The sequence below is a fragment of the Poromitra crassiceps genome (genome assembly GCF_964638095.1).
Source record: "Poromitra crassiceps genome assembly, chromosome: 11".
Classification (NCBI taxonomy): Eukaryota; Metazoa; Chordata; class Actinopteri; order Beryciformes; family Melamphaidae; genus Poromitra; species Poromitra crassiceps.
This window is the reverse complement of record NC_139643.1, coordinates 20,450,503-20,522,591: the sequence shown is the minus strand read 5'-3', so window position 1 is coordinate 20,522,591 and position 72,089 is coordinate 20,450,503. Positions and strand designations below refer to the sequence as shown.

Sequence of the window (72,089 nt, the reverse complement as noted above, 5' to 3'; positions counted from 1 at the left end):
ACTGGTATAGGGTGTGATGTGATGAGATACATTTTTAGGTTGAGAAATTGCACAAATTTTGCTTTGAGTTGAAAATATCCTTTGATTTTAGCAGGGAGCAACGAAGACGACAGATAAAGAGAAGCTGTTGGAAACACTGGGTGACTTGGGAGAGGAAGAGTTCAAGAGCTTTAAGTGGTTCCTGCAGCAGGATGACATCCTGGAAGGTCTCCCAGCCATCAAAAAGAGCCGACTGGAGAAGGCAGACAGGCAGGACACAGTGGACCAGTTGGTGCAGACCTACGACCAACGCTCTCTGGAGGTGACCAAGAAGATTCTGATGAAGATCAACAGGAATGATCTAGTGCACAGGTTGTGAAACAGCAGCTCAGGACCCAAAGGTAACTCATGAGGAGATGAAAATATAAACCTGTGAAAAACAGAAATGACACATGACTCATACGTTTATAATGCAGAGTCAAGAGGTAAAGACACCTGCTAAGCAGCCACACCACCAGACATAAAGTGACATTTCTGTCCTGTACATCTCTGTACACGCGTACAGCCACACCACTGGTCATAAAGTGACATTTCTGTCCTGTACATCTCTGTACACGTGTACGGGGGGGCACGGTGGCTCAGTGGTAGAGCTGTCGCCTCACAGTCAGAAGGTCCTGAGTTCGATTCTCGCCTGGGACACTGTGGGCGCTGTGGTTGTGTTCCCCCCCATATCTTCAGTGCCTACTGCCCAGGTGGGGTATCTCGTCGTAAGGGCCTTTCTGTCTGTGTGGAGTTTGCATGTTCTCCCCGTGCTCCCCCAGGGGGTTCCTCCGTATATAACCCCCCATTAAAAACATGCAGAAGATCAGATCGTCATCGTCATCTGACCAGTGACGACAACATCCGAAGTTGGTCCCCGGGCGCTGTACGAGAAAGCGACCACTGCTCCTGGCCTGCCCCCCGGAGGAAAAGGACAAGCCAGGATGGGTTAAATGCAGAGGAGAAATTTCACTGGCCACCGTCAGCATGAGTGTGTTGTGGCCATGCATGTGTTGATGTGTGATCGTGTGACAATGGAGACGGGCTTGTCCGTCTGAAATCGTGTTTGAAACACACTGTATGTGGCAACGTATCTGGCAAACCAAGATCCTTGGAATGACATTTGTTAGAGCCAGTTTCCAATTTCTCTATTTAATTATTCAAATTATTATATTATTGTTGTTTGGTGATTAGGATTCATTGTTCTATTAGGGGTTCTATTGGGTTTGAATTATTTGTCTAAAGTCTAATGTCTGATTGGGTTGATTTACTATTGGGTCTAATGGCTAATGAATTGGGGAGCCATAAAAGGATCTCCCCCTGCTGTCCTTTAAAATGTATTGCAGAGAGCTAAGCCAATATAATGTTATATGAAGTGATTGCAGGTGTGTTGGACAGACAGGTGTGTGCGATGGTGAGATGGGGAGCGGTACAGTTTTTTGACCGCAGAATAACAAGTTCTTGGTGATAATTTTTGTTTGGAAATAGTACATTATGAATGTTTTACTGCACGCCTGGACTGCAAATAAATATGATTTGAACTTTAACAAGGACCTCTGTACCTAATTGATTGGAGGCGAGTCAGAACCCACAACCCCATCAAAGGCAAGTGGCTATGGAACTAAATTTATTAAGAAGCCACCACATTTAGTCAAAAAACTCCGTAATAGTGTGGATCAAAACTCCGAAGGATAAAGGAGGAACGGAGGATCGCAGGATTTCAACAGATTGCAGCACTGCATGAGAAGGAACACACAGGAGGCTGCCTGTGAGTAAAAGTAGTGCTGGCCAATTTATGGATGAAATGCTGTGTTTGAGACAAACACTTCATCAAACAATGGAAATACCAACATGCACTAATGGAATGTTTGACAAAACGAAGTGGAATTGGAGCCACCAGTGATATTTTGACACTTGTGGAAAATGATATGAAAAGCAAATGAAGTGGGAAAAATCTGCTGTGATGATGTTCACATGTTCATGAAACAAAATGCATGGATGAACCAAGAAGCTGCAAGCAGAAATTAATGAAATGAAATAAAGGAATACAATTTACAATGAAATGAATGCTTTGCATAAACGGAAAATTGAAGTGGATGATCAATGAATTAATGACTTTAATTGAGAGGAATTGATAAATTGAGGACGGAATAATGAGCGTGGATCTACCAGTTACTGCTGCCATGGCAGAGGAAGAGTTCAAATCACTCAAAAATAACCGCAAAGGGAAACTTGCGGCTTGCACACGCAAGATGAATGAAATTAAAGCGTTACTGGTGCCTGATGGAAATACTGAACAGGTGAATGAAGGTGTTGCAATATTCCAAAAGTCACTCAAAGAATTTGTGGAGATACATGGATCTGTTCAAATGCAATTGTCTGAGGAATTAAAGGAGGAGGACAAAGTGAAATGGTTTGAGCCAAAGATGTCCACATACAGGGATTTTCTAAAGGATGTGGATATGTGGAAACAATCTCAAACGGACCCTCAGCTGCTTGTTGGACCCCATGACAGCATTTCCATGACATCAAGGCACTCACATTCTTCAAAAAGTTCAAAAGGCTCCTCAAAGCACTCAAAAACTTCTTCTGTTATCTCAGCCCGCATTAAAATTGCCACAGAGAAAGCTGCGCTGCTAGTCCGTGCAGCAGGATTAAAAGAAAAGCATGCACTGGACATGGAGAAGGCTCAACTGCAAACCAGAATGGAGCAAATGGAGTTGGAAATGAGCCTGGCTGAATCTGATGCAAGATTGAAAGTTCTGGAAACCTTTGAGCTGTGTTCCATGAACAAATATAAGACTTCCGCTTTACTTCCGGTTTGCAGAGCTAGCAAATATAAGACTTCCGGTTACCTTCAGAGTAAAAGCGGCGTAATTCATGTTTTTATAAGGCATAGAAAAATGGTTAGTTCGCAGATTAAAACAATAAACAAAGCATCTAAACGAAGGTATACAATACAAATTATGTTTCTGTTTAACACCAACTGTTTTAATAACATTGAGAAAGCTCTTCTCAGTATGTAAATGGCTAAAACCTGTTCACTGGAGTGCTAGCCTTTACAAATTGGACTCTGGACAGGTTTGTGTTCAGAGTGGGAGCTTGCCAAACATATGCACGTGCTCAGGAAGACCTCCTCTATGAGATCCCACTCTCCGCTAAGGCCATTATGAGTAAAAAAAAATATGGCGGCCCATCAAACCCACCCAAACACACTACGGTGACATTTCTGGACAGCTTTTGACACAGTGGACACCCCCATGTCCAAGATGTCGCCACAAACCATATGTGCACGCGCTCAGGGAGACCTCCTCTATGACATCCCACCCTCCGCTAAGGCCATTAGGAGTAAAAACAAATATGGCGGCCCATCAAACCCCATCAAACACACTACGGTGACATTTCTGGACAGCTTTTGAACAGTGGACACCCCCGTGTCCAAGATGTCGCCACAAACCATATGTGCACGCGCTCAGGGAGACCTCCTCTATGACATCCCACCCTCCGCTAAGGCCATTAGGAGTAAAAACAAATATGGCGGCCCATCAAACCCCATCAAACACACTACGGTGACATTTCTGGACAGCTTTTGAACAGTGGACACCCCCGTGTCCAAGATGTCGCCACAAACCATATGTGCACGCGCTCAGGGAGACCTCCTCTATGACATCCCACCCTCTGCTAAGGCCATTAGGAGTAAAAACAAATATGGCGGCCCATCAAACCCCATCAAACACACTACGGTGACATTTCTGGACAGCTTTTGACACCGTGGACACCCCCGTGTCCAAGATGTCGCCACAAACCATATGTGCACGCGCTCAGGGAGACCTCCTCTATGACATCCCACCCTCCGCTAAGGCCATTAGGAGTAAAAACAAATATGGCGGCCCTGTAAACCCCATCAAACACACTACGGTGACATTTCTGGACAGCTTTTGACACAGTGGACACCCCCGTGTCCAAGATGTCGCCACAAACCATATGTGCACGCGCTCAGGGAGACCTCCTCTATGACATCCCACCCTCCGCTAAGGCCATTAGGAGTTAAAAAAAAAAAATGGCGGCATTAAAGCCTGGCGGGATAAGAAGGTTGGAAGAATTATAGAGAGACAATTATCCTCTCTCTCACCAATATGGGTAACATAGACTTCCCTCCTTGTCAGTTTTTCAGATTGGATGTTCATCATTCAAAATAAATGGTGAGAACCGGTCCACAAAACTTAACAACTGGGTGTGATTTTTTTTATGTTACCCTAACCTTGACTGAACTGTTTTACTCATGCAACTTGTTTATCTTTTAAACTTTTAAAGGCACTATGTGTGATTTTTTTGTCCACTAGATGTCGCCATTTCAAACCATAACAAAACTTGTTTACCCAAACAATCTCGATCCCACCCACCAGCGCAGAGCACTTCCTGGTTCCCCCGCCTCCCTCCCTCCCTCCCAAGCAACGGAGATATAAACAACTATTTTGTGCATAGCCTACCTACTGCAGACGTAAGTACATAAAACAAGCACGAATGTATCTCGGCTATGTATTTGGCTTGAGTAATGACAAATTTCACATGATAGTCATAAACCTTTAGGATATTGACAATAGTCCGCTTGGTAAGACTTATTTGTATCATCTGCTAACCGATCAAAATCCATGTAAAAAAAAAGGTTACATTGTAACCTAACCTTTTGCATAGCCTGCCCTATTGCTAAGTACGGTTAGGCAAAACGTTGTCTAAAACCAGGTTGACATAGCTAAATTAGGATGATTTCAATTCAATGTTGGGGACATCGCTAGCTAACCACAGCTGTCTGTCAACAGTGAGTAGCTTAGCCTGTGTTTTTGTTCGTCTGCTAATACCAAGACATGGCCAAAATGTATTCATAGTGCAACGCTAGTATTTTCTCATTGTTAGAGTTGTTCAAACTAATTTCAAACGCTTGAATCACTGCTGTTTTTTATAGGCAGGCAAACCAAGCTGTATGCCTGAAGCCCAGGCTAGCACCAGTGGGACAAAGAGGAGGCAGGGTCGCAGAGAGGAAGGTCGGCTGTAGGACGATAGCAGATCTTGTCGACATCCTGAAGAACCGCATAGCTGATGGAACTGGTCATGTCATTCTGGTGTAGCCCATATTTTAGTTTTGCAAATAAAGTATTTTTTCTGATAAACGAAGTTGTGAAATCAATGTACTGAGAAACATCACATACACTGTCTATTATATAAAGTAGGCTATATATACACAGAAACACAAATACTGGTAGGCTACTAGACACACTCAGCTTTAGGGAAATCTAATGTTACAATGGAGAATAGTGGCCAAGAGACATGGATGAAGTCATATCAACTTTATTGGTGTACAGAAGATTGCAGACAGCAAACATCTAAACATCAAAGATGATAGAACATGTATTATACAGGTTTGCTATAAAAGCACAATTTCTCCATCTCAAATATCATAATGGTGGGTCCACTTGTTTTCTATCTTGACTATCGTCAGCTCTTCTGGATGACTGGCACCTTGAAAATCAGACAAATGGAAACGTGTTTAGTATTAATTTGAATCATCTATTTTGTAGCTGGTAGATATCAAGGCAGGGTTCCTCCACATTGTCATGAATTAGATACTTTTACCAAACCTTGATTTGTTTGGATGGTGTTACAGCTATTTTCTAATGTAACGTTGCTTAGTCTGACAGAATAGAAAAACAAACTGCTAACATTAGCGAAGCTAGCTTTTCTCCATGGCCTTTCTAAGTGTTTACACATTACTATATCGTTCTGCGTCATAGTGACAGCAACTGGACGTAATTATAACAGAAAATGCATGCGAAATTTGTAATGGGAAGTAACGTTATGTCATGCATGTCAACAGAATGTCTGTGTATAAGTTATACACGAACGACAAGCTAATCAAATCCTGCAGCAGGCTACTAGCAGTGTAAAGTCATTTGAATAGCCGTGAAAAGCAACAGTTAGCCAAGTGATTACAACATTCCCAGAACAAATTCACAATATCGATAACAACTTGTACATTTCGCTATCATGCGTAACGTTACTGAAATGGGACATGCAAACGCTATAACCATTGACCTATATATAACGTTACTTACCGTGTGTGTACAGGAGAACACGCCAGCTCCGAGTCACTTTGCAGGCCAGATATAGCTGCTCGTAGGGCTCTCCATCTAGTGAAAGCCAGACCGGCAAGGTTGACTCTGGTCTGAGATATTTCTTTTCGGCGGCGATTTGGCTAAAGCATGAAACCGCAGACATACGCTGGGTCAGGGAATGGAATGTCAGGAATGCCCGCATAAGGGATCCGCCATCTTTGTCTACAAAATTCTGTTTTGGGCTGTGGGCTGGGAGGGGCTCACTAGGTCGGCCTCTCGGGGGAGGTGTTTCTATGTAAACAGGTTCGGGATGTAGCTCTACTCTCCAAGAGGGCCATCACAACACAGGGAGGGGGCGTGGCTTAGTTGTAAACACAGAAATGAACCACTGTAAGTCATCATCATATACAAGTTAATGGTTTGGTGATATTTAATAGTGCAGAATCTTACACATAGTGCCTTTAACTGTTTTGCTTGACTGGCCTAAGCCCTTAAACTCAAATGTTTTTACTTTACATTTCCCCTTAAGTGTCTTCATAGTTGTTTAACTAAATAAATAAATATGTTCAATTGTGTACAACACTGTCATGTCCAGATTGTGTCTGCTGGTTGCAGCTCCAGTGACTATTTCACTCAAGCTACTTAAAAGCTAATCAAGACTTTATTCTTACACATAAGAACCTAAATCATAATTCCTCTCACCACGGCTCTGACAATGGCTCTGAAGACGGACCTGATGTCACCCATGTTGCTGTAAGTATAGTGTACATTTTATGTTTATTAAGGTTTTGTCTTAAGAACCAACAATGTTGCATCTTGGTAAATTTGGTCACATGCAGATTTGTAGACTATGTGCTGGTATTTATTTTGTGTAGATGAAAAACAAAGTAGCCTATAAGCCTTTTCTTGTGTGAATGTGTGCGATGAAGTGAAACTGCTTAATTTGAAAATTTGTTGATCATTGTTCTCACAAAACAACTTGATGGTTAATGATAATAATGATAATATTTCTGATCAGAATTTGCTTTTTATTTTCTCCCTATTACAGAGCCTGGATGCTGACTGTGGTGATTCTATACCCAGATATCCAACATCCCCACTCATATTTGAGGATGAACTTTCCACAGAGAGTGAACTTCACTTCAATGATCTACCTAATTGTAGCCCCGCATCAGAGTCACAAAATACCGGTAACTTCGTTCCTGATGACAGTGTTGGCATCGGTGTGTTAGAACCAAGGCAGTCTTTTACGGACTCTGACTCTGAATCCATTATTGGCAGTGGAGAACAACTTCCCCTTGTATATGACAGTCCTGATGAGTCAGTAAATGAGGAATCACATTTGGGAGAAGTCGGTCATGAAAAGTTTGCTCTGGGAAATGAAGACCCACTTTACACTGGTTCACGACTAACCCAAGCTCAGAATTTTTTACTTATACTTTCATTTGTTTTGAGACACAGACTCACAGGCATGGCCCTCTCTGATCTTCTAGATTTGATTAATATTCACTGTCCAGAAAACACACTGTCAACCTCAAAGCATCTGTTCTTAAAAGAGCTTAAGCCAGTACAAGGTCACCTACAATGTCACATATACTGTCCAAACTGTGAGTATTACATCGGTGACCAGGATAGTGAAGGGCAATGTGTTGTATGCAACACAACGTGGGATAAAAAGAGCTCGCTGAAGAATGGAAACTTCTTCATATACTTGCCAATCCAAACACAGTTAGAACATCTTCTTCAAAGGGAAGATATTGCACATTGTCTCAAGCCAGGAGATGGCACGTGTAATTCTGAAATGTATGATGATGTATGCAGTGGTAAAATGTACCATAATCTGAACAAAAATGGAGGCCCGCTTGATTGTCCTCATGGATACTCCTTAACACTCAACTGTGACGGAGTGCCTGTTTTCAAATCATCGCTGTATGGTATTTGACCATTACAAGGGATTGTAAATGAGCTTCCTTACCCTGTGCGGAAAGAAAATGTTTTACTTTTTGGCTTGTGGTTTGGCAATAAAACGCCAAATGTTAATACATTTTTAAAGCCATTCACTCTAGAGTGTCAGAAGTTGTCGACTGTGGGCTTTAAGTGAAAAATAAACAGCATTTTGGAACAATGTCGAGTTGTGGCAGCTGTTATGATGTGTGATTCAGTAGCCAGGCCCATACTTCAAAACATGACCCAGTTTAATGGTCTATATGGGTGCAGCCTCTGTTTACATCCTGGTGAACAAGTTCAAAAGGGTAATGGTACTGTTAGGGCATACCCATACAAAGACGTTCCAAAAAGGGACCATGCTTCAACCATAAATGATGCAAGGGAGGCTCTGTGTACCACAAAATCTGTGAGGGGTGTTAAAGGGCCCACATTTCCACACTTTGTATCTGGCATGCCTCCTGACCATATGCATAATATACATCTTGGTGTGGTTAGGCAAATGGCAAGCATGTGGCTGGACAGTGAAAACCATGAGAAGCCATATTACATTGGGACTAGAGTGACTGAGCTTGATGAACAACTCTTACTAATTAAGCCTCCCTGCAATGTGACAAGAGTCCCCCGATCTCTTCAGCAAAGGAGGTTTTGGAAGGCTAGTGAATGGCAGAACTGGTTACTGTTTTATAGTATCTTTGTGCTAAAAGGAATTCTGCCCCAGGCCTTTTACCAGCACTGGTTAGTCCTTGTCACATTTATGTTCTTACTGTGCAAGGATGTTATTACAACAGAGGACTTAAAAAGATGTGAAAAACTCGTAGTAGATTTTGTCAAACAATTCGAAACACTGTATGGAAAGCAAAATGTGTCATTTAATGTACATTTATGTCTCCATTTGCCAGAATCTGTAAAGAATTGGGGACCTTTGTGGGCTCATTCTGGGTGCACGGTGGCTCAGTGGTAGAGCTGTCGCCTCACAGTCAGAAGGTCCTGAGTTCGATTCTCGCCTGGGACACTGTGGGCGCTGTGGTTGTGTCCCCCCCCATATCTTCAGTGCCTACTGCCCAGGTGGGGTATCTTGTCGTAAGGGCCTTTCTCTCTGTGTGGAGTTTGCATGTTCTCCCCGTGCTCCCCCAGGGGGTTCCTCCGTATATAACCCCCCCACTAAAAACATGCAGAAGATCAGATCGTCATCGTCATCCGACCAGTGACGACAACACCCGAAGTTGGTCCCCGGGCGCTGTACGAGAAAGCGACCACTGCTCCTGGCCTGCCCCCCGGAGGAAAGGACATGCCTGGATGGGTTAAATGCAGAGGACACTTTTCACCGGCCACCGTCAGCATGAGTGTGTTGTGGCCGCATGCATGTGTTGTGGTGTTCGTGTGACAATAAAAGACTTGTAAAAGGCTTGTCCCGTTACGAGTTTTTTTTTATATATTTGAGTCATTTAATGGAGAAATACTAAAAATGTTTCATGGCACTCAATGTGTTCCTTTACAGATAATGAAAGAATTCACATATCGGCAAGTATTGCCTCTTTTGAGGAATGATGCACTGAGAAATGCTGTGCCTGAATGCATCCAACTGTATAAAAACTTAACTGGTCAAAAAAGACTGAAGCAGTTTGAAAGAGTAGGCGATCAGGTTATTACCCTTGGTTTGCATTATTCACGAAAACTTAGTAGTGAAGAGACACTGGTCATGAGCAACTTCCAGTCACCGCGGATACAGTTGTGAAAATATTCAGTAGACTTCTATTCAGCGGAGAACTGTATTACTCACAGGAGTTCACAAGAGTAGTGAAAAGGAACAGCTTCACTGTTTTGTTGCTGAATGGACACATAATCACTGTATACTATTACGTTGTAGTAGAGCAACATGGTAACAGGAAATGCTTTGCTCTTGGAAGAGAGTATGATATATCACACAGTACATTGATTAATGTTGAAAATGTAGTTGGTCTGAAAAGGGTTTTGCGGGGCAGGAAACAGATATTTGATATGACAATGTTCAAAAGAAAATGTATGCTAATTGATCTGCCACAATATGCAAGCCTCTATGCATGCATACCTCCAAGATCCAGTGTGGAGGATTGAACAGTGTAGGGCAAAGTAAATGTCTATTGGAAAAACTAATAGCATAATAGTATCCTATTGACACTAAAGCCCATGGCACACCAAACGAACATTCTCAAACAAACACAAACAAACACAAACAAACACGAACATCTGCCAACATTCACAGACAACTGTATGTTGGTGTTTGTTCGTGTTTGTTTGAGAATGTTTGATTGGTGTGCCATGGCCTTAATAAGGCGGCCCACAGCACACATTTGCTTGAGTGACATCACTGATGACATCACAATTGCTGAAGTGACATCTCTGACTTCAGCCAGAGAAACTGAGCGTGCAAAGCTAAAATACACCCCAAAAAAGTGCACCCATGACACATCCTCTCTAGTCTCCACGCACAGATTTCTAGTACTAGAAGGGGTTAGGGTTAGGCTCGCCCGCAGAGCGTGCTTGCCCGCTGTGCGGATTCGCATTCACATCACTGATGACATCTCTCACTGATGACATCGCAATTGCTCAAGGTGACATCACTCAGCGCACAATTGCTCAACTTTGCATGTCATAGACATTGTGACATCAGTGAAACAATTGTTTTTTTTCTCATTCCTGGTTAATCCTTGTCACATTCATGTTCTTACTATGCAAGGATATTATAACAGTTAAAAATATATGAAAAACTGATTGTATATTTTGTCAAACAATTTGAAACACTATGGAAAAAATGTCATTGTACAATTTGTCTTTTTATTTGCCAGAATCTGTAAAGAATTACAGACCTTTGTGGGCACATTGAGGATATACCTAATGGCCTTAGCGGAGGGTGGGATGTCATAGAGGAGGTCTCCCTGAGCGCGTGCACATATGGTTTGTGGCGACATCTTGGACACGGGGGTGTCCACTGTTCAAAAGCTGTCCAGAAATGTCACCGTAGTGTGTTTGATGGGGTTTGATGGGCCGCCATATTTGTTTTTACTCCTAATGGCCTTAGCGGAGGGTGGGATGTCATAGAGGAGGTCTCCCTGAGCGCGTGCACATATGGTTTGTGGCGACATCTTGGACACGGGGGTGTCCACTGTGTCAAAAGCTGTCCAGAAATGTCACCGTAGTGTGTTTGATGGGGTTTGATGGGCCGCCATATTTGTTTTTACTCCTGATGGCCTTAGCGGAGGGTGGGATGTCATAGAGGAGGTCTCCCTGAGCGCGTGCACATATGGTTTGTGGCGACATCTTGGACACGGGGGTGTCCACTGTTCAAAAGCTGTCCAGAAATGTCACTGTAGTGTGTTTGGGTGGGTTTGATGGGCCGCCATATTTGTTTTTACTCCTAATGGCCTTAGCTGAGAGTGGGATGTCATAGAGGAGGTCTCCCTGAGCGCGTGCACATATGGTTTGTGGCGACATCTTGGACACGGGGGTGTCCACTGTTCAAAAGCTGTCCAGAAATGTCACCGTAGTGTGTTTGATGGGGTTTGATGGGCCGCCATATTTGTTTTTACTCCTAATGGCCTTAGCGGAGGGTGGGATGTCATAGAGGAGGTCTCCCTGAGCGCATGCACATATGGTTTGTGGCGACATCTTGGACACGGGGGTGTCCACTGTGTCAAAAGCTGTCCAGAAATGTCACCGTAGTGTGTTTGATGGGGTTTACAGGGCCGCCATATTTGTTTTTACTCCTAATGGCCTTAGCGGAGGGTGGGATGTCATAGAGGAGGTCTCCCTGAGCGCGTGCACATATGGTTTGTGGCGACATCTTGGACACGGGGGTGTCCACGGTGTCAAAAGCTGTCCAGAAATGTCACCGTAGTGTGTTTGATGGGGTTTGATGGGCCGCCATATTTGTTTTTACTCCTAATGGCCTTAGCGGAGGGTGGGATGTCATAGAGGAGGTCTCCCTGAGCGCGTGCACATATGGTTTGTGGCGACATCTTGGACACGGGGGTGTCCACTGTTCAAAAGCTGTCCAGAAATGTCACCGTAGTGTGTTTGATGGGGTTTGATGGGCCGCCATATTTGTTTTTACTCCTAATGGCCTTAGCGGAGGGTGGGATGTCATAGAGGAGGTCTCCCTGAGCGCATGCACATATGGTTTGTGGCGACATCTTGGACACGGGGGTGTCCACTGTGTCAAAAGCTGTCCAGAAATGTCACCGTAGTGTGTTTGATGGGGTTTACAGGGCCGCCATATTTGTTTTTACTCCTAATGGCCTTAGCGGAGGGTGGGATGTCATAGAGGAGGTCTCCCTGAGCGCGTGCACATATGGTTTGTGGCGACATCTTGGACACGGGGGTGTCCACGGTGTCAAAAGCTGTCCAGAAATGTCACCGTAGTGTGTTTGATGGGGTTTGATGGGCCGCCATATTTGTTTTTACTCCTAATGGCCTTAGCGGAGGGTGGGATGTCATAGAGGAGGTCTCCCTGAGCGCGTGCACATATGGTTTGTGGCGACATCTTGGACACGGGGGTGTCCACTGTTCAAAAGCTGTCCAGAAATGTCACCGTAGTGTGTTTGATGGGGTTTGATGGGCCGCCATATTTGTTTTTACTCCTAATGGCCTTAGCGGAGGGTGGGATGTCATAGAGGAGGTCTCCCTGAGCGCGTGCACATATGGTTTGTGGCGACATCTTGGACACGGGGGTGTCCACTGTTCAAAAGCTGTCCAGAAATGTCACCGTAGTGTGTTTGATGGGGTTTGATGGGCCGCCATATTTGTTTTTACTCCTAATGGCCTTAGCGGAGGGTGGAATGTCATAGAGGAGGTCTCCCTGAGCGCGTGCACATATGGTTTGTGGCGACATCTTGGACACGGGGGTGTCCACTGTTCAAAAGCTGTCCAGAAATGTCACTGTAGTGTGTTTGGGTGGGTTTGATGGGCCGCCATATTTGTTTTTACTCCTAATGGCCTTAGCTGAGAGTGGGATGTCATAGAGGAGGTCTACCCGAGTGTGTGCATATGTTTGGCAAACTCCCACTCTGAACACAAACCTGTCCAGTGTCCAATTTGTAAAGGCTATGCACTCCAGTGAACAGCTTTTATCTATTAAGATACTGAGAAGAAAGTTCTCAATGTTATTGAAACAGTTATTGTCATACAGAAAACATCATTTGTATTGTATAGCTTTATTTAAATGCTTAGTTTATTAGTTTAATGTGGAAAATAATCATTTTTCATTCGCCCCTGTCTGCTCTATAATTGTGCAGAATCGTTCTTTTACTTTGAAATTTTTTGAAAAATCTCACCGGAACTTCTTATATTTGCTAGCTCTTATATTTGCTCATAGAACGCAGCTAAACCTTTGAGTCTGATTCACAAAACCCACCACTGTTTGAACTACAAACGGAAAGTGACGCCATGAATGTGTATCTGGAAGGTTATCAAGAAAAACCTGAGGTGTCAATGGAACCAGATTCAGAATTATCTTCTTCTCCAATTAAATATAAAGGGATTGGAACAATTCCCAAAACACCATTACAAAAGCTTGTAAACCCCGAAACAAGGCAACCAGATAATGCAGATCAAATCCCTCAACCAACAATAACAATCCCTCAACCAACAATAACAATCCCTCAACCAACAATAACAATCCCTCGACTAAGAACAAAACCAATCCCTCAACCAACAACAATAACAATCCCTCAACTAAAGACAAAAACAATCCCTCAACCAACAACAATAACAAGTGCTCGACCAACAGCAATAACAAGCCCTCCGCCGACAGCTACAGTAATGAATGTTGATAATTTTGCTGTAATGCAGAGACAAAATGATATTGCTGATCTATTGGTCCTTCAGCATAAACAGACTTCACTTCCTGCTAGGGAGATTCCAACTTTCGATGGCAATCCTCTAAATTATCAGCCATTTATGAAGGCATTTCAGCATGGTATTGAGGATAAGACAAATAGCTGCCAAGATAGATTGTATTATCTGGAACAGTATACGTCTGGACCCTGCAAAGAATTGGTGAGAAGCTGTCTTCATATGGATGCTACTATTGGCTTTGCTGAGGCTAAGAGACTGTTAAAGGTGCATTTCGGAAATGACATGAAGATTGCTAATGCCTACATGGGAAAAGCCCTTAACTGGAACAGTATAAAGGCAGAAGATGGAAAGGCACTGCATGGTTATGCACTCTTTCTGAGGAGCTGTTGTAATGTCATGATGGATCTTGAGGGTATGGAGGAGCTGGACTTGCCCTCAAACTTAAAGCTCATTGTATCAAAGCTACCTTATAAGATGAGGGAGAAGTGGAGGACAACAGCTTGTGATACTCTTGAGCGAACCCAAAGGAGAGCAAGATTGCATGACCTTGTTGCATTTATTGAAAGACAAGCTAGAATACTACAAGATCCAATATTCGGTGACATACATGATCCTCTGGCCAATGTAAAAACTTTTAAGACAAAGACTGTTGCTGAATCAAAACCAATCAGATTCCAAAGCAAGGGAAGCAGTTTTGCTACCTCAATGGCAATAGTGTCTGACAACAAAGTTGAAAAGACATGGGACAAATCACCAGCTAAAGCCAATATGTATTCCAGTGTTTACGGCACAATCCCATGTTCCTTTTGTGCTGGTAAGCATTCTTTGGCAGAGTGGCAGAAGTTAAATGCAAAGTCAAATGAAGCTAAAATTGACTTTCTCAGAGAAAATGGATTATGCTTTGGATGTTTGAGAGTGGGGCACTTGAGTAGAAACTGTAAAAGAAGAATGACCTGCCAGAGTTGTCAAGCCAAACACCCTACTATTCTGCACATTAAGAGATCCTCCAAGACAGAGACGGACACCTCTAAGCCTTATAAGGTGGGGCAGAATATTGCAGCAGCAAAGCCTGAAGAAACATTTATCAGCAGTGCTCTTGTTTCTGTAGAAGGGAATGAAGGAACCGGGGCTGGTAGAGACTGCCTCCTCGCTATAGTGCCTGTGCAGGTGAAACTTTGTAATGGAACCAATAGTGTGACCACCTATGCCTTCTTGGACCCAGGCAGCACAGATACATTCTGTACAGAAAATCTCATGAGGCAGCTCAACGCTAAAGGCCGGAGAACTGAGGTTCTTCTACAAACAATGGGAACGGAAAAGACAGTCAAGAGCTATGAGCTAACCGGTCTAGAAGTAGGCAATGTGGAAGATGGCACATTTCTGAAATTGCCAAAGTTGTACACTCAAAACAAGATTCCTGTAACAAAAAGAAACATCCTCACCCAGGCAGACCTTAATAAATGGCCCTATCTGCAGGAGATCAAGGTAAAGGAGTTGGATGCTGATGTCGAACTTCTTATTGGAGTAAATACTCCAAAGGCTATGGAACCATGGAGAATCATCAATAGCCAAGGAAACGGCCCCTATGCAGTCAGGACACTGCTAGGTTGGGTGGTTAATGGCCCACTTAACGCTTCCACTGCTATGGATGATGAACAGCCTGTTGCGTTAGTGAACCGAATCTCAGTTGTTCACATTGAGAAGCTCCTTGAAAGTCAGTATGCACATGACTTCCCAGAGAAAGAGTATGAGGAGAAAAGGGAGATGTCAGCTGATGACCGACAGTTCATGCAGATTGCATTAAGTTCTGTTACTCTTAAGGACGGCCACTACCATTTACCTCTACCTCTTCAAGATCGGAACGTCATGATGCCCAACAACTACCAAATGGCAGAACAACGAGCATTACACCTCAAAAGGAAATTCCAAAAGGATCAAGTTTATGCATCTGAGTATAAAGACTTTATGAGTGACATCATCATGAAAGGTTATGCTGAGAAAGTACCACAAGAAGATCTACATGGGGAGAATGGTAAGATTTGGTATATACCCCACCATGGTGTATACCATAAACGTAAGAAAACCATCAGAGTTGTTTTTGATTGTGCATCATGCTACAAAGGCACGTCACTCAACAAGGTACTCCTCCAAGGACCTGACATGACAAACTCACTTATTGGTGTTCTGCTCCGGTTCCGTCAGGAGCCCGTCGCCATTATGGCAGATATCGAGGGCATGTTTCACCAAGTGCGTGTTAATGAAGAGGATGTAAACTTGCTCAGATTCTTATGGTGGCCAGAGGGAGACACTAGCAAAGATCTGGAGGAGCATCGAATGAGAGTCCATCTCTTCGGCGCAGTTTCATCTCCAGCCTGTGCAAACTTTGCTTTGCAAAAGACAGCAGAGGATAACGGTCATAAATTTGATGGAGAAGTGGCTGACACAATTAAATCAAATTTCTATGTTGATGACTGTCTCAAGTCGGTGGCAACGGAGAAGCAAACTATAGATCTTGTTAAAGGTCTCAAGGCAATCTGTTCGCTTGGAGGATTCAAGCTGACCAAATGGGTTAGTACTAGTCGAGCTGTACTAGCAACTATCCCTGATGAAGACAAAGCTAAACAAATAAAGAACTTGGATCTCGACAGGGAGAAGTTGCCTAATGACAGAGCATTAGGACTGTACTGGGACATTGAGAATGATATTTTCAGCTTCCGTGTTACTGTTAATAACAGAGCCCTTACCAGAAGGAGCATACTTTCTACTGTCAGCTCGGTGTATGATCCTCTTGGTCTTCTTGCACCTTTCACATTGAAGGCAAAGCAAATCCTCCAGCAACTCTGTAAGGCCAAATATGGATGGGACGAAGTAATTCCAGTGGAATTCTCAAAGCCATGGCAACAATGGCTGGAGGATCTGGATCAGCTGGCCAGATTTCAAGTGGATAGGTGTGTTAAACCTAAGAACTTTGGTCCAGTGAAAACTGCACAATTGCATAACTTCTGTGATGCAAGCGAACAAGGCTATGGCACTGTAAGCTATCTACGGATCACAAATGGAGAGGGAGATGTACACATCGCATTTGTGATGGGAAAATCAAGAGTTACACCACTTAAAATCATCACAATTCCGAGATTGGAGCTTACTGCTGCTACACTGGCTGCACGAGTGGACAGAATGCTTCAATCAGAGCTCCAAGTGAAGCTCCAAGAATCAATATTTTGGACTGACAGCCAATCCGTGCTCAAATATCTAAGAAATAAAACAAGGAGGTTCCACACTTTTGTGGCCAACAGGATTGCAGTGATCAGTAGTCTGTCAAAGGTGAACCAGTGGAGATTTGTAGACTCCAAACATAACCCAGCAGACGATGCATCACGAGGATTGAGCATTGAACCCTTCCTGAGCTCGAAAACATGGCTTCAAGGTCCTGAGTTTCTGGGAAAATCTAAAGCACAGTGGCCAAGAATTCCAGAAGAGCTAGGCTCCATCCTCCCAGATGACCCTGAAGTTCGGAGAGAAGTCACTGTTACCAGCATAGTAACAGGTATGACAGAGAAAACTCCAACAAACAAGCTCATTGAGTATTACTCTTCATGGAATGGCCTAAAAAGAGCCATAGCTTGGATCATGAGATTGAAGAAACTCCTTTTACAGATGAGCCAGAAGAGGAAAGAGGCTGGTCTTAAATCTGATCAGGACAAAGGAAAGTCACTGAAAGACCGGATGATTCTGCTCAAAATGCCTTCAGCTCATGCACTAAGCCTTTCAGTAGAAGACATTGAAAATGCTGAAAAATCCATCATTTGCCATGAGCAGAGACAGCATTTCAAAGAGGAAATATCATTGCTGAAAAAGGGAAAACAGTGCAATAGAGGAAGCTCCTTATACAAACTGGACCCTATTACTGACTGTGGCATTCTGAGAGTGGGGGGGAGGACTGGGAGGATGGCTATGCCTACTGAGGTTAAGCACCCAATGATCCTACCTAAACATTCTCACATATCAAAAATAATACTAAGCCACATTCACCAACAAGTTGGTCACTCTGGAAGAGGTCACATGCTCTCAAAACTTCATCAGAGGTATTGGCTGTCTGGTGCTAACTCTTCAGCAAGGAGGGTTATTAAGAACTGTGTATTTTGCAGACGTCACCAAGCTAGAGCTGGAGAGCAGAAAATGGCTGATCTCCCACTAGATCGAATAACACCAGATTGTCCACCGTTCACCCATGTGGGTATTGATTATTTTGGACCCATTGAGGTGAAACGTGGCCGAGCTCATGTCAAGAGGTGGGGAGTTATCTTTACCTGTCTGGTAAGCCGGGCTGTTCACCTCGAAGTTGCCAGTCACCTAAATACAGATGCATGTATCAATGCTCTTCGCCGCTTCATCTGTCGTCGAGGCTCAGTAAGAAGCATCAGATCAGATCGAGGTACCAACTTTATCGGCGCACAAAAAGAGCTGGAGGAATCTGTGAAACTACTGGATGATGACAAAATCCAAAAAACACTACTCAAAAAGGGAATTGACTGGATGTTCAACCCTCCCACAGGAGCTCACCATGGAGGCGTGTGGGAGAGGTTAATTAAATCTGTCAAAAAGGTTCTCTACTCCGTCTTAAAGGAACAACTTTTGGATGATGATGCTCTACACACCGCCTTGTGTGAGGTCGAGGCAATCATAAATGATAGGCCAATCACAACAGTGACAAATGACCCAAACGACCTTGAGCCCCTAACCCCCAATCATCTACTTCAATTAAAAACAAATCCAATCATGCCCCCTGGACTGTTCCAAAAGGGGGACCTGTACTCACAAAGAAAGTGGAGGCAGGTCCAATACCTCGCCGATCTATTCTGGAAACGATGGACCAGAGAATACCTTCCGCTAATACAAGAAAGACACAAATGGAATCAAATCAAAAGGAACTTCACCCCTGGAGATCTCGTTGTCATTATTGATGACAATGCACCGAGAAACTCATGGCTCCTAGGACGTGTTGTCAAGGCCCTTCCGGGGTCGAAAGGACTTGTGCGTAGTGTCTTGGTTAAACCCAAGACCAACATCATTCAAAGGCCCATCACCAAGCTCTGTCTCCTCCTGGAGGCAGCTGACTGAGCCTATTAAGTCCAATCCTTCCAGTCACGTGCACCTCTGACTGGGATAGAAGGACTCTATGGTCTCTTGGTCTCTGACTCTCCAGCAAAGTTTCCACTTTGTTGCACTTTCAAACAGCAGAACAATGGACTAACGCACATATAGTACACACACCTTATTTGAACTTCATTTTCCATGGATCTGATCTTGGAGGATTTCATGTACTAAGGACTTGAGTAGGCAAAAATGCCATGGATAGATTTCCTATATAGCCTATGTAAAAAAAAAAAAGAAAAAGAAAAAAAAGAAATGCAAACAGTAAAAAATTAATTATGAAATTGCCCTGAAAATGACTATTGATGTAATTGCTATGTAATAAGCAATTAGGGGCTGGTATGTTAGAGCCAGTTTCCAATTTCTCTATTTAATTATTCAAATTATTATATTATTGTTGTTTGGTGATTAGGATTCATTGTTCTATTGGGTGTTCTATTGGGTTTGAATTATTTGTCTAAAGTCTAATGTCTGATTGGGTTGATTTACTATTGGGTCTAATGGCTAATGAATTGGGGAGCCATAAAAGGATCTCCCCCTGCTGTCCTTTAAAATGTATTGCAGAGAGCTAAGCCAATATAATGTTATATGAAGTGATTGCAGGTGTGTTGGACAGACAGGTGTGTGCGATGGTGAGATGGGGAGCGGTACAGTTTTTTGACCGCAGAATAACAAGTTCTTGGTGATAATTTTTGTTTGGAAATAGTACATTATGAATGTTTTGCTGCACGCCTGGACTGCAAATAAATATGATTTGAACTTTAACAAGGACCTCTGTACCTAATTGATTGGAGGCGAGTCAGAACCCACAACCCCATCAAAGGCAAGTGGCTATGGAACTAATTTTGTTAAGAAGCCACCACAACATTTTATAAGAGCACCAGGGATTTATTTGGATAAAAACGCAATCTTGACCCAGGCCATGGCCTCAATGACTCCTGAGAGAGGGGGAGAGAGACAGAGAGAGAAAGGCAAGAAAAAATATATATAAGTAACATGCTATTGACATTTGACTTCTCCTGACCCTTCAATATTCAACACCCAGAATGTGTTTCCCTCCCTCTTCTTGTAAATGGCTGGTGACAAGCCTTTTCTTGTCACCGCTAGTGTCTACAGATTTTCAAGATTCAAGATTTTTATTGTCACTCCGCAGTACAAGTATCACGTGTGAAATTCTTGTGCTGTAGACTCCGTTACAACATTGTGCAAAATAACAGGGCATCTACAGTAGGTGCAGGAAAACATGAGAAACAACAAGCAATAAGGCAGTAAGATATTTACAAAGTGAATAGAAGCAACGAAATTATAAACAAAACGAAATTACTCTAAAAAAAGCCTATGGTCTCTATCGTTGCAACAGCCTAAAAACAGCGCTTAGCGCCAGGCGCAGCGCAGATTAGTGGGCGTGGACCGGCGCACTCGATATTTTGGTGTCAGCGCTACACGCGGCCTTAAGCATTATAACCACGCCTTTTAAGCGTTCCAGTCTGGTCAGAAAAGCCGACCAAAGCGCTCTGAGCTCCCCCCCTCCCTCTTTCTGTCTGTCTCCATATATATTATTCCATATTATTATACTTCTCAAACCAGTCTCACTGCAGTTTAAATACTGCAAGCATGTAAATACGCTACACTATAGCAAGATCAAAGTGAAAAGAATGTTCTAAACGCATCGGCTAGAAAAATATAGCCTATCCCTATGTCATGATGAGATTAGATTGTTGAAAGTTTGTCCAGAATGATATTGTTTTCTCTCGCTACCTTTTCTTCTCCCCTGCTGCACAGGTAGGATGATGCACATAAATATAGCCTACATTATGTAAAGTCATTGCATAATTGTGTTTTTATTGTAAAAGTAAATGTGAAGTAAGCCAAGTCTTATTGGAGCGGACATCAGAGTAGGACATCACAGTAGAACCGTGTTATGGCTGTCACTCATCTAAATCACGTTAAATCTGCGTTAAATCTGCGAGGGATATAATATACCACCTGGATTACATATATGTTTCACATAGGGTTGTGTTTTGATTTCTATGTTTTATTTTCTCCAATATTGAAATGTTCTAGAATTGCATGTTGTGTGAACATAAACATTATTTCTATCTACCACTTAGTTTCGGCTGATTTGGCTGCTATTTCTTGTCGAAATGTATGAATGCATGCTGGGAGATTTCGGTAACACTTTATAATGACGTTCAGTCGTAAGTCATTTATAAGCCTTTAGTTAATGATGAACTAACCATTTACAAAGCATTAATGAATGCTATATTAACATATCACACATGTGTTGTAAGTCATCTAAAAACCTTTAGTAAATGAAGTGTTCCTCATCTGTTATAAATGATGTGTTAATCATTTACAATTCATTTACAAGGCTTTCTGCATCCCCTAATCTAAAGTGTAAACCATTCATCACACATAAATGTGTTACTGTACATACAAGGGGGTAGCTCTGTTTGTCAAAAGTAAAGCCAATGCGGAAGTGTCCTCTTTGCCTGTAGGGGGCGACCCATTGGTTTGTGGACTTCTATTTTGAAGCCTCAGTAAACACTTTCCTAATTAGATAATAAAAGATGATAATTAAATAGATTACTTACAATACATTTGTGATATGTTAACATAACACTTAATAATCTACAAATGCATATTAATGTTTTGTAAATGATTAGTTAATCATTAACTCATTGAGTGCCAATGATGACTATCATCGTCAATTCAAATAGTAACGTTGAGTGCCAATGACGACTAAAGTCGTCAATTGCGTTTTTTGACGGTGGGACGTGGATCAAAGCCTGATCCATCTCCTGTGAAAGTATGGTGGATGTTGAATGTGTAAAAGCTATTTTACGGACCCATTAGGTGGCGACAGTGCTCTCCAGATTAGAGAAAGGCGAGGAAAAAACAGAGAAGTCACGGGGAAACGGAAACCGCATCGGTATGCATCGATATGCATGAAGCATAACGTTAGCTGTGCCTGTGAACAGCAGCCAATCTGCTGCCACAATTGAGCCCCTCCGTCTCCGCTGCGATAGCCCATCTGCATGATTAGTTGTGGAGTTGTTATTATTCTCAACTGGAAGCGATGGGAGCCGGTGACAAATACACGCGGAACGCTGTAAAAAAGCTGGATGTAGCGCACTTTTCAGTGCAGAGCAAAAGCAGCAGAGAGCCACCAGAGACACTCCCACGGAGGTGGGGTTTGCAGTTGAGCGGGGTGGGGCACGCAGGGCAGCATACAACACCGACCCAGACAGACCCAGACAGCAGGACAGGATTGGCAAACACAAGCTAGAATATCTGATGCCCACCAGCAGTAAATCAAGACCAGCAAGAAGCTGCAACCAGCAGCGCACGCAGGGGCCAGCGCTGCTGGTTGCAGCTAAAAAATATTATTTTGCCAAACAAAATTCCTTTGTTTTCACTGTTTTATTGAAGGAAATTATTTTTGAGGTGTCACTACATCAGAAAATATTAGCTTCAGAGTCAGTCATGTGCTTGAAATGCTTCATTTCACAAAAGGCTGATTATCTCAGCTTCTAATTTGAAACGTCTGTTTTTGGTGAAATCAACCTATCTTCTCCGGCTCATAACTAAAGAACGGAAAATGATATCAATAAACTTTTTTTTGCGGATGATAGAAGAGAGTCTCATCGTTCTTTGGGCGTGTTCGGTGTTTACATAGTAATATCACACAATATTCTGTGGGCCTCAAGAAATCACTGAAAACGCTCTGAAACTCTGGCACTGGGAGCATCCGTTTTCCAAAAGTGGCTGGCACTCAATGAGTTAACTAAAGGCTTATAAATGACTTACGACTGAATGTTATTATAGTGTTGCACACACACACACACACACACACACACACACACACACACACACACACACACACACACACACACACACACACACACACACACACACACACACAAAACAATGACAACAATAACAGTATCTGAGGGAGACAGTCAAAGATAACAAAATAAAATAAGAATACAACAAAAATAGATAAGTAAACCATATACATTAAAATACGATATATACCAATGGCACGTAAACATAATTGGATAGCCTACCCTACAACATTATCTGTCTTTGGTATTTTACCCATTTTAGGGTGTAGTCTTCGAGTCTGTAATTCTTTCTATAGAGGAGTTGTTCATATGAGGCCACCTTTTCAAGCTCTACTCCACATCCTCTCAGTAAAGCCTGTCTACCCACCATTATGGCCGTTTGGATCACTTCTGCATTTTCACAGTCTTTCACAACTAATGGGTCACCATTAGTAACCTGGGAGAAAACTCAACGGGCTCTATCTTCCCAAAAGCGCTAATTTAGCGTTTGCGTTCATTTAACGCCATGCGCAATGCAAATTGGGGGCGGACACAAGCGCATGCCTGTGATAATTGTACTGGGCATAGGCTGCCACAAGCCAAAGCAGGCGTTTCAGCGCTAAAATGTGGGATTTACTTTGCGCTAAGAGCTTTGAGAAGGACCTCTTACGCGCATATACCTCGCGCTCTCGGAGCGCACCTGTAATCTCCGTGCAGCGCAGAGCAGTGCAAAGTAGAATTCCTTTTGGAGATGTCATTACGCATAGCACCAGGGTCTCAATCCAGCTACCAGGGATCAGAACCAAACATACTCTACTCTCGAGCAAGGCCAGGTTTAATCTTTTCAGACCAAAAGCGAATAATCAGTGTGAATGAATTGCATGGCGATTAAGAACAAACAAACAAACAAACAAACAAACAAACATTTATCTCTATGGAACTATTCACACAAAATCAGAATTTGCTGTACGGATTTGTATTTTTTCCCCTTTTTGCCGTGCGATTTATTCACATGTATTATTCTCTTTTATTCTAAAAAGACCTTCAGCCTGATATAGGGTGGGCTGGTAGACTTGGGCAGTAGGTAGCCCAGAGGTTTGAGCAGTGGACTATCTGAAGGTTGCCGGGGAGGGAGATTAATAAAGTAATATTCTATTCTGGATAAAAAACAAACTCATCAGGATAAGTCCATTAGCCTATTTCACATCCCACCCAAATCAGCCATTTTGTTTCTAAAAGGCAGGAAGTAAAACAGAGGTACAAAGAAGGTCCTGTTTGCTATTCCTCCGCTGCAGGGACAGCTGGCCCAGCCTTCCTGCCTTTTCAACACAAAATGGCTGATTTGGGTGGGATGTGAAATAGAGGTACTGTATATAGGGAGACCGCACACTCCACAAATCTGCTGGAAGACCGACTTTCAAAGTTACATAATTTATTGGCAACAGATGTCAGAACATCATGTTTCACAGATGTGCTTCATCAGGTTCATTCATAAAATGAGGGTGATCTCACACACCTTTGTAGCGGCCGTGTGATAGAACGGCCCGCCCCTAAACGTATAGTTCAATCAATCAATTAGCTCTGGTAGAGCATCTAACAAAAAGAGAAAACATTTTGAAAAACATAGAAAAAATAGTACCTAGATTTGCCAATATAGGCTATATTAAAAACATAAATGTGACAGATTATCTATATATATAGAAACATAGCTACATCTTACTGTATGTATGTATGTATGTATGTATGTATGTATATACATGACACTATATATATATATATATATATATATATATATATATATATATATATATATATATATATATATATATATGTAGTGTCACTCCGCTATTTGACTATAGGGAGTGTCACTCTGCTCTGTGTGTACAGTATGTGACTATAGGGAGTGTCACTCTGCTCTGTGTGTACAGTATGTGACTATAGAGAGTGTCACTCTGCTCTGTGTGTACAGTATGTGACTATAGAGAGTGTCACTCTGCTCTGTGTGTACAGTATGTGACTATAGGGAGTGTCACTCGGCTCTGTGTGTACAGTATGTGACTATAGAGAGTGTCACTCTGCTCTGTGTGTACAGTATGTGACTATAGAGAGTGTCACTCTGCTCTGTGTGTACAGTATGTGACTATAGAGAGTGTCACTCTGCTCTGTGTGTACAGTATGTGACTATAGAGAGTGTCACTCTGCTCTGTGTGTACAGTATGTGACTATAGAGAGTGTCACTCTGCTCTGTGTGTACAGTATGTGAGTATAGGGAATGTCACTCTGCTCTGTGTGTACAGTATGTGACTATAGGGAGTGTCACTCTGCTCTGTGTGTACAGTATGTGACTATAGGGAGTGTCACTCTGCTCTGTGTGTACAGTATGTGACTATAGAGAGTGTCACTCTGCTCTGTGTGTACAGTATGTGACTATAGAGAGTGTCACTCTGCTCTGTGTGTACAGTATGTGACTATAGGGAGTGTCACTCTGCTCTGTGTGTACAGTATGTGACTATAGGGAGTGTCACTCTGCTCTGTGTGTACAGTATGTGACTATAGAGAGTGTGACTCTGCTCTGTGTGTACAGTATGTGACTATAGGGAGTGTCACTCTGCTCTGTGTGTACAGTATGTGACTATAGGGAGTGTCACTCTGCTCTGTGTGTACAGTATGTGACTATAGGGAGTGTCACTCTGCTCTGTGTGTACAGTATGTGACTATAGGGAGTGTGACTCTGCTCTGTGTGTACAGTATGTGACTATAGGGAGTGTCACTCTGCTCTGTGTGTACAGTATGTGAGTATAGGGAGTGTCACTCTGCTCTGTGTGTGTACAGTATGTGACTATAGGGAGTGTCACTCTGCTCTGTGTGTACAGTATGTGACTATAGGGAGTGTCACTCTGCTCTGTGTGTACAGTATGTGACTATAGGGAGTGTCACTCTGCTCTGTGTGTACAGTATGTGACTATAGGGAGTGTCACTCTGCTCTGTGTGTACAGTATGTGACTATAGAGAGTGTCACTCTGCTCTGTGTGTACAGTATGTGACTATAGGGAGTGTCACTCAGCTCTGTGTGTACAGTATGTGACTATAGGGAGTGTCACTCTGCTCTGTGTGTACAGTATGTGACTATAGGGAGTGTGACTGGGTCCATGTGTAGGGGAGTGAAGGAATGACCACTTTACAACACACCTGTTCTGGGCTCTGTGATGAAAAGAGTCTACTTTTTTTACCATGAAACTCATCACTCCTATTTAATTTGTAATAAAGGACAAAGTAAAGAAAGAGAACAAAAAACTCTCGGGGAGGTATGGTGGTGCAGTGGTAAGCACTATCGCCTCACAGCTCGAAGGTCGTGGGTTCGATTCCCACCTGGGACGAGGTGAACGCTGAAGGAATGCGTGCCCGTCCGCATGTCCTCGAGTGCCCACCGCCCGGGTGGGGTCGGCAAAAGGGCCTTTCTGTGTATAGTTTGCATGTTCTCCCCGTGCCTCCTGGGGGTTTCCTTCATATAGGAACCCCCTTCACAAAAACATGCAATATCCTGGTTGCTAATGTGGTTCCTCCTCTGGTCGTTAAGGGCGCCTGTTCAGAGGGAGGGGAACTGGTTGGAATAGCGTGAACCTCCCACATGCTATGTCCTACCGGTGAAGCTTCCTCTGTCAGGTGAAAAGAAGCGGCTGGCTGACTGCCCATGTCTCGGAGGAAGCATGGAGCCAGTCTCGGCTCTCCCCAGATCGGCAGAGGATGGAGTAGCAACCAGGATTGAGAAATCAAGTGAGCACTAATGGGGGATAAAATGGGATAAAAAAAAATCCGGGGGGGGGGGGGGTACAACACCCTCAAACTGTGATCAGCTGTGCTGGTTTTGTGTTGGAGAAGCAGAAGCACACGTGACAGAAATGTGATTTATTTTGAATTCTTGAGGAGTGAAAATCTGGACAGAGGAAAGTGCATTAGTGATGCATCTGCATGACTCAAAAACGTATCATTGAGGTGGCAAAGCCTTCACTCCCTCAAGCTTTGACTTTTTATTATACAAGATATGTACATATTATTCTTTGTGTAAATGTTTTTATTTGATATTTGATATTATTGATATTTGTACCTGTTTCTAAATACCCCCTTGCCACAAAAGTACATGTTGTGGTGGTCGCAGTAATGTTGTTGTTTGTTTGCACTGAGTCCAACAAGATGTCAAATGAAAGTATCAGTAGTATCAGTCTGATCAGTCTACGAGCAAAACTCACTGAACTAGCAGCCGAAGAACAACACTTACTGTCACGACAGGCGGTGGTAATAGATTACTTTGAACATGTGTATTTTATATTTGATGCTTCTTGACTCCTGAAAATCTGCGTAAACATCGGCGCGGCCTGGGGTCCTTCAGGCTAGAGCGAGGTGCTCGGCGCAGGCGAATGACGTGCAGCGCACAGGCCTCCTTGAGCATCCTCCCTGCCCATGGTACGACATGGTAGGATTGCCTTTTTCCACGGGAGGTTCTGGTGAGACGAAGGAGGTGCCTGGCCTGGAATCACCCCACAGGGCCTTAGACCTCCATGCACCGAAGGGTCTTGCAATACTGTGGTGTAGCACTAAACTCTATTGCAGCGGATTGGGCGTGATCAACCCTTCCGCGGGCAACGTTGCAGACAGAGTAGGAAGGCTGATCCATGAGCGGCTGCTTCTGGGACGCGGGTCAGGGTCGTAATCGGCCTCGGCTGGGTCTACTGGGCGAGGGTGTATGATGTTGACAGACCCGAAACACCCCAGGACCCCAGTTAACATCACTGATGACGCGTCCCAGCGCATGCTGTAGTATGTATATATTTGAAACTTGCAGTACTTGCCTTTTACATTTACTCTCCTAAGTTCTCTTACTATGTTTATTGATGCTATGCACTGAACACCAAAGTAAATTCCTTGTAGCCTGTGTGTAAATTTACTTGGCAATAAAGACAATTCTGATTTTGATTTTACAGACGGCTGGAAGAGTATTTTTTATAACAATCTATTAGAATAAGTATCCTTTTAAATATTTTATAGAGGACTTGTGATCCATGTGTGTGCAGAAAACTAGGAACCAACTCCATTTTTATTTTCTGTTCTTATGACCAGAGAAACATTGGCGTTAATGTTCACCAAATTGATTGATTGATTGATTGATTTTATTTATTGATATAGCAGAACAAAATCCAAGGACTGGACATGTAAAAGTGTGAACACTTATTCCCAACATGATCCCTGGTCTTATAAATCAGGACATATGGTAACACATAACATCAAATAAACAAAATAGGACAATCAACAATAAAAAGAACAAAAGATATAAACCACACAAGTTGAATAAACCATTTCAACAAAAGGCTCAGCACGTTACTCTATAGTTTACTCAGCAATATTTTTTTCAGAAGGTTTTTAAAACTATTCAGTGGATTTGCAGACATAATTTCATTAGGGATCTTGTTCTTGTTTATTTACATTTCTTCAAGCAGGTGATCCTGCCCAGTCTACTCAGATGTGGTTCTGATGACAAAGTCTTCTCAAATGGAGATCCATCATCTAATGTGGATGTATGTGTTGGTCCTCCTTGATAAAGAAAACAAAACATGACATACGACAGAAGAAGAAGAGTGGTGTCAGTCTCCATTTAGTATAACAAACTTCTAAATCGCCTCTATAGCCTATAATAGTGTAACTGGCCAAATGTAGGCAGGAGTCACAGAATAGAGGAGACAGACCAGCAGGGTTCAGGTGACTGGTGTAACCCATATGAAGAATGGGGCTACTAAAACTCTACTCTTACTCTGTCAGAGATTCCCAAACAGAGGCTCCATCTGGTGGTACTCAAGAGCCTTGCTGACTGACTGCCATCAGCCTATCAGCAAATAAGATGTTTACATGTGTCTGTTTATGTGTTGGTTATTTGGGGTCTGACTCGCAACCGTAGCCTAGTGAGGTCTCCAGACCATATTTCAAGCAGAAGGCCACTCACGCATAATCCGATCATCCCCTGACGACAGTCAAGTTCTAGCATAACGTGGTCAGTCAAAAGTCCTAGTATGACGTCTGCTATGACGTCTGCTATGACGTCAGTTAATCCTCATATATATAGCAAGGGTTCTACGTCACCTCTCTCTCTCTGGCCGATCATAGCAGCAGTAGCTTCACGGCAGTCCATCTCCCTTGAAGCCGGCCTCCGAAGCGTTGTTTTGCCCCACCCACCTCCCCAGTCCGCCACCAACGAGTCTTGACTCCTGATCCCCCACGGGGGGGGGGGATCTCCTAGCCTATGCAGGTGCCCTCCTCTTGCCTCAAGAGCAGCGCCACTGGCCAATGGAGTCAAGCGCCAAAGTATTTGCCATGCATGCCGATTGCTAAATAAAGTTTGTCTAATCCTACCAACTGGCCTCTCCTGATTGAACTATGGTTTAGCCTTTCTGAGGCTATTGCGTGGTTAAATCATAGGGTTAAATCAGTGTTTCAGGAACTGTGGTTTGGTACACTACATAGTGGTACTTTGGAAATGTGGTTTGGTACACTACATAGTGGTACTTTGGAAATGTGGTTTGGTACACTGCATAGTGGTACTTGGTCTGAAAAGTTTGGGAACCTTCTGTTTTAAGTCATTTAGATGTGTAATTGCATGTTGTTCCCAGAGGAGGGGGCAATACACTTGTATGTGTCTCTGATGTAGTCACCGGGGTACGGTGGCGCAGTCGGTAGCGCTGTCGCCTCACAGTCAGAAGGTCCTGAGTTCGATTCTCGCCTGGGACACTGTGGGCGCTGTGGTTGTGTTCCCCCCCATATCCTCAGTGCCCACTGCCCAGGTGGGGTATCTCGTCGTAAGGGCCTTTCTCTCTGTGTGGAGTTTGCATGTTCTCCCCGTGCTCCCCCAGGGGGTTCCTCCGTATATAACCCCCCCACTAGAAACATGCAGAAGATCAGATCGTCATCGTCATCCGACCAGTGACGACAACATCCGAAGTTGGTCCCCGGGCGCTGTACGAGAAAGCGACCACTGCTCCTGGCCTGCCCCCCGGAGGAAAGGACATGCCTGGATGGGTTAAATGCAGAGGACACTTTTCACCGGCCACCGTCAGCATGAGTGTGTGTAGTGGCTGCATGCATGCCTAACCGTGTCAGCTATATGTGTGAGGTGCCATCAGTGATCAGCTGTGTGTGCGAGATTGGCTGGCGTTGACCATATATGGGGTGACAGCTCCATACACAGAGCCGAGCAGAGGGAGGAAACCTCTGGGCCAGGTAGAAAGGGGGAGGAACCTGGCCCTATCACACATGTATTGTGGTGTTCGTGTGACAATAAAAGACGGGCTTGTCCGTTACGAGAGTATTTTATTTACCACAAAATGTGGGTCAACCTCTCACTCATTGCAACAAAAACAAACTCTGGATTTTTGTGTCCTCAATATCTATCTATCTGTCTATCTGTCTATCTATCTATCTATCTATCTATCTATCTATCTATCTATCTATCTATCTATCTATCTATCTATCTATCTATATATCTATATATCCCCACCATCCCCACCATAAATGGGAACTTGGGCTATGTGTGTCCCACTGTGACATAATCAGTGATGTCATATATCCCACTGTGACATCATCCATGATGTCATAAATAAATCCCGGGCTCTGTGTGTCTGTCCCACTGTGACATTAAAAAGGGAGCTAGGGCTCTGTTTGTTTGTCTGTCTGTGTCTGTCAGTGATGTCATAAATTCACTCACACACACACACACACACACACACACACACACACACACACACACACACACACACACACACACACACACACACACACACACACACAAAGGTCCCAGTGATGATGTCATCAGTGACGTAATAATGTCCCCCTGATGATGTCATCAGTGATGTCATAAGAGTAAAATCAAGTCCCAGGGGCAGACACTGAAAGAAGTGGGAGTCTGGCTTCAGACCCCCGTCTTCAGCCATGGACAGCTATATGTTGCCAGCTCCAGGACAGGTGATCCAGCATACCTGAAGTATACCATCAAGGAGCAGCCAGGGTGAGACCGCGCAGCGGGCGAGCCTAGGAATCCGCATAGGAATCGAACGTGCATAGCGCGCAAGATACCTAGTGTTATAAATGAGAGAAAAAAGTCTGAAGTAATCGTATTGGGGAAGTTTTTAAAATCACCTAAATATGATCCTACAGACACTACAGAGTACACACACACACACACACACACACACACACACACACACACACACACACACACACACACACACACACACACACACTGTGTGTATATGACAGCCCTGCTTCCACAGCAGACTGGAGCAGCATCGCTCAGTAGCCTACCTGAACTGGCCACATTCAGGGCCAGTCACCATGGACAACTCTGCAGCCCGGCAAAGCAGCACCCTCCAGTATGCCCAGACACCTTACGGCCAGCAGATGGCGCTCAGTGACCACGTGGGATTAAATCCACAAGTGAATGCAATGTTTTGTCTTTTAGCTTGTAGGATTTGCTAACCTCTCTGAGAAACGTGCTCCACACTGGGTTGTCAGTCAGTAGTTTGCTTTGTTTGTTCGTTCGTTGTTTGCTCTCTCTCTCTCTGGCTGGTGCCGACTATTTAAATAAGAACCTGCAAGAGTTAAATGCCCGAAATTGGTGCTGTGATTGGTTGTTGGGGACCACGTTGGAAAATGCATGTATGTGATTGGCAGAAAAAACTACGTCAAAAAACAGTTACAGGTGCTACAGGATCATGTTCCTGTATCAACCATAATCATGTCAACTGTCCAAAATCACTGCAGTAGTCCAACTTGTATCAATCACTTCCTCAGAGAGAGAGAAACAACAGCCGACAGACCAGCCAGGAGGTAGTAGTTACAGTGGGTGTGTTAACTCATCAGCAGCCAGAATATTTTAACATTCAACATCACTGGTTCCTCTAGACTCGACCTAACAGCTTTCTTGGGTCCTATCTGTTTATCTGTTCACAGAATACTTTATATTAAGACAGTTAATTATCAAAACACTAGGCCTGTATCAAAATGGAGAAAAAGTCTCAAATCTAGAGACTCAAACAGGTTCCCAGTTTGTCAACGGACAACTTCAGTTTCCCACGAGTGTGCGTTTCCGTCAGAATAGAGCAATTGTTTTCATTAGTCACATTTGGATTGACATGACACATGGATTGACACTCCTGTCATTTCATTTGCAGTCTAGATCTCTGAATATATGTCAAAAATGTACAATCTCTAAATGCAAAATAAAAAGCCAGACAGCCAGTCGGTGAAAAAGATGAACGTTTCTCAGTTTATTTATGTACAGGTGTTCAGGAGAATGGTGGAGTCAAGTACAGAGGCATTTCCATTTCTGACAAACTTCAGAAAAGTAAGACTGACAGTTCTCTGACAGAGTATTCTGTCTTAGAATAAAGAAAATCTCAGCTGGGTAAGAAAAGTCTCCACTAAGTTACTGAAAGAAAAAGAAAAAAGAAAAGAAAACATGCTCCGAATGTGAAGACTGTAAAATATGTACACTTCTAGCATCCTGACTGCTCAATCTGTACAGATTTCTTCAAAGCAGATGATCAGTTTGATCTCCATTCCAATTCCTCCTCAATAAATACTCTCTCATTTCACACACAAACAACCCAATCTCAAGCCATGAATGCTAAAACAAAGAAAAACTAGATACACACAAACTTAGTTTAGTAGTACCGCCAAAACAAACAGTGCATCATTGTTACTCAGGGCAGGAAAAGATCATTCTGCTCAAAGAGGCTGGAGGAACCCAAATTTAAAATATTTAAATTATTTCACCAGCCAACTTACTTTTTGTTTTGTTAGAAAGACGGGCATATTATCTGCCAAAGTGGCTTTTATAACAGAGAAGTTAACGAGCCACAGCCAAATGTTCCTGCTGATAACCTCCCAACCTGGTGTTACTTTAGGATCATCCCACAACAAACAAGGAAACTTAACTCTTAAACAAGACTCAATTAAAACAGAGATAAACTTACTCTCAAACAAGACTCAATTCATTAAAACTGAGATCAACTTGCAGCTGCCATAGTTGTCAAAGGCCAAATTGTTTGAAGAAAAGGTTGTTTGCCATCATTTGCTATGGCAACACAACGACGCCGTTCAGAAGTCATGTTGGCCCCACAGGAAACCAAGCCATCACCTACTACACGGTTTAAAGTTCAATAAAAGCTCAAAATGTAAGAACCAACAAAACTTTGTTTTGTTTCAACGTTAAAAGACTCGTATCAAATATTGCTTGTGAGACTAACGTACAAAACCAAAACTTGAACCAACCACAAAAGAAATCAAAAGAACCAAGGTGGTGTTTGGGCACGGGTGAGTGGACAAGACGCGTCCTCACAATTTATTAGCAGATTGGTCACAAGGAGAAGAAAAAAGCAACACACGTTTTTTTTTTTTACAGAGAAGTAGAAAAGGTCAGGGCGAAAAAGAAACGGCCAACATAAGAACAGAAATATATTCCACCTAAATAACTATGTCACACTTCTGTACAGTGGCCAAACCCTTTCAGAGAAGTACATGAGTACACAAGGATGCAGTTTAAGTAGTACATTGTAGTACACAAGTATGCAGATGTACAACAGGGATGTTTGCCAGCTCCTCTGTATTGCGTGTGTTCTGTATTCTACTGAGCCAAGGTGCTTCTGTATGCAGACTGCTTTTCAACGCCTGCGTCAAGACTAATGAGGAACTTCACAAGGCTGCACTTGTGGTGCTGGATCTCACTCACACACACACTAACACACACTCACTGTCAACCTGTCACAAACACACACTCACTGTCAACCTGTCACAAACACACTTAACACACACTCACTGTCAACCTGTCACAAACACACCAACAAACACTCACTGCCAAAGTGTCACAAACGGACGTTTGGTCAGGACTCCTCTATACTCACAGCTACTTCCACCCCTTCTCCCTGGGGCGACTGACATGATTAAACATCACTCTGGTTACGTTCGAGACCGCTGGAGGTCGCCGTTAGGAGGCCTCCAGCGGTCGACTCGCCCGCAACGCCCATGTCTGACAGGAGGGGGCGACCTGCCTCAGCGGCAAATGACGGCAACGGTTCTTGACCAAATGTGGTTGGGAGTGAGGACGGGTTGCTCACACACGCGCGCACACACACACATGCAAACGCATTCACTCAGACATACATAACACACATATCACAGACACACACACATGCAAACGCATTCACTCAGACATACATAACACACATATCATTACAGACACACACACACACACACACATGCAAACGCATTCACTCAGACATACATAACACACATATCATCACAGACACACACACACAAAAGACAGACAGAAACACACACACCCGTTTCCCTCTCCACCCTCGTTGTAAAAAGAAAGAAACGAGAACTAAAACACAAGTCCGCCCACGCCAGTTCAACTTTCCCAGAACGAGGGAATAAATTAGCTCCTTAAAATGCTTCTTTATAAAAGAAAAATAGATATTTATTTAACTGTACAAATCATCTATACAGCGTAAAGACAAGGGGGCACGGTAAGAAGGGAAAACATGTCCAGAAATAAGACCCGTTCTGGCTCTAGCACCCATATCCCTCCATCGTCTTCTTCACTGGCAGGAGATGGAGCATCCCTCGCTCTGCCCGACAAGTCCAGCTTCTCCAGAGAACGAGAGGACTTTTCAATGTCTCTCTCTCTCTCTCTCTCTCTCCATCCATCCATCCATCCTGGTTCTTTCTGCGTCCAGAGACAGGAATGGATGAGCAGGCCGAGCGCAGGGAGAGCGCCATCTGTCTGCTTCACGCTGCCGAGTCGGACCAGCTAGCTGTGGGCCTGGTCTGACCCGCCCCGTCGTCAGTATAGCTCACTACAGTTCAGTCCACTCGGTGGGAATCCGTGCTTCCAGGGTGCCGACACACTTGACCCGTCGAGTCAGGAAACCCCTCCTCCTCCCCTCGTCTCAGCCGGAGTCCGATTCGCTTGTGTCGGAGGACGAGGACGAAGAGGAGGAGGAGGAGGAGTCCGAGGAGGAGCTGCTGGCGCTGAGGCGCGAAGGCTGGGCGTGAGCCTCCGTCGCCGTGGGCTTCTCTGCTGGAGAAAACGAAAGCAGATCATCAACACAGACACAGCGCACAGACAGCAGCTACAATGAAGAAAAGCCCAAATCAATGGGATCTATGCAGATTAACTCGATTGCATTTGAGAAAAACAATATATTTCTATGTTTAATGACTTGTTTGCAAATTGAGGCAAAATCTATAGTATCTTATGAGATACTAGGGCAGGGGTGGCCAAACTACGGCCTGCGGGCCAACTGCGGCCCGCTGCCTGTTTTTTGCTAAAAACGTTTTCCGTTTTTCTGTTTTAAAGTTTAAAACGGAAAACGAAAACGAAAAAACGAATTCCCCCCCATTTCGTTTTTTCAATTTAAAACCATTGAAAATGGGTTATACTTGAGTACCCTGACCTGGTCTATTTATTTTTATTTTTTTAATACTGAATGAATGTTTAATACTAATGTTATGTTAAATTATCTCTGTCAACCTGTTGGCACAGGAAAAGAAAATGTGAAAACGTACAGAAATACCCATTGTAATAGGTGAGCACATCAATAAACTATGTGTCATATATTTATTTAGGTAGAAATAAAATTTTTGATGGCACAAGGGTTTTCTGTACTGCCGTGCTTAATATTGTTTGGCCCGCGTCTCCTTATATTTTTCTGTATGCGGCCCACAACCAAAAAAGTTTAGCCACATACTAGGGTATCGGCCCAGAGGCTCGAAAAATTTTAGTTATTACATTAAGTTATCAAAAGGAGATCACATAGAATAAATAATAAACTAATAATAAATGTCTTCAGACCGACCTTTTTTATTATATATTTGGTGGAGTCTGAAGGATGTGAAACAGGAATGTCCGGCTATCTTGGCACAATTGTTGAGTGTCTATGATGGGATCATGATTCCATAGACATCCAGGAATTGAGCGAGATGGGGACCTTTTTCCAAGCTTTGTCTGGAGGGAGGCCCACAGTCTCAGACTTTGAAAACCCCTGGCCTACTGCATATCAACATGTTGATGGAGTGATCTGACCTACTGCATATCAACATGTTGATGGAGTGATCTGGCCTACTGCATATCAACATGTTGATGGAGTGATCTGGCCTACTGCATATCAACATGTTGATGGAGTGATCTGGCCTACTGCATATCAACATGTTGATGGAGTGATCTGGCCTACTGCATATCAACATGTTGATGGAGTGATCTGGCCTACTGCATATCAACATGTTGATGGAGTGATCTGGCCTACTGCATATCAACATGTTGATGGAGTGATTGCGTAGGGTCCATAACACTGTATAGACGACAGCACGGATGACTTACGTTTGGCTTTAGTCGGCTTCTTTCCCGAGTTGAGCTGTCCGCTGACGTCGAGCAGCCTTCTCTCCAACTCCAGCTGCTTCTCCAGAGCTAGCTCTTCACGCGACTTGCCAGCGCCGCCCTTCTTACTCGCTACATGCACAGAGAACAGAGGACCTGGGTTACACAGAGGTACCTGAATGCCTCACAGCTACATGCACAGAGAACAGAGGACCTGGGTTACACAGAGGTACCTGAATGCATCACAGCTACAATTTAACATCTTTACTGTGACTTGTTACTTGCATGAGGAGGATTTTGTGTTGCAAAGTTCTAAATGCATCATCAACTTTGGCTTAAGATGTATACATTCATAGTACGGTAGTGTCCAGCATATGACATACTGCTGCTGTCGGAGAGAAATGATGAAGAAAGCTGATTTTCTCATCGATGTATTTTTTAAACAAGAAAATGTTGCCGTAATTCAACGTGGAGGGAGGCGGGGTGTTTCGAGAGACCACTCCTCCTTTGCATAAAGTTGAGCTTGCGTCCAATTTATGCAAATGAGATCCGTGCAGCGCGACTCGCCGTCTCCCGAAACTCGTGTACGATCTTTTAAACTAACCGTTGTAAATCCAGAACGAAGGCAGATTCAGCCGCTGCATGGCCTATTGTAGGCATCAAATGTTTTTTTTTCCTGATTGGACGAACAAGAGCGTTCGTCCAATCACACGTACCATACAGAGGTACCTGAATGCATCACAGCTACAATTTAGCATCTTCTTTACTGTGACTTGTTACTTGCACGAGGAGGATTTTGTGCGGCAAAGTCCTCCTACGTCCGATCACACGTACCGTTGCGGGGTTTCTTCCTCAGACACGTCATGACGTATCTCTCCAGCTCGCGCAGCGTGGACGGCTTCAGCGTCTCGAAGTCGATCTCGATCTCCTCGGGGTTGGTGTCGCGGAGCGAGGGCTCGCGGGCCTGGATGATGTAGACCACGCGGCCCAGCTTCTCGCCCGGCAGCTTGTTGATGTCCAGGCTGAGCTGCCGCTTCTCGTCGTACGACATGGGCGCCGTCTCCTCCTCCTCGTCCGAGTCGTAGTGAGGCAGCATGGCGGCGGGGTCCACGCGCTGCATGTTCAGCATCACTGTGCCCTTTTTGGATCTGAGGGAAAGAGAGGGGGGGGGGGGGGGGGGGGGTAAGGGGGGCAAGGGGATGGAGGAAGAGACTGTTACAAGAAGAATACCTGTTTGTTTTTTTAAGATATCCAAAATCTCAAATTGCTATTTGTAACTTGAAGCTGTACTTATCAGCTTAATCACAAAGTAAAGTGTCAAAAGAAAAAACATCCCCTCCCAGCTAATTGAGATGCTGTGTAGACTCACTATATATTGGCCAAATTCAATTCTGATGTTGGCTATGACCCATAAGACGTGACGATTTGAATCTTAAGTTCAAATTGTCTTCTAAACAGCAGTGAGCAGCGCTCTGTCCGGGGAAAACTGGACTCACATGACAACAATCTTTTCCTCTCTCGTCTCTTTGCTTGGTTTTCTATCACGCATCCCAGACCAATTCTGTTTTAAAAGATGTTTGTCAAGACGGAGTTTGTTTGGATTCATTTCCACTGGAGTCAAGATGATCAAAGTAACCTCCACATGGTCTAGATCAGGGCTTCCCAAGCTATTCCATGCCAAGGCCCCCTTTGCAAGATGTCTTCAAAAACCCACTGACAATAGTATTGAAAATGTCAAAAATTCACATCCATACAACCTCAGAATATTCCCTTACTTTTTAATAACCTAAATGCATTTGTATCTCAACTATTTTCTTTTCTGTTTTATATTATAAACATTGTCCCAGAGTCAGACTACTGTATTACCCACACCAGGGGGAAATTACAATGAATGTGATGACAATTGGGCATGGCAAATATGATTTTTATGTGGACGGAAAGGATTCAATTATATTTGTTAAGACTACACTAAATATAATTATAAAATAGAATTTAAAAAATATTCTTTATTAATTATACTGTAGTAACTGAATCATTTCCTTCCCCATAAAGATTATTTTAAGCACTTCCATTAATTTGCTGAGGCCCCCACTTTGAAAACCCCTGGTCTAGAAAAGACCAGGCAAAGCCAAAGACAAAGGGAAAGACAATGTCAAGGCACGCCTATATTATCTGTGCAAAATAGCATCTATAGCATGTTATCACTCTTACCACTCTAAACTTTGATTTACTAATTCAAAATACAATTGGACAAACTACTATATTACTCATGAAATATTCAACAAAATAATTTAGGAATTAATTTTAAACTTTGTAAAATTACTACATCAAAGCAGCAACACACCCACTTTTTGTATAGTTTTAGGCTATATTTGCAATAATAATGTATGGTTGTCACAAAATCCCAAGGCACTCCCGGACTTGCCTCAAGTCACAGCATTTGGGAACTACTGGTCTGCATATAACATAACACTACTAGTATGCGTATAGCAGTAATTCCACCTGTGTCCAGCAGGTGTCAGCACTCACTTGCTCTTGTTGTTCTTCCTGCCCTGTGTCTTCTTGCCCTGTACGGGAGGCATCCCCGCTGCCTTGTTGCTCTTGGCTTTGGGCGTCTTGGTGATTTTGGGGGCCTTGGGCGGCCGGATCGGCACCGGCTCCTCCTCTATCCTCCGGTGCTTCTCTTTCTCTGGCTTCTTCTTCTTCTTCTTGTCCTTCTTGTCTTTCTTCTTCTTGGGCTTGATGATGGGACCCTGGGAGAGGGCGGTGAGCTGCTCGTGTACGGCTTTCAGCTGGAGGGAGGCAGAGAGAGAGAGGTAGAAAAAAAGAGATAGAAAAATGAATGCTTCGGGTTATGACTTCACACACACTGCACACTAGTGCAGGCAATGATGGCAATCAGGCAATAGTGTTCAGGTGACTGCATGGGAAACTCAATCTGGGGCTATTTGCTGATGAAAAAGTTCCCTGCCCTGATAGAGACAGTTTTGTTGCGTTGCTAGGGAACCGTTTGAAACCTAGCGTATATCCTGTCAGTTATTGTACCAGCAAACACTGCAACAGGAAGTCAGCTGGGGGAAATTTAGAATGTGCGTGAATATGAGTGTGCCCATCTGAATCGTGTGTGTCTGTGTGTGTGTGTGTTTGTGTGTATGTGTGTGTGTCTGTCTGTGTGTGTGTGTGTGTGTACACTGCCGTGTACGCACCTGTTCCTGGAGCTCTGCCAGTCGGTTGGCCCTCTCCTCCTCAGAGTCGGAGCTGGGGCTGCTCTCGCTCTCCTCGCTCTCGCTGCTGACCTCGCTCTCTGACGAGGAAGAGGAGGAGGAGGAGGAAGAGGAGGAGCTGGGGGGCGCCGGAGGCTCGTCTGGCATCTTAGCGAAGCAGAACTCAAAGACATCCTGTAAAGAGGGAACGGGCGGGTGGGAACAACAGCATGGTGATTTTGGGGAATGAGGAGAAACCAATAGCAAAACTGTGAGTTGGATATGATAGATTACTTTTTTACGTACAGTATATCATATACTGTATATAAAAAAAGAAATCAATCCTATCCAATGGGAAAAGAGTTACCTGTAGTTTCCTGGCCATGCCCACCACATCATGATCAGGGGGGTTGTACTTGTAGCAGTTGGAGAACATCAGTCTGACGTCTGCAGAGAACTGCTGGGCCTCACGGTACTCTCTGCCATCCATCTTCCTCTGCAGACAAGAAGAGATTTGAGAGACTTGCTAACAAACTCTCCAAATTAATCTACTCTGCCACTGTGTAAGGCAGGAATCACAGATATATTTTAATGCTTCAAATTTGACTTTTTCCCCAGACCTTTTTTTGGGGGTCCAATTTCCAATTACTTGCAAAACACATCAAATCTTGTTTTTGTAGCAGCCAGAGGGAATAACTTAAAAGACTAGCTTCATGACTTGAAGCTATCTTCACATTCTTTCCCACTGCTGCACTTGTGTGTATTTGTCCACGACCTGTACCGTGATGGAGCTGAGCTCCATGGGCTGCTTAATGCAGAGGTTCTCAAATGATTTTTCAGCCAAGGACCCGTTACAAGATAGGAAATATACCGGGGACCCCCTCATTCTGATTTGTGATTTTGGGCTAAGCTTAATTGTTTCCACGGTAACAGATTTGACTTTTAAATTGATTGGTTTGTTAGATTAGAATGTAATCCATGACACATTTTAGATTTAAAGCATCAAATATTTCCGTTGAACTATGAACTATGAAGCTTTTTCAAAAAAAAAAAAAAAGTTTGATCTTTATTTTCCTGAAAACTTTTTGCGGACCCCCTGGCAAAGTGCCACGGACCCCTGGGGATCCCCGGACCCCCATTTGAGAACCACTGGCCTAATGATGCCGTACCTTGATGGAGCTGAGGTCCATGGGCTGCTTGATGATGTCGTGGTAGTCGTGTAGGCCGAGCATGGAGGCGTCGACGGGCTTGTAGAAGGGCCAGGCGTACGCTGCGTGCTTCTTGGACAGCAGCTCCTTCAGCACGCCGTTGCAGTAGCGCAGCTGCGGGCTCAGCTTGCTGCGTCTCACGGTCTGCGGCAGCATGGAATCTGGTAAGTCCTTCTTAGGAGGCTTGATGGGGCGCCCGCTCACCACCCTCCTACCCCCCATTGGCGTTTTGGCACCCATCATGCCCCCTCCGCGGCCCATCCCCATGCCCATGCCCATGCCCATCCCCATGCCCTGGCCCATCCCCAGGCCCTGGTTCATGCCCAGCCCGGAGCCGAGGCCCTGGTTCATCCCCAGGCCGGCGCTGTGGTCCACCCCCAGAGAGGTGAGGGTCAGCGGGGAGTCGTGACCCACGCCCATCCCCAAGCCGATGCCGCCGACACCCATGGTGCCCATGATGGGCATGGACATGGTGGTGGGGGTGGTGGTGTCCGCTTTCCGCTTCACACCCTTTTTCTGTGGTAGGAGAGAGAGAGGGAGAAAGGAGCAGGGACACGCTTAGTCCATGGGCTTTGATTAGGGATTGGCACCGGTATTAAATTGGTAGCGGTTTCCTGTTCGATTTGGCCTAAAAATAAAATCTCAGATTTTTTTCTCACACAATTAAATTTTCGATTTCGACTCGATTTTTTTTAATACCATGATACTTCTCTAACCATTTACGGCCCTGCACAGCTAAAAAAAAAAGTCTTCTCATAAGTGAAACAATTTATGCTTTTACTCTGAAGGCAGAACAACCCAACTTCCTGTCTGCAGTCTCTTGACACGGGTATGCGGGTAACCGTGACAGCAGTAGGAGGAAATTCAGACAAACAGGGTGTGTCGGGCTGCCGTTATAGTCAGATGCTGTGTAAACTATACTCAAGTGGTCCCACGTGTTGTTTTGTTGTGTGCACAATGTGCCCTAAAGGCAACGTTTCACCGTCCTGTCTGTGTTCGTCAAGTGTGAGTGTGCGTTTCTCATCTCGTGTTGAAATAAGTTTGTCGCGCTGCTGTCTTTAGTAGCCACTAGCCACGGCCTTCTGAGAGACTTTACAGCGGGGAGGAGGGCCGAGGAAGCAGCAGCCCGGAGACACGAGAGAGAACCGTATCGTATTTACCCTAGTTAAAGTGAAAATCAATTTTTACATCGTCCTAACTGATGTATGCTGTGGAAGGCAAATTAAATGCCATTTTAATTTTCATGACAATGATCTGACATTGTGTATTAGACCTAAAACTTTGGTTCTGACCAAAGTACTCCACCTGAAAAGATTTTTGTGCTCAGATAACTTTCTACTACAGAATCCAAACTGTCTACTATATTGTAGGTGGAGTGATAACAGCAGAGACGGTGGAACTCTTCCTCATTCAGCTGGGGACCTGCTGAAACGCCCTCAAGGACCCCTGTTGGTCCCTAGGACTCACTTTGGAAATCCCTGTACCTTATCGCTCGAGAACTGACGACTATTCTTCACAACAAAAGAGATGAATGACTTGAGTCTACAACTGCATGAAATAATGTAGGCATTATGTTTGTTTCAGAAAACATTGCTTATCACATACTGTACTTTAACACACCTTCTGTCTAGATTAAAAAAAACTTGGACAAATCAAAATTCAACTTCTGTGTTTTTTCAGACCTCCACAGGAACTCTGTCAACTATTACAGGGTTCATACAGACGGTACAAAACAAAACTTTTTTTTCCATTTTCAAGGACTTTACGCAAATCAAATAATTGATTTTCAAATATAAATGTGGCCCAAAAGGGGCATCGAATTTGCGTTATATTACATTTTGTCTTTAACAAGTTAATTCTACTATCAATCTTGTGAATGGGACGGGAAAATATTTGTCTAAAGATTGCTTCGACTTTGAACAGATGCTCAAACCTCAGTAAGCACCTTTTGTATTTTTAATACCAACTTTGGTCAAAATATAAGATGTGACGTCACTGACAGACAGACAGCGCTATGTGATTCATGTGAAATTCAAGGACTTTTAAACAACTTGTTTAAAAAGGGGGATATATTCAAGGTATTCCAGAACTTGATTCCCCCCACCCTTCAAAATCCAAGCACTTCTAGCACCTTGGCAGAGCCCTGCTATTACCTTTGCAGTGGGCTGTGTGGGAAGGGGAGTCATGACAGCAGGGCTGCTGTGTGCAGTGGGCAGGCTGGAGAGCAGGCTGCTGTGTGCAGTGGGCAGGCTGGGGAGCAGGCTCTTGCTGAGGAGCGTCTGTGGGGGGGCCGACAGGAGGGAGTCTGGGGTCTCCGGGGTGGGAGGGGAGTACGCAGACTGGGAGACAGCCGGGACCTGGTGGGCTGTCGTCACTCCTCCAGAGACTGGCAGGAGGGAGGGAGGAGAGTGAGAGAAATGTGAATATGATACCATGGCAACACATTTGTGACAGGGAGTGGTGTTTTGTCTAACAAGTAGGCCAAGGTCGTCTTTTTTTTCTTTAAAACAGATAATAATATATGTGTATTTGTTTGTACTCTGCAACATTGTAGACAATGCCTACCAACACACATACTGTCCAATACACGTATGTATTGTGATTATGGAACACAGCTGCATGGTGGTCTGTGTCCGGCTGCGTGGCCTGCTCACCTGTACTGCCCCGGCCTTTCTTCCCAGACTTGCCCTGTTTGCTCCGCGGAGGCGGAGGGGGCAGCTCGATCTCCTCCTGGGGCATCTGAGCCACTTTCTGCAGGAAGGCCTTCTCCAGAGACTGGGCCATCAGCACGATGTCGTCTGTAGGCTGCGGAGGGGGAGGAGTCAGGACAAAAAGCCGTTGAAAGTTGAACGCTCAAAATGCCATGAAAGTCAACTCATCACACATGGCACATATTTCTACACACATTTTAAAACACCCCGCCAACACCCAATGGATCACATTATGGAGGCACGATATATCGGCAATGAAATCGGTATCGGCCGATAGTCATTTTTTTACGCATCGGCCCGATGGTTGCAATGTTAATATCGGTTCTCGGTATCAGCCAACATTTTCACTTTGAGAGGAAACGATGCAGTAAATCTATCATTTATGGTCTCTTCCAAATGTTTTGTTAACTCATTGAGTGCCAGCCACTTTTGGAGAACGGATGCTCCCAGTGCCAGAGTTTTCAGAGCGTTTTCAGTGATTTCTCGAGGCCCACAGAATATTGTGTGATATTACTATGTAAACACCGAACACGCACAAGAACGAGCTGGCTCTATTGTATCATCAGCAAAAAAAAGTTTATTGATACCATTTTCCGTTCTTTAGTTATGAGCCGGAGAAGATAGGTTGTTTTCAGCGTTTTCAGGCTTTTCAAATTATTAGCTGAGATAATCCGCCTTTTGTGAAATGCAGCATTTCAAGCACATTCACTGAGTCTGAAGATAATATTTTCTGATGTAGTGACGTAGTTGTTGTGTGATGCCCTGCGTGCACCACCCCCCTCCCCCCCTCCCCCCGTAAACTCCTCCCCACACTGCACACAGCCTCACGCAACCATTATATTTTCGGAGTGCTGCGTTTGTGTGCTGCTGTCGGCTCTCAGCGCCACAGCAGGGAAGAGCCAACCCGGATTGCTGAATGGTTTGGCGTCAGGGGCTGCTTTCCTGGCTGCTAATCGGGTGGAGAAACTATACAGACAGACAGACAGACAGACAGGGACAGAGGGGCTCAGTTGTGAGCGCGGATTGACTCCTGTTCGGAGCCAATGTCAGCTCCCGCGACAGAGCAAATGGCTCTGGGAGCATGCATCGGTTTGTCTTTGATCCACGGCTTTTAGGCTGTTTCTCGGACCTGTCTCTAATCTGGACTGCACCGAGCAAGCACTGTCGCCACCTAATGAGTCCGTAAAATAGGTTATACACCTCCAATAGCTACTATAGTTGTACAGGAGCTGCGGAAGGCTTTGATCGACGTCCCACCGTCAAAAAACGCATTGGACGTCGAAGGACGTCCGTGGCACTCTACGTCACTATTTAATTGGACGTCGAAGGACGTCCATGGCATTCAATGAGTTAATAAAGAAACGCGTTACCTTTTCAATTTCACACAGTGATGTGTTTTTCAGTATGTACAAAATTTGATCATCATAGAAATGTGTTTTTATACAGATCGTATCGACATCGGTAAATATCGGTTATCAACATAACAGCAATTGATTCATTTTCAGTGAGTTAGAATAAAACGGTGGCATTAAATGATGTGGATCTCTACAGCCGTGTCTCATATTCGTGTTTACGTCTCACAAAGGGACAGATTAGCGTTTGTTACAACATCTAAAAGTGAAACGTTGATACGATGGAAAAACAGCTGCCACAGGCATGAAATGATTCCCCCGGGGATATGAGTGATATCAGGCCGTGTTGTGAATACAAAAAGCAGCATGTTTGCCACATGTCCAGGCTACCAGTGGCAGCTGGCATGAAACACTATCTTGCCAAGTTGTCTCAGGCTCTCGGTCACTCTCTCAGACACATGCGCACAACCTCTTACCTTACTAAAGGACATAGCAGTTGGTGAGCAATGCCTTCTTCACTCAAGCGCGCGACAGTGTTTTTTTTTTGCATGTTTTTTTTAGTGGGGGGTTCCTATCTGGAGGAAACCCCAGGGGAGGAGCATGCAAACTCCACACAGAAAGGCCCTTTTTGATGACCCCACCTGGGCTGTAGGTACGGAGGACATGGGAATGGGGACACACACTAGGGCTGTCAAAGAATATTCTATATTCTAATATATATTCGAATATAAAAATTAAAAGAATATTCGAAATATTAGAGGAAATATTCAAATATGATTTTGGGCCAATATTGACAGCCCTAGGACACACCCTCGGTGTCCCAGACGGGAATCGAACGCGGGACCTTCTTGCCTTCAGTCTTACCTTGTTGTAGATGTAGCAGTTGGTGAACATGGTGTTGAAGTCCTGCATGCACTCGCTGGCACTGCGGTAGTAGTTATTCTCTAGCCTCCTCTTAATGGTCCCCATGTCCATTGGCTGTTTGATGATCTTGTGATAGTCCTGCAGGGAGACAGAGACATTCTCAGGTATGATCTTATGATGGACCTGCGGGGAGACAGAGCCATTCTCAGGTATGATCTTATGATAGTCCTGCAGGGAGACAGACATTCTCAGGTATGATCTTATGATGGTCCTGCAGGGAGACAGAGACATTCTCAGGTATGATCTTATGATAGTCCTGCAGAGAGACAGAGACATTCGCAGGTATGATCTTAGTCCTGCAGGGAGACTAGAGACATTCTCAGGTATGATCTTATGATAGTCCTGCAGAGAGACAGACATTCTCAGGTATGATCTTATGATAGTCCTGCAGAGAGACAGAGACATTCTCAGGTATGATCTTATGATAGTCCTGCAGAGAGACAGAGACATTCTCAGGTATGATCTTATGATAGTCCTGCAGAGAGACAGAGACATTCTCAGGTATGATCTTATGATAGTCCTGCAGAGAGACAGAGACATTCTCAGGTATGATCTTATGATAGTCCTGCAGAGAGACAGAGACATTCTCAGGTATGATCTTATGATGGTCCTGCAGAGAGACAGAGACATTCTCAGGTATGATCTTATGATAGTCCTGCAGAGAGACAGAGACATTCTCAGGTATGATCTTATGATAGTCCTGCAGAGAGACAGAGACATTCTCAGGTATGATCTTATGTTAGTCCTGCAGAGAGACAGAGACATTCTCAGGTATGATCTTAGTCCTGCAGGGAGACAGAGACATTCTCAGGTATGATCTTATGATAGTCCTGCAGAGAGACAGAGACATTCTCAGGTATGATCTTATGATAGTCCTGCAGGGAGACAGAGACATTCTCAGGTATGATCCTATGATGGTCCTGCGGGGAGACAGAGACATTCTCAGGGTAGGAAACAGTGGCCAAGTAGACTTTTAGAATGGAACATGCAAACAGGTCTTTTCTGCATGCATGAAACCACAGTCTTCTGTTGGCCACTGAGTAGATGACATGTTCCGGTGATTTAATTTAATTTTAATTTAATTGGTAAGAGGGCATGAATTAAGGCAGGAAAACCCAAAATGGGAACGTCAGAAAAATAAATGAGGCAAACACAAACAAATCCAAAATGCTGAAAGTCTATTGTTTTATTTGTAGGAACAGGGGGACAAACCGGTCATTTCATATCTTTTCATTTACGGTACTTTTTACTTTATTAAGAGCAAAGCTGAATTGGAAGGGAAATTACATTATTTTAAACCGGGTTAGAGAACACTTCAAAGACAGTCCGTAATGGCTGCAATCTCTACGAAAGCCTGACTGCGATTCATTGATGTAACTGTATGCATCAGGACAGAGCTGCACCGGCTATTCCTAGGGTTGGGAATCACCAGATGCACGATACGATATTATCACGACAAGTCACGAGACAATAGTATTGCGATATGCTAGTACTGCGATAAATTGAGCATTGCGATATATTGTGATTTATTACCTTTTTTCAACTGCAAATGATGTCCGCAAAAGGACAAAACTTTGTCAGCATGTTTTATCTAACAAGATAAAGTTTCCAGCCTGTTCATCTCACTTCAATCATTTTTATTGCATCAAAGTGGGATTTGTCAAGCAGACAGACGGACCGACACGGTCATAAAAACCATCATAAATGTTGCATGCACTTGACATTTTGTATAATAAAATATCACACTACTTGGCATTCGATACAATATATTGCCCAAAAAATATTGCGATACTATGCTTTAGCGATTTCCTAGCTATTCCTAACTTCTTCCTTAAAAGTTCGGGTGTGAAGCAACCTCTCCAACACGACCCCTAGCAGGTTTAGACGACTCACTTACATCACTCTTTTCCACAAGAATAATCAGGAAGGCTAAACAAATCATAGCAGACAACTCTCATCCGGCACACTACCTCTTTAATCTCCTCCCATCAGGCAGGAGATACAGAAGCATCAAGAGTAAAACATCTCGCTTCAGAGATAGCACCTACCTCCAAGCCATTAGACATCTGAACTTGCACCGATTCATTGATTATGTCTGACCTCTAGCACTTAAAACTGTATGCACTTCTGCTGAATACAATGCTGCTGGATACTGTTCCTGAATGTTATTTTGTTCTTGCGTTATTGTTTGTATATGGTGTGCTGCTGCACTGTCTTGTCTTTTTTGTCTGAGAGCGAACCAAGACAAATTCCTATCAACTTTGTTGACAGGGCAATAAACTGATTGAATCTTGAATCTTGAAAGACACTTTTTATCAGGCATCGTCTCGATTAGAAGTAGCGATATTACAAAACGGTTTAAGTGATGGTCGGCAAACGCTGGTTGTTTCATGCGTCAGGTCTCACGCAGGTGCGTTCTGTACGTGCCAGTTGCCCATTGGCTGTCGTGTTTGCGGTGCGTTCAAATGCAACTTTTTGGCCCCGACAGAGCAGACGTGAGGCGACGCATCGTTCGGCCTCTAGTCCTTTCCAGTTCTCCCGGGGTGTCCAGATGAGTCCATCTCTTTTTAGCTGTAGCAGCTACACTGACAGAATTAGCTTAGCCGTTGGGGTAAAAACTCAGTCCCGTCTTAACCAGTGGTTCTCAAATGGGGGTCCGGGGACCCCCAGGGGCCCGTGGCACTTTGCCAGGGGGTCCACGAAAAGTTTTCGGGAAAATCTAAATAAAAACGTTTTTTTTTTTTTTTTTGCAAAAGCTTTATAGTTCAACGAAAATATGTGATGCTTTAAATCTAAAATGGCACCTGGATTACATTCTAATCTAACAAACCTATCAATTTAAAAGTCAAGCACGTTCCCGTGGAAACAATTAAGCTTAGCCCAAAATCACAAATCAGAATGGGGGGGTCCCCGGGATATTTTATCTTGTAAGGGGTCCTTGGCTGAAAAACATTTGAGAACCTCTGGTCTTAAAAATTACTCATGTGGTCTCTCCTCTTACCGTGATTGAGTCAAGTTGAATTGGGTGGCATCTAGTATAGATGTTTTTCACAGAATGATCACTACTCCACTCTAGTGTTCTTTCCTTCTTTTCTGTCAATAGCAAACACTGCAACAGGAAGTGAGCTGGGGTTTCTATTTAGAATGTTTTTTGTTGTCAAGTTAAAACCATCTCTACAGTATATTGTTTAATTGAGGCGCAGGATTGTTTCTAGAAAGCAGGAAGTTTATTCTAGAAACACTATTTCTGAGGTGAGGTGACAGATTTTTTTATTTTATTTTATTTTTTAACTAAGAGCTAATTAGCTTCTGGGTTGAAATATATATTAGGCCATTAACCAGTGGTGATTGGTCGTTGTTGGGTTAAAATATCCTTTGAACACCAAGAAAATGGATGCAGGTGATTGGTCCAGCTGGGTAGCGACACTCACAGGCAGATTGAGCTTGGCAGCGTCTACGGGTTCGTGGAAGGGCCAGGCGAAGTGGTGCCTCCACAGCGACTTGAGCAAGGCTTTCTGGAGGAACTGGAGCTGGTTGGTCATCCTCCCCTGTCGGCCGAGGTCCCTCACCGGCGGCTGTAGGGGTCCCGAGAGGTTCATGTGGCCGTGGGGGGGCATCCCCGTGTGGCCGTGGGGGGGCATCCCCGGGCTCTCAAAGCCCTCGTAGAGCAGCGAGGGTTTGCGGATGCGTTTCCCCGCCGTGCCGGGACCCTGGTCCATCGCCGAGACGCCCGTCAAGCCAATCTCCACCCCAACCAGGGAGCTGCAGAGAGCAGAGACAGAACTGATCAGAAGTTCAAGAAGTTTTGTTGCATGCAATGCAACACATGCTGCGAGAGGAATCTCTTATATCTAGCACTACCATCAACTTATCCTGGTGTCTCTTACAACATTTACACAAATCATTACAAAATACCAAACTTCTCCATGACTTTTCAAGGACCCAGAGCATTCGTGACCTTTAAGTACGTACAATTTAGATGGTAGCACCATGCCCTTCACCCCAAAGCCCTTTTCAAACACTAGCGCTCATTTGCTAGGGTGGAGAGTCCGGACAAACTACTTCTACCACCACTTGTATAGCTTCGGCCAGGAAGGATTTATGACATCACTGATGACATCACAATTGCTCAAGTGAGATCATTGATGACATCATTGGTGACGTCACAATTCACTGATTTATATGACATCACTGATGACATCACAATTTACTGATTTTTGACATCACTGATGTCACAAATCGTGACTAACACACCAGCAATTTTAATGATGATGATGCTGGGAATACTATGAATATCACATGATACTGTGTCAACATGTGCCGTGCAGGTCTAGATTTTAAATTAGTAATACGAAACATATTTCACGTAACGTTAAGACATAATTTGGGATTTTCATAAACATATTTTTAACAATAGCCAAAAACACTGTAAACTCCCAAACTTTTCCAAAACACACTTTATTCCAAACCTTTTCCAGGCCTGGGGAAGGGGGGGTCTAATTGCATAACTTTCCCAGGAATTTCATGACCATAATGGGAACCCTGACATTCTCTACAGACAATTACACATATGAACATAGACAGATACTGTTTTGATTCAGCATAGCTCTGTATAAACAGTGATATTTTTGCCTGCTCCTGCCAGCCCAACAAATCCTGGGATTAATATGTTATGATTGCATTTGTGTCTGTCATCCTGATTACTATAATGCTGTGTGCTATGTTGTATTTTATCCTATCAAATAAATTAGCTTAATCCTATCCTGCTCATCCTACCACACTCAAAAGCCTAAATCCCCTCCACTTTGGCACGCAGAGCTGCTTGTGTCGGCCGCACACGCTCCACACATGACGTAGTGAGCACTCATCAGCCTGAGTTAGCATGCACTTCTGTTAGATCAGAGCCCCCACAAACTGTGGAGAAGAATAGACCCTTTTCACGGGGGGCATTTTGTGTCGAAAAGGCAGTGCAAGCAAAACCACTAATGAGGGTTTCCAACTTCCATGATTGTAAGTTGGAAACCCTCGTTACCGTTTTGCTTGCACCTGTGTTTACACTGCCTTTTCAACACAAATGGCCCCTGTGAAAAGGGTCTATGCTGCCGCCTCCTCTCTCTCTCCTGATGACACAGGCAGAACAACCCCACCCCCACCCCACATCAGACCTCTGCTCTCCCAGAGGTTTGTGGGCGGGGTTTCAGCTGCCATGCAACAGCAATGACTGGAGTATTTCTACGTAAAAAGAGCAGACAAGCTAAAGCAAGCTCTAATGTTTGCACAGAGTCTGTGCTCGTCTAGTTTAGTCTAGCAGCCATCCTACCAGGCTGATGACCCCTATAGTCATGTGAAGCAAAGGTCCTGCAGTGTTGTAAAAATCCACACGGCCAGTTAACAGTAAAAGTGGCAGTTTACCAGCCACTGCAACCTGTAGACTGCAGAGATAGTCTCCCAATGGAGCGCGAGAGGACCTCTCTCTCTGTAGAGGAATGCCTGAGTCAGGAGCGGCTAGTGGTACTGTGGCCCTGAGTGTGGCTGCGCTGGTTCAGAGCGGCAGACTAGAGTTTGCACCATGGTATCATAACAACCCAATGACCTCTCAGTTCCAGTTGGCTTGCCATGTGTTTTAATGCCCCTGATAACATGCCCCTCCCTCCCCACGGAGGTCTCTCACAGGGTTACTTCCTGATACTGACAAATGGAAACAAACACAAGAGGGAATAATTAAAACCCCGAAGCAAATTTGGCTGTTGTTGATGTTTGACAACCTTAATATCAACCAGAAAATTTTCTGACATTTTATTCTATTAAAAAAATCTAAATATTGTGCGATTAATTCAGCCATTATAGGCCGACAAAAATAGCTTTCTGCCCGAAGACCCACGCCACCGCTACGTGTAAAGTACTATGTGACCTGACTTACCATTCTGTTGTTTTACTGGGGGGGGGGGGGGGGGGTACATAATCGTATTCAGCAACCGTTACCACAGCAACGTGTAATCTTAATCCTGCCTACAAATCTGCAAGGCCACCTGGGAAATGCATTTCTACAGCAGGGCAACAAACAACACCTGCACGGATTGTAGCGCTCATGTCGCCAGAGTGGCTCTGGCTACAACGCTAATAACACAGCACCGTTGGACAGTAGGCTGGTATAACCATGGAAACAAGACCTGGCCTACCCCCTGTCAAGTGTCAACACAACACAAGGGCTGTATTCAGTAGAGTGGAACAGTCACACACCATCAAGCGTAGGCAGCCAATTACGGCAACAGACTGGTTAGGTCTATATTAATCCTATACACTCACAGCTTCTCAGCATGTCAAGTCTACACCAGTCGCCCTGAGCAAGCATGTCAAGTCTACACCAGTCGCCCTGAGCAGAACATTTGAACTATCGTTCAAGCCTGCCTGGCCCAATTACCAGCCATAACGATCGCACTGGCTTTCACTCATGGATTCTGGTCAACTCTGCTACTCCCTTAAAAACACACTTGACTAAAGCTAGCTTTTAATGACAGATGGATAGTGCACTGTAAAATATCAGACTGTTACTTTTAAATCGGTCACTTTTATTCACCCAGTGCAACAAATGCTCGTTCTGATCGGTGCAGGAACAGTTCCACCTTGCATGGTGAGTCGGTGACACACTATACTTACAGTATAAGTTAATCCATCAACTACCAACCGGAGGAGGGGTGTGGACCATCTGAATCTAGAATTCTCTGCCATTTATTTTAAAAAAAAATGTTTTACTAGGCTAAAAATAATATAGGACATTTAAAATGTATTGTGTTGTCCCATAACGCAGTCCAACACTGCCCTTCAGACCTTAACAGAACAGTATGAACTTACCATAACCCGTCTCCGCTGGTCTACTGACACAAAAACACTATGAAAACAAACCCTGCTCCCATGTCCAAAAGGTAAACAAGGGAATTGAAGGTAAACCCTTGGTGCATCACATTCTATACATTTTCCATAAAGGCCAGAGATACTGGACTTGTTGAAAATTTAAGATTGATCTGATCAACAGTCACATTCTGAGATGCTATGTTAATTGCATGTCACCTGACTGTTGGCAAACATGGCAATCTGAGTAAATCTCACACTTGCCATTTAACAGCAAAGTGTCTTTTATAGTCGTGTTCACACCTGCACGTTATTGTGAGGGCCCTGAACTAAGAGAGAGAGACCCCTTCAAACCACTGGCCTTGAAGCAGTCGATGCAAGTGGGAGTCAAGTGTGTTTGCATCAGGCAGTGAAACAGGAACAGGGGGCCTCGTGGGGGAATTTCACTGCAAGCTAGTCCATCCTACCTGTAACTCGGGTCCTAGCACTGTAGATGGCCAAAACCGTAGTTTTACAATAAACCAAGCTGCTGTAATGTAATTGACATAACAATATTTTTTTAACAACAACCCCTGATCTATTACATTTTCTTTCTTTTTCCACAAATTTCAAATGCACAATACAAGCAAAACTCCATTGCTCAAAGTTGACAAACAAGGTTGACAAAGTAAGGAAGTAGCTAATTATATTCAGTGTAAGCAAAACGTTTTGAATGATACAACTTTTGGAAACACATTGGACAGTTAATGTACTTTATTATAAAAAAAGGAAAGGTATTCATGTACATAAAACATTCACAATACTATTTTAAAAATGAAATCAATAGTATACTATGTTAGCTGTAAGTAAAGTTAACAAAATGGGAGCAGGTAATAAATTATGAGTGACCAATTCATGATCAAGAAGAAATTAAGGTAAAATTAACTAAATTCAGGCATTAGACAAAGTACCTTATCAAACTTATTTTACTGGTTTAAAATAAAAGAAAAAAGAAAAATTGAGAGGTGCCAGCTAAATTTGAGTTGACATTTATTTCAGCTGACGTTACCAAGCAACTGACTGAAACGATCCCCAGCAAAATCATGGCCAGCCCACGTCAGTCTGGCAATACTAATAAATACACTGAATAATCTTTAATTGATTAATGCCGAGCCCTGCTAAACTCAAGACAGCAACCGATATTGCAACCAACACAACATTGAAACCGGATTAGAAAGCAATGAGTCGAATTCTGGAGACTACAATGTGGCCAACCCGGGGAACACAGCCTCTTACATCACACATGGCTAACATAGCTAATGGCTACAATAACAAACGGTATACACAAGCAGGAACACCGGTGTGACCGCACTCGCCTGCCATTTTATCAGACACAAGTTTAATCCACACTAAACACAGGTCTCGTTTGTCAAAAGCGTCCAATGCTTGCTGTCAGCCGCCAAACTTACATGATGAATTAGTATCCGTAACAGATCCCTGCAGCCCCCCAACGAGTGTCAGGCAAATTATATCAGGTCCTGAACAAGCCAGAGAAACGATACAAGAATATAAACAATGCCTCACAAAAAAGAGGCCGAGTGACTGCTGCGCTGCGCTGCGCTGGCTAACGTGAAGCTAATGCTAGCCATGTTAGCACCAACTGCCAGGCAGTGGAAGAAGAGCGGCCAGCGGCAGCTCCGAAGATGGCGCCGGTGTAACGTAGTGCGAATAGCCGCAGCTAGTTGCAAACCACAAATACCTATTTGTTGTTATGTCCCCAGAAACAAGGTCGCTTCGGTTCTAATCCAGCAACGACTGAACACACGTCTTCCTTCTGCAACCCCCATAGTCCATTTCTATATTCCGCCCGGTGTACGTTAGCGTTATTACAGCAAACACGGGCTGTAGATAACAATTTTCTGATCAAATTAGGCCACACATCGTTACAATATTCCCTCCGATGGAAGGCTGAGAGTCAGTGTTACCGGTAGATACCTGTCAAAGGGCGGGTTTAGAGCCATATCCATCAGGATGGATCCGGATTCTGTTTTGAGCTAGGCTGAAAATCAGGATCCGACTCTGCTCGTCCGTGCTCTCCTGTCCCCTCCACAGCGGAAGTCTACACGGCTTCGTTGAAATGGCGACGGTGCGCCTACACCCGTTGCTTTATAGACCAACCATTCACTCGATTGGCTAGGCCACTCTGAGAAGTATACGCCCACTCTATTCTTATTGGCTGCTTACCGTGTCCGTCAAAGTCACCACACCCCTCGACGACGACACGACACCGAGACTTTTTCGGGCCAGCCCATTCGCAAATGCACGCTGTCCGTCAAGGAGACGGCGCTATACTATTGGCCCGACATACCTAGTGTTACAGAGATGCAGTTTGTAACTGGCTACTCGGCATAATCCTCCCGGCAGCTCCGATACCACCCTCCTCCTTATCGCATTACATTACGTCAACGTGGGCAAAGCAGCGCCTGGGATTGGTCAATGAGGGTCTAACGCGGGCTTCCAGGGTGAATGCAGAGAAGCTCATTGGTCCGACTCCTTTCGCCAGATCACGCGCATTCTTCCCTCGAAGCAGGAGGAGCGTCTCTCTCTCTCTCTCTCACCAGTCCAGAATATCCGCATTTCTGTCTCTCCGAGGCGGCGCACAGTCGCCATCTTGAAGCACAATGTCCCTGTGTATTAAAATCGAATTATTTACAATTACCAACGCTATACATTAAACAACGCGAAGCACATGCTGTACATCTCGCCTATAAACACAGTTGATTGAGAACCAGTCGCTCAAACGCAATTAAGAAGTGCACTCAAAACAAAGTGAATACACAGTCAAGAAAGGCCTTCATGCCTCAAACCGCAAAGTAGCCTACTACTATGCTCAACTCAAACCCAAAGTGATACAATTGTACATAAACTGTAAAACCGAAGGTTGATGACTTCCACTTACTTTGCTAAACAATGAGAAAGACTACCTAGCTGGGTCACAACAAGTAGCCTAACTTGTCCTCCACTGAATGACACAGCAGTTTCCCCACTGACCTCACACACATTTGATCACATAAGGACACTATCCAACCACACACACACACACACACACACACACACACAAAAGATTAAGTTACAATCCAAATAATCTGAAATGGGCCTTCAGTAAAGTCATGAATACCATACCCAGCCAAGCCCTATGCAGATTTAAGATCAATAGGACAAAAACCCTAAACTATAACTGAAGTTTAAAAAAAATCTGATCACATTCAAATAAATATCTGAAATTAGGCTACTAATTACTTACATTCAACAAAGCCTCGACTATAAGCACTCTACAAATTCAACCATGTAAAATGGTTACCTAACCACAGGCGCCCATCCCCCACACCAAGGTTACAGGTTCCCTATACAATGTCACTCAAATAAAGTAACACAAGATCACTCAAATAGAAAACATCACTAAGCAAATTTGGACAACTTAAGGCTGTGAAAACACAAAACAATGCGATTGTTTAAATAAGTTAAATGTTCAAAAAAGGGGAAAAAGGTCCAAATTAAGTATGACATAAAAAAAAACTTGTATTCAAATAAATACAAATCTCGATTGGTAAATCCCAAAAATAATGCGAAACCTTTCTTCAATAGTCTTCTTGTCTTCCACCTCGATACTTTTTAACCAACACATTTCCCTCAAACATGTCCGCCTTCTTCCCCAGTCATTGCACAGGGTGGGGGAGGGGAAGTCATGTGATGAAATAAGCCCTAGGCACGCTGTTTATAGAAACTTGAACACGTGGCATTCCGCAAAAATAGGCAATAAAACATATCCATGATGCGTCCTTTCTCGCAAAACATCGTCCCCGTGTCCATACGGCGCTATTTCACGAAGAAATGTGCTCAAATGTAGGGCTAAAGTTGGCAAAATACCCGAACAAAGAGCATACTTTCCGTTGGATTTGGATTGTTTCGATTGGTCCAGCCCTGACCACGTGACGCCCATCGCTTCAGATATGATCGATTATGCTATATCTCGACCTTCCTCTGCTGTAATCCATTCATAAGCGCTCCCGAATCTCGCACAACACACGCGTAGTTTCCACGCCTTTCCTCATTCAAGGTTACAAATGTGTATTTTCCCCAGATGGGGATTCCTGACGACATCTTCGCAGTCGGTGTTGCAACACCACACATTGCGCATGCGTTCCAGGCAGCCACGAAGACGCATTGCCAACGATGCAGAGGCAGAGGAGGCTAGACGCTGATCTCAGACCAGTTTGGTGTTCTCCTCCTATGCTAATTTGCGGGGAGATCAATAGTGTTCCCTGGGAAGGAGGTGCGACGCAGCAGCAGCTGTGGACAGAACTCACACTCTCTCTGTGTGTGTGTGTGTGTGTGTGTGTGTGTGTGTGTGTGTGTGTGTGTGTGTGTGTGTGTAAAGATATCTGAAAATAGGCTATAACAGTGATCAGAGACTATAGGTGGCGCTCTTTTTTTTGTCACACACATTTCACAACCTCACAGGCATGCAAACTACCGTAGTCACCTTTAGGCTAGATTAGATAATGTGAAAAATACCTGGGGGGGGGGGGGGGGGAAGGTATTTTAACATGATCTAATCTGGCCTTTAGGCAGGGGTGTCCATACTTTTGATTAGGGGCCAGATTAGATCATGTGAAAAGCTGGGGACCAACTGCTTCTCGCATCATGTATATATATATATATATATATATATATATATATAGTGTATATATATATATAGCCTATAGCCTATATATATAGTGTATATATATATATAGCCTATAGCCTATAGCATATATATATATATATATATATATATATATATATATAGCCTATATATATATATAAACGTGATGGGATAAACATGATATACACACGTACATTAGGCAAACGTAACTGTTTCAGCTGTTAGTGAAAAAGTATTACTTTCCAGCGCTCCTGGAAGTGGCGGCTCTCGCTGTCACGCTTCACGCCTCTTTGCTGTGGCCATGTCTGCCACCCAGTGGGAAATGTCTGTTGCTAGGTAACCGTTTGTTTGTTCATCTGAAAACACTGCTTCGGCCTGCATTGTTCCTATACTCGCTGTTTGTCTACAAACTGTATAGTGCCGTCATCATCGTCAGGTGAACCGAAACAACGCAATGTGAACTTAGAAGAAGTACTGTGTGGAGGGCCACATATATATATTTTGAGAGACAAGGCGGGGGGCATTGGACATGCCTGCCTGCCTTTAGGTGACCGTCACCTTTTTGATCACAAAATAGGGCACTTAAGTGAATGACTTGTGAGTGGTTTAGTCTGCCCTGGTATCTGTCACCTTTTTCACTCTCAATTAGTTTGCATCTCTGGAGTTGGCAAGGCCTGGCCAACGCCCCTGTCTGTCTGTCTGTCTGTCTGTCTGTCTGTCTGTCTGTGTGTGTGTCTGTCTGTCTGTCTGTCTGTCTGTCTGTCTGTCTGTCTGTCTGTCTGTGTCTGTCTGTCTGTCTGTCTGTCTGTCTGTCTGTCTGTGTGTGTGTGTGTGTCTGTCTGTCTGTCTGTCTGTGTGTCTGTGTGTCTGTCTGTCTGTTTGTTGGTCTGTCTGTCTGTCTGTGTGTCTGTCTGTCTGCCTCTCGGTCTGTTGGTCTGTCTGTCTGTCTGTTGGTTCGTCTGTCTGTCTGTCTGTCTGTCTGTCTGTCTGTCTGTCTGTCTGCCTCTCGGTCTGTTGGTCTGTCTGTCTGTCTGTCTGTCTGTCAACAGATTTGCATGCAACTTTTGCAGAAAAGCAGGTCATGGGCCAACTTAGAACTGATTAACGTTCCACACCCACTGGCCAAAAGGGGGTATGGCAAAGGGTGTGTCAAACAACAGAAAAGCACCTAACTTCTAAACGGATTCACGTAACACGTAATCACAAAAAGGCATCGACGTTCAAACGCCGGATTCACACGCCATGGCGGAGGTATGCACTTTCCCGAGTGCACTCTATAGGATTGACATGAAATGGTCTTGTCAAAAGCCCACTTCTCCATCTCTACACCTCTCATCTGTATCTATCTATCTATCTATCTATCTATCTATCTATCTATCTATCTATCTATCTATCTATCTATCTATCTATCTCTATCTATCTATCTATCTATCTATCTATCTCTATCTATCTATATATCTATCTATCTATCATTATGTAAACACAAACATTTTTCTCAAGATCTCCCTCTATGCTTCTCTCTCGTCTCTTTCTCTCCACCTCTAAACATCCCAGCATTTTTACATTGAAGTTGTGCTCGACATGTGTTCACAAATGTGCCAGGATGGATCCTATCAAATGTAACAAACAAGTAGATGACATTAGTGATTATCTTTTTGATGAGCTCAGGGCAACAGACTCAATTCATATTTCCTTTTGCTCACATGATGAAAAAAATAAAAAATAAATCTGCATTCTGCACCTACAAGGCTGCTCCTCAACCCGGATGGCCATTGGGATTTGTATAATATACATTGCTTACGCCCCCAAAACCATCACAAGGACGAAATTTAGACTTTGAGTTGTTTCATTTCAGGCATTTAGGCAAGTTGATGAACTTTTTCCCAGAGCAGTTGCAGTGCAGTGCATTGAGTGAGCACTGAGCAGGTAGGGCTGCACTGTCTCTTTCACACAGCTAGGGGCAGATCTACCATGGTGGCACGGGTTGGCAGCTGCCCCACCCCTCCCCCAGCTGCCAGACCTAAGGCACATTGGTACATTGTATCAGCACTCATAAGAAACATCAACGTTCACACTACAGCCTGTAACATTGTAACATATTTCAGAATGTGCTTTCTTGCTGAGAAAAGACTCCTCTCAGTCTTTCCAGAGATAAGCACGAGATGGACCTTCTGGATGTTCCCCCGAAGTATCAATACATGTTCCTCGTGTATCACTGCAACATGCTTGAATAAGAACTCCGGTTTTCTATTGGTATCATTTTATGACAAACAAATGTTATCTGACCTTGCACATCAAGACAGCAATGTTGAAACCACATACTTTCCCACGGACACAATGAGAGAGTAAATAAATTAAATCCAAGAAATATTACTGGCAGCGGTGACGCTAGAGGAACACTCACATCAGGTGCTGTGCGTAGGGCACCGCACCAAGTGCTGCGAGGGGCATCATCCCAGGCAAGGATGATACCATGGTCAAACAGACATTGCGGTGGATGCCCTGCAGTTTGGCTGTAATGCCCCTTCTAAAATGAACTATCCACATGGCCAGTTTGCCATTCCCTCTTTTGAGCTGGCCACAATGCAAGAAAGTTGTATCCCTCAGTGTAGCGTGATTTCTGACCCCACATAGGATAAGCAATAACCACGCCCTGTGGCGCTGGGATTGGCCAGGAGCAACACTGGAGGGCACGCAGCCCAGCGATTTCATGAACAAACTGAATAGCTCTTGAGAACGGACAGCGATTTCGAGAGTGGACATTGAAATTAATTATGGTCACCTACCTTCCTTAGCATAGTAATAATAATAATAATAAGTATAATAATTGTAATCTACACAATGTACACAATCTACAAAAACATGCAATAATATAAAGGGTATTGTGTTCACGTTCATAGCTCATATAATATAATGTATCATATCGTTAATTTCAAGCTCAATTCTTACCCAGAGAAAAGGTACAGCACTGAAAATGTAACAAGCAATAGTTTTTTAAACATCTTTATTTTAAAAGATGAAAAACCCCAGGTGCTTTAGTCCCAAGCTTCAATGCTGCTGGCCAATCCCAGCGCCACAGGGCGTGGTTATTGCTTATCCTATGTGGGGTTAGAAATCACGCCTCAAGTGTAGCCTGCACGAGGAGTTCAGGGAGCGTGGTAAATAGCAGTGAATCCCTCAGTGTAGCCTGCACGAGGAGTTCAGGGAGCATGGTAAATAGCATTGAATCCCTCAGTGTAGCCTGCATGAGGAGTTCAGGGAGCGTGGTAAATAGCAGTGAATCCCTCAGTGTAGCCTGCACGAGGAGTTCAGGGAGCATGGTAAATAGCAGTGCATCCCTCAGTGTAGCCTGCAGGAGGAGTTCAGGGAGCATGGTAAATAGCAGTGAATCCCTCAGTGTAGCCTCCACGAGGAGTTCAGGGAGCATGGTAAATAGCAGTGAATCCCTCAGTGTAGCCTGCACGAGGAGTTCAGGGAGCGTGGTAAATAGCAGTGAATCCCCCAGTGTAGCCTGCACGAGGAGTTCAGGGAGCGTGGTAAATAGCAGTGAATCCCTCAGTGTAGCCTGCACGAGGAGTTCAGGGAGCGTGGTAAATAGCAGTGTATTCCTCAGTGTAGCCTGCACGAGGAGTTCAGGGAGCGTGGTAAATAGCAGTGTATCCCTCAGTGTAGCCTGCATGAGGAGTTCAGGGAGCGTGGTAAATAGCAGTGAATCCCTCAGTGTAGCCTGCATGAGGAGTTCAGGGAGCGTGGTAAATAGCAGTGTATCCCTCAGTGTAGCCTGCACGAGGAGTTCAGGGAGCGTGGTAAATAGCAGACGCTTTGAGGCGTTTAGGGGACATCTGTAATAGCAACAGAAAATAGCCTGGGTTACGTTATTGTGTGTTACTGGGCATGAAATTCACTTTGCAAACTGAGCCATCACACTGCACTCCATTTCTCTATTAGAATATTTATTTTGTTGAGGAAAAGGGACTGAAAAATAACTTTAATAAGGTTTTTGGCCTTTAGTTCTATAGTGTGATATACTGTTATAGTTCTGGTTTTCTACTACATTGACAATTAAAATACATTTCTTCAGTTTGAAAAAAATATAGCATTTTTGTGTTTATCTTGGGAGTGGGGCACCACATAGCAATTACACTTAGGGCACCCAAATGGCCAGCAGGGGGGTGCTGTTTACTGGCATAGGTTTAATGCAGCCAGTCCAATTCACATTGCAAATGCAAATGAAACATGAGCTAGCTGGTATATTAGCATCAGGTTCCCAGGTTAGCATGAATGATTTCTATCTACCACACAGATCACGTGCATAAGGGGAAGTAAACTTTCAACATTTGAATAGACACCTAATCAAAACACATTGTTTATTACAGTTTTATTACTAGAGAAACTTCAGGTTCCCAGATGTTCAGATCATGTCTATTTCTATGTGGCATATATACTGTTAAGCCCCACATCAAAAAAGACAAAAATGGGGGTCTGGTAGGGAGGGGTGGAGTGGAAGAGGTCATTTAAAAAGGGAACATGAAAAGTAATTGTTCCTTAAAAAAAGTTTTTTTTAAACTCGTGTGTTACTTGTAACTCGTTTCTACCCACCCCCGATGCCACCTTCAGATGTTCATATTCAATGTTTTAATACATAGCAGGAACAGTCCATATTGATCTCATTATTTACTGTAATGTAACTGCTCAAAGTTTCTTCAGTTATGCAATCAATACTTATTGATTTATTGAGTCACCCCCCCCCCCCCCCCGGAATATCTTATCAATATCAATATTTTGAGGAGAGCCAAAAGCAGGAAGGGCCATGTAGGCAGCTGCTGGGAAGGGGGGAGGGAGGGTGTCGGGAGATTACATCAGAGTCAGCCTCCTCTGACTCACCAGCAGTCTCTCTCTCTCTCTCCTCCCCCTTCCTCTCTCTCTCTCTCTCTCTCTCTCTCTCCCCTCCCTCTCTGTTTATCTCTCTCACTCTCTCTCTCTCTCTCTCTTCCCCCTCCCTCTCTGTTTTTTTCTCTCTCTCTCTCCTCCCCCTCCCTCTCTGTTTTTTTCTCTCTCTCTCTCTCTCCCTCTCTGTTTCTCTCTCTCTCTCTCCTCCCCCTCCCTCTCTGTTTCTCTCTCTCTCCTCCCCTCCCTCTCTGTTTCTCTCTCTCTCCTCCCCCTCCCTCTCTGTTTCTCTCTTGGCTGCAACGGCTTGTCACATGATGATGATCAGGCCAGAAATGGTTGCCAAGGAAGCTCTCCCCCTCACAACGCCTCTAGTCCTGAGTCATAGTTTGCCATAGTTTTGCAAATCTACAGCCAACTGGGTCAACATTGGCACAGAATGCCTTTATGATGTTTGCGTATAAGCCCGCTGTCATAAATGGACTGCAGCACCAAATAAATGTTCTCTATATGTCATATTATGTCTATATAGAAATATAGACATATATGTCATGCACCAACATGGCTGTCATGTTGTGTTTGTCTTCTGGAGGTTACATTACATTACATTACGTCATTTGACGGTGGCTCAGTGGTTAACACTGTTGCCTCACAGCAAGAAGGTCCCGGGTTCGAACCCCGGTCCGTCCCAGGTCCTTTCTGTGTGGAGTTTGCATGTTCTCCCCGTGTCCGTGTGGGTTTTCTCCGGGTGCTCCGGTTTCCTCCCACCATCAAATAAAGACATGTATGTTAGGGTTAATACTCCTGTCAGTGCCCCTGACCAAGGTACTGGCAAAAGAACTGGAGTTGGTCCCCGGGCGCTGCACAGTGGCTGCCCACTGCTCCTAGTTCTAGGAAGGTTCCTAGTAGAGGATGGGTCAAACGCAGAGGATGAATTTCCCCACGGGGATAAATAAAGGATAACTTGACTTGAACTAACTTGACTAACTTGATTTGGCAGACGCTTTTATCCAAAGCGACTTACAATAACACATTTTTGTCAGCAATAGAGCAATCAACTCTGCAACACAGTCTATATGAGAACTACAACTTCTGAAGGAACAGTGGTACAAGTTTAGTTCTTTTTTATTTATTTTTTAAGAGAGAAAGAAGTTAGTTCAAGAAGGGCCCAGATCGAGCCTGAAAAGGTGTGTCTTTAGTCTTTTCCGAAAGATCGGCAGTCATTCGGTCGTCCTGACCGAAAGTGGAAGCTCGTTCCACCATTCCACCATTCCACCGTTCCACCAGGTTGGCATAGCTCTTTGGATGTAGGGTTCTGCCTCAGGCCATTCACTCACTCACCATGGCCTCAAGCCTGCCTTAGCAACCACAACAGCCCCGTTGACGACTGACGCCAGCAGCAGTTTACAGAAAGGACAACTGAGGGCACTCTGCATAATATACAGTGTTGTTGTGTTATCATCTTTTTGCCCATCACGTTATCTTTGTTAAATGGTAACAGCTATACAGGCTTGCATTTGTAGAAACGCTCCTACTCACAGACATGTGTCACACACACACACACACACACACACACACACACACACACACACACACACACACACACACAGACACAATTCAGTAAAATGTCCTCTATTATTATTATTTTTTTCTATTTATTTATTTTATTCTATGATTATGAAAAACTTCTTTATAAGAAATTGTATCTAATAGTAGCAGAGGAAGTTTGCGCTCTTTAAGACTCAGGCTTACAACCGATATTGTTAAAGGTGCGTGAGGGACAGGTAAATAGTCCAAACAAAGAGTGAAGAGGGCTCGCACACTTTAAAAAAAATGAGGCCTACGGATGCAAAAAATACGGCTTTAATTCACCATAGTGCAAAAAAATGTGACAAGTGATAGAAACAGAAAAAAGAACGTTTGGGTCTTCAGACCATCGTCAGCCATAGTCTCAGCTGCTTGTAACAGGCTTTAAGTAGGCTGGTAGCCACAGGGAGGAAGGAGTCTATCATGCCTGGGGCAGCACATCAATTAATCAATCAGGGCACTAAGCCTAACAGAAACAAGCAAGGTGTCTACAAAGCAGACTTGGGGATATGCAGCGAACCCATGTACATGTTCACAAATAGTACACATATACACAACAATACAGTATATAATATGCAATAAACTGAAGAGTATTCTACTCCATAACTAAGCACACATGTGTTCGACAACAGCCTGTGACAGCCACATTCAGGGTAGTGTGGCTGTGAGCTCAGGCCCTATGGAGAGAGGGAGTAACAGAGAACATTATAAGAAACATGACAGTGATAAGTCTTCATTGAGTCCATCTGGATGTAGTGTTTCTTTCTATAGAAAATCCATTGACATTTCAGATTTCAAAAGTCTGAGATGAATGTCACCGCCTCTATGTGTTTTACAGATTTGCTGAATAACACAGATAAGAATGAGAGTGTTGATACAGGATGTTTGGCTTCATGAAGCAATGGAAGATTGATTGTCATTTCTACGTATGGATGCTCAATGACACGTGTCTTTACTGCTCTTAGTTTTTTCCTATGTACAGTAGCCCGCACATCTTCAGGAGTAATTTATCTCCTTTCATGCCCGTGCGGGCTACAGCACATAAGAAAAACTACAGCAGTAAAGGCAGAAACAATCTGTTTAGAAAGTAATGTAATGCTCTGTTTTGTTGTTTTTTTAGGAGTATGCTATATTGTGATTTAGTTGTACCACTATAGCGCTGGCTTAGGTTGCACTGTATATTTTGTATTTTGTGTGTCTTGTAAGCCCATGTGGGCTGGACACTGTCAAAAGTGCATGACACAATGAATAAAAACAAATCAATCAATCAATCAATCAATCACACATGTACCGCAGGCACGCATGCACACACACACACACACAGACACACGCACACGCACACGCACACGCACACGCACACGCACACGCACACACAGACACACACACGCACACGCACACGCACACGCACACGCACACGCACACGCACACACACACACACACACACACACACTATAAAGTTTCGTACTTACATCATTCCAGCTCATAAAACTGTTATTTATTTATTGATTTATTGATTTATTTAATTTTATTTACTTTTTTAAATCACTGATGCACCTTTGTTCTTCAAAGCTAGCTCAGTGGTTCTCAAACTGTTTTGCCTTCAGTACCCCCTTTTCCTGATGTATGAATCCAATAGGCCTGACTCCCTTTACCCGAGTACAACATCTTGCTTAGAAAACGGCGAGAGAAAACCATAGCATATGATGCAATGACTGACTGATATCTCACCTTTTGAAGAATATAACATTACAAAATACGAAATGGAGTGAAAGAGTTGCAATAGTGCCTCCTGAGCAGATTCATTTGAACGTTTTATTCAATTTCATAATGTTATTCTTACATTTTCCCATTTTCTCCTTTCTCTCAAGTACCCCCTGTAGCAGCTCCACATACCCCTAGGGGTACACGTACCCCAGGTTGGGAACCACTGTCCTATTACATCACATGGTTCTTGTCACATTCATTGAGTTGTACATTAACACAGCATGTGTCTTTCCATTCGGCTACTCTATGAGACCATGGTAGACACGACTGACAGCCTCCATCTCACAGTGGTATGGTCTTTCTCAAATTTAAAATCAAGAGGATGTTGCTGCTGCTTGCATCCATTTGCATTTGAAGAACAGCTGCTTCCTGTTTTGTGCCGTACAGTCATCTTGCTTTTGTGTCGTAAAGCAATCCATCAGATGTTACATCAGAAACCGGACCTGGCAGCACACGCTGTCAAACACAGTGTGGAGCGTGTATATGCCCACAGTGACTCGGTCGAGCAGGAAGCAGGAAGTGGTTTGCGCAAGGACATCTCAGGACAAGACATACAGTTATGGAACAGACTCACTAACCACTACGCCACCTGCTGGCCCTGTGGTATTATGAAGCCTGTAACTTTCACCCACAATAGATTTACGAAGCACACTGTAAAAGAACAACAGAACACAAAATAAGAATGTGACCCATAAAGGAGAATATAGCACTCAATGTAAAGATGTACACTGGAGTTATAGCAGGTTTAAATGGTTAAAGGGTGATAAAACCCGCGCTCAGCATAATGCGTGTGTAGAAAAGGCTCCGTAATGCCCCACCATCGGGCCTGTCACGAACCCGAAGGAGCCCGCACAACCCAATGATGATGATGTCAGAGTCCACCTTGTGAATTTCCCCTGTGAGGTCATCAGTGATGTCAGACGGTCTAGGCTGTCTCCAGACTGTGTGATGTCAGACGTGACTTTGTGAGGTCATCGATGATGTCATACCTCCCGGGACGTTGTGACATCACCAATGATGTCATACCTCGAATGTGGGAGGTATAAAAGTGATGTTCTATTATGCTATGCTGTTCTCTCTCTGTAAGCTGTAAGCTATCTATATCTACTACTCTGTATGTTGCTTAAAACTTCTGCCTGATATCTCAAATAAACGCCTGAAAGACATCTCTGTGGTTCTAACTGATCACTCCTCGCAAGCTCTTACCTAAGATCCAGCACAACTGATTGATTGATTGAAAAGTTTATTTCTATAGGGACAGATATATACACATAGAGCATTCACAGGAAACAGTCTTTGTTATATATCCTGACATTTATAGCCTAAGCTAGTTTGCAATGTTTGTCCCTAGATGTTATAAGGCAAATATAAAAACAGGGTACAGAATACAGACTATAGAATACAGCTGTTAGGTTACACAAAATATAAAACATAAAGCAAATATACATCTGTTATGTACAGTATACAAGATATGTAGTAAATATACATTAGTGTGTTAATGTATTACATTAATGACATCAAAGATAACAACATAAGATTAGCAACTTAAAATGGGGAGTTTTATCCACACTCACACCCATCCACTCTCACACTTACTCAACAAACTTCATTACAGCGTGTAATAAAATATAAATTCTAGTAAGAAACAGAAACGTATGTGTGCAGGCATTTTACTCTACAGCCAGTGGTGCAGTCGAGTCACTGCAGGATATCTCGAGTCTCGAGTCCACAGTGTTCGAGTCTGAGTCAGAAGCGAGTCCCCCATTACCTGAGTTTGAGTTGCTGAACATGAGCGTGAATCCACATGTAGTAGCTGGAACACACATGCCTGCATGCAATTGCACAAAATGGAATATTGTCTCAGTATTAATATAGCTATCAATATCTTGTGCCAAATTATTAGGGCCTATTACAAACAAACAAACAAACAAACAAACAGTCAGAACAAAATAGTCTTTATCAACTTGTCCGAGTCCTTTTCTCGAGTCACGAGTCCTGGAAATATCCGACTCAACTCGACTACAACACTGTCAACAGCAGTGATGTTGTATGGCCTTAGGTCCAGTGTAACTACTAACGCATGGGATAGTAGGCTACTGTGCATTGTGCAAAATAACAATGAAATAAAAGTGATAGTTAGTTTAGTTTAGTGCAACCGGTCACTGCCCGTATTATGCACACAATAACACCTTTTCTTGTTTAGACACATAAGGGTGATACTCTAAAAAAGACACTTTTAAATCAAGTGTGGTTCCCATTGTACAAAACATAAGATGGCCTAGATCAGAGGTTTTCAAAGTGGGAGGCGGGCCTCCAAACAGTTTCAGGGGAGGCTCAGGGAATGCAAGTGAATAACTATTACTTTAGTGATTACAAAAGGAGCTGACGCTGAAATGTTTGAGACAGAGTCAGAAACAAACAAATGCCTTCAGCAGACCTTTTTCTGTAGCTAGGCCGATCAAAGACATTACAATAACCAACCTCACAAATTCCATTTGGAGCAATGTCATCGTCTATATCGACGGACTGCCATAAGCAAAGTAAGTAAGTGTGTGTGGAGGGGGTGCTTCCAGGCTTGCCCAAGGGCCGAGGGGAGGCCTGCAGTGTCAGACTTTGTGGATGAGATCCTGCACAGTGACGCCATCTACAGGCAGGATAATAGAACTACGAGAGTAGTGATCCATTTAGACATGATGTTGAAGTAGGTAGGCCTATCTCTGTCTCGTAAAGATGTCTGGACAGCACAGTTCAAAGAGAGGGTGACTGGTACAGCCAGGCAAACAACAGCTGATTAAAGAGATACTCAACATGCTAATTCTGAGGCAGCAGTCAGCCGTGGCTTGTGTCCGTTCTAGCCCCCCCCCCTTTTCTTTTTAAGGGCGGGGAGTTTTGACGCTTTCGAATCCGGTCACTCCACATTGAGATAGGATGATGCAAAATGTGTTGTAAATGTGTGAACGTGAGTAGGGACACTTCATTATACTATCAGAAAAGGAAACAAGGACTACGAGGTGATTGGTGAGTGATTTCCATCTGAATAAAGGAGAGAGAGAGAGAGAGAGAGAGAGAGACCTGTTCACACTGTCCAAACAGCCACACACACAGTGTGTAACTCATTACAAAAGTGACATATGACATGTAATATATTACTTTTAGCAGTAACTCAGTAATATAACTTATTACTTATAGGATTTCAGTAATATTATACCAGTTACTTTGTCAAGTAACTCAAGTTACAAATTGAGTTACATTTTATTCAATCAAAGCACAAATATTATTTAAAAAAAGAGACAATAATTTCCTAATCAAACTGTGTGTTTTTATGCAAAAAACCACTATAGCTGATAATAACAAAGGAAAAGAATAACATTTTGGATTGTTTACACTGACTTCAAGGTGGTTGAAATGATTTTTTCGGGATGGTTCCGGGGCAGCGATGTCATTCTGCTGCTGCTGTTGTTTTGGTGAAAGTAATGCAAAAGTAGTGTAATAAGTAACAAGTTACTCTACACAGAAAGTAATATTGTAAAGTAACTTATTACTTTCAAATGAAAGTAACTAGTAATATGTAGTATATTGCATTTTGAAAGTAACTTGCCCAACACTGTGTGTGTGTGTGTGTGTGTGTGTGTGTGTGTGTGCGCCAAAGAAAAACAACAATCACAAACACACACACACACACACACACACACACACACACACACACACACACACACACACACACACACACACACACACACACACACACACACACACACACACACACACACACACACACACACTCCATGAAGATGAATATAAAATTAAATAAGAAAGGATTGGAATGATGTGATATGTGCGCTGTCTGTAACTGATTGCTTAGCTTAGCCATGGTGTTTCATGACATCATATATGCTGCGTTTGCTCTCTCTGGTTTGTGTTTATATCTTTTGTGACTTTGATCATTTCAAACATGTTTTGTTTAACTTTTCACTTCATTTTTACAACTGTGAATAAAGATCACAATGACTTTGTCCGTCTCATAAATTTGTCCATGCACAATTTCAGGAGTAGACGTAAGGGCTTAGATTTCACATTTCTGTTTATACATTGAATATGTTATGAGTTTGCAATCTAGTCTCATGAGAGGAGAAAGCCAGTTTAACCTCTCTGTCTTCCAGACTGAATGGGTGGAACAAACAATAAACAGAAATGTGAGACAGGACCGTGCAGCAATCATGTTGTCATTGTTGTTGATTATTTGATCGGGACAGTTTCAAAATGCTGTTTCCCTGAAAACAGATGAACCAAGTTGTCCTGGAATTAAGATTGCTTTTGATCAATTTATAACCTTATGATTGGGGATTAGTCTTAATTGATAACAGGGTGAGTGAAACACAGCTTCCAAGATGATTGGCTATGCTAGGTCATGTGACTGGAGCTATGCTAGGTCATGTGACTGGAGCCTCTATAGCCTATTTTCATCTTGACCACGTCATCTATTTCTACCATGTTCCCACAAGATGGACAATTTGTATTCCTAGCACAAACTGTGTGTGTGTGTGTGTGTGTGTGTGTGTGGAACCTCAAATTCAGAAGGTGACCAGGCTGAAGCTGTTTTAAGGCGCCATCTAGTGACCACTCTGACACATGACTACGGTCTCATTCGGGTTATTGAAATGTATTGTGTTATCTCGCCAGCTAGTGGCCCGAGGTGATGGCAGCGATAATTGTTGGACTTCAGTGGATGGAAGAACTTAGAGGTGAGGCCAGACATCTATGGGTAGTGCTTTTAAGTATGAAGTCAATCAGGGAAAATCTTAGCCTATACCTATTTGAAAAAATAAAAATCCCAGGAAAGTCCAGTTAACATCCCTATCATAACATGATGGGGTGGGGCGGGTTGGGTGGGGCGGGTTGGGTGGGGTTTCAAGATGTGACGTTCTGAACTACTGGTTCTGGTCCTACGTTTTCGAAAGACCAAATTAGGACATTATAAGGGACCAAAATGGGAACATTCCCTGAAGGTTTTGATTTGGGTCTCATTCAGAACGTCACGACCTGACTCAGAGGAAGGACAGAGTGGAGAGCACACATGACTCTTGAAAAGTACAAGTACATTTATTTACATATAAGCTCAATAAAATGTACAGTCAGTAAGTCAGTAATATGTGTGCAGTGTGTGGATGAGTGAGAACAAAATCCAAAGTAACAAACCCAAAAACAACTTATGGTAACAACTAGGGGTGGGGGAAAAAATCGATTCACCTAAGTATCGCGATTTTTAATGTCACGATTTTTTGGATCGATCTTTTATTCCAGAATCGATAATCGCAAATTAAAAAAAAAAAAAAAAAAAAATTTTTTTTTTTTTTTTTTTTTTTTGGGTGCTTGCAGTCAGGCCACTCACTGAACAGCAGGCCAGGCGCCGCCTACTGGTTTACTAGTGGTTTTATTACTTTATTAGTTAGTCTGAAGTAATAATTACACTTCAGGGTTAAAGTGGGTGCATCTCATTGTAAAATTGGACTTCAAACGGCCCAAATCTGGCTTCAAACGGCCCAAATTTCACGCGCGTTGGCCCATATCGGCCTGGCCTGCTTGGTATCTAATGCCCGGCCTGAATTATGATCCCAGTCCGCCCCTGTTTTTAACTATAACGCCCAGCCCTACTCATGATATATAATATACAGTCTCTAGTGTATGATTCAACTTTTCCCATGTTCTAATCTAGTGTAAAAAAGCAAACAAACTGAAAAAAGAAAAGAAAATAATAAACAAAAATCGCAATAAATCGTAATATCGAATCGCAATAATCGTAGAATCGCAATACTTAAGAATCGCAATATAAATCGAATCGGCACCCAAGAATCGTGATAGTATCGAATCGGGAGATAAGTGAATCGCCACAGCCCTAGTAACAACGGGGCAAGGAGTCAGGCCTGGATTAATACAGTGTGGTGGCCTCTGCGTGACCACACTTGAAGGGCCCGCCTCCTTACAATTTACATGTATACAAAATTAAAGAAACACTATGGAAATAAAGAGCATAGATTTGCATGAACTTATTGCTAAAGCACAGGCTCAAAACACATACTACAGAAACATATAAGGCACAATGTATTAATACAGTGAAGTCAAGTTTTGAAAAGTGGTCTCACTACAATGAAATGGCTACTATGGGGACTAACATCATCACACATGAATACAATTGGGCTCATTGAATCCACAAGAGTCTCAGCTTTCCAGTCATACCCAAATTATGTAATTCCAATACTTTTTATGGACCCCAGTAGTATGCAGAACTCTTCAAATAGAACACATTTATACGCTACTACACGCGATTAGCATAAAGTGGGCATGTCTGTAAAGGGGAGACTCATTGCTACCCATAGAACCCATTCTCATTCAGATATCATGAGGTAAGAGATCAAGGGGCCCCTTTGAAAATGACCATGCCAGTTTTTCCCTCGCCAAAATTTAGCCTAAGATTGGAAGCGTTATTTAACCCCCTCGCCGACAGGCTAGCATGGCCTGGCTGATACCAATGGATGCATTAGGCATTCTAGTTTCTGAGGATATCAGTATCTTCACTCTAGCTTTAAAGATGGCTCCGCTACAGCCTCTCGGCCG

At 43.6% G+C, this 72,089-nt stretch overlaps 2 protein-coding genes across 5 annotated transcripts in view; one reads left to right on the top strand and one right to left on the bottom strand.

Moving 5' to 3' along the window:
* LOC310784615 (uncharacterized protein) overlaps positions 1-1,530 on the top strand; it is a 28,475-nt gene extending 26,945 nt beyond the window's left edge. For 2 of the 3 annotated variants that reach the window (XM_083645612.1, XM_083645610.1), the window contains exon 10: positions 92-1,530. In XM_083645612.1, coding sequence (XP_083501738.1) covers positions 92-358 — 267 coding nt within the window. In that variant the 3' untranslated portion in view covers positions 359-1,530. The remainder of the gene's footprint in view (positions 1-91) is intronic. The other variant, XM_083645611.1, reaches the window with a different exon arrangement.
* A 30,647-nt stretch (positions 1,531-32,177) lies between these two features.
* Positions 32,178-56,723, bottom strand: LOC310784614 (bromodomain-containing protein 2-like). Of its 2 annotated transcripts, none has more exons than XM_083645608.1 (12): positions 54,530-56,723; positions 49,138-49,468; positions 45,647-45,784; positions 43,374-43,524; positions 42,873-43,105; positions 40,681-41,235; positions 39,879-40,007; positions 39,515-39,706; positions 38,838-39,100; positions 37,143-37,456; positions 36,312-36,440; positions 32,178-35,012 (listed from the first exon to the last, which is right to left on the bottom strand). In XM_083645608.1, exons 1-12 carry the CDS (start codon positions 54,559-54,561, stop codon positions 34,882-34,884), a joined length of 2,598 nt encoding a protein of 865 aa, XP_083501734.1. In that variant the 5' UTR covers positions 54,562-56,723; the 3' UTR covers positions 32,178-34,881. The 2 variants fall into 2 exon arrangements, with proteins under 2 accessions (XP_083501734.1, XP_083501735.1); XM_083645609.1 differs by having other exon boundaries at positions 32,178-35,009.
* Between the last annotated feature and the right edge of the window lie 15,366 nt (positions 56,724-72,089).

Excerpts from the sequence above, each read along its gene's own strand:
- LOC310784614 (XM_083645608.1), bottom strand. The coding sequence starts at position 54,561 with ATGGATATGGCTCTAAACCCGCCCTTTGACAG. Across the intron at positions 43,525-45,646 it reads ACTGCTACATCTACAACAAG|CCTACAGACGACATCGTGCT; the intron begins GTAAGACTGAAG and ends CCCCCTCCGCAG. Across the intron at positions 37,457-38,837 it reads AGGAAGAACAACAAGAGCAA|ATCCAAAAAGGGCACAGTGA; the intron begins GTGAGTGCTGAC and ends TCTTTCCCTCAG.